At 48.5% G+C, this 72,089-nt stretch overlaps 2 long non-coding RNA genes across 3 annotated transcripts; one reads left to right on the top strand and one right to left on the bottom strand.

Annotated features, from left to right (window-relative positions):
• The first annotated feature begins 30,865 nt into the window (after window positions 1–30,865).
• LOC119858863 lies at window positions 30,866–35,910 on the top strand. The gene is made up of 3 exons (XR_005294029.2): window positions 30,866–30,995; window positions 34,472–34,926; window positions 35,085–35,910. It is a non-coding gene; the product is annotated as an uncharacterized LOC119858863 (long non-coding RNA).
• On the bottom strand, window positions 30,945–56,412 carry LOC122461107. Of its 2 annotated transcripts, none has more exons than XR_006282844.1 (3): window positions 56,244–56,412; window positions 51,880–52,041; window positions 30,945–31,073 (listed from the first exon to the last, which is right to left on the bottom strand). It is a non-coding gene; the product is annotated as an uncharacterized LOC122461107 (long non-coding RNA). The 2 variants fall into 2 exon arrangements; XR_006282845.1 differs by lacking the exon at window positions 30,945–31,073 and adding an exon at window positions 38,992–40,230.
• Window positions 56,413–72,089: the final 15,677 nt, after the last annotated feature.

The raw sequence follows: 72,089 nt of genomic DNA, 5'->3' as shown, positions 1-72,089 counted from the left end.
GGAGGGGGAAATAGACTCACAGCTCAGTCCCTCCTCATAGCCAGAGTCCTGGAGTGTGGGAAGGTGAGGACAGGCTGCTAGCTTAGGCCACGTTCTAGGCCCATCTATCAGAAGGATCTGCAGCACCACCTCCCCTCCCAGTCAGTTCAACCTCCAGGCAAGGGTGTGAAATACAGCAGCCTGCCCTGAGTTGGACCTCCTGCCATGCTGCCATCTGCAACACAGAGAGAGAGAGTGTATGTGGTTGTGGTGGTGGTGGTGAAATGTATTTCGGGCCCCTAGGAGAGGCCAGCTAACATGGAGCTTGGTGTCAAAAAGAAAGGTGCCCATGAGAAGCCCCTGCCCTTACCCACACAGTTTGCTAGGCTCTGTCTGAGAAATAGGAGAGCCCTTATGTTCCAGCCAGGACCTGAGAATGCAGAATTCCCCAGGGGAAGGAAAACAATATTTCAGACTCAAACAAGCGCCTGTTTCCATCACAATACAAGCTGGATACCTCATAAATAGAGTGTGATGGCCCCTTACTGATTTGTCTGTGCAAAAAATGACACAATAATACCTTGATCTTTACAAAAATTCTTCACAATCCCTGGATGGCAGGTAGTTCTCCTCCTCTTGCAGAGAGGGGACAGACACAGGGTGGGGGAGCTGGGTTTGTAACCCAGGAGGTACCTGGCTCCCAGGCCAGTACAAAAACCTTGAGTTCACATTATCTCATCTCACAAGGACTGACTTCTTTCCTATACCTGCCCTCCCCCTCTAATCCCTGCTCCCATACAAGCTCCTGGCCTCAATGAGTCAAGTTTAGGTGCTATTATTAGGAGCCTCTGTTGAAAAATTCCATACTGGATTGTTACAGACAGTAAAAGGCAGTTGAAAAAAATTACTAGTACAGAATTCTATATCCAACACTCCCAGACAACCAGGGTTTGAAGGAAAGCAGGGTGATAGGGCATATTCTTTGCCAGGGTTCAGGACACATTGGTTACCAGATTTTGAGTGGCACTAGGTAGCAGAGTGAAAGGGACTGGATTGGAGGGGCATCCAATGCCACTATGTGGGATCTGAACTCTCCTCTGTAATACAATGCAGGCAGGTCCTGAGATGGAGAAAGCTGCCCCCCTCAGGCACAGGGTTTGTAATGCTGCCCCCTGGACATGTTGCCCTGTCGCTTGGGCTTCTGGCAGATCCGCTTCGTGCTGCCTCTGCATTGACTAGCTTGTCTGGCTACCCCTAAAGGGACTCCATGGCCCCCTGACTTTGTGCTGGGCTTTTCCCCCCAGCTGTCTTAGATCCTTCTCAGGAGGGAACTGTTTCTGTAGATTGGACATTGAGAGCTCCACAAGATCAAAGCCACGCAGAAGGGACAGTGCATGCTGTGTCTTTCCCTCTCCAACCCAAGGGGTTACTGTTCAGTACTTGAGACCGCTGAGCAGCGCTCAGATTCTGCTCGTTAATGGAGGGCTTGGCTGCAAACAGGCAGCTGTAAATAGGAGCAGAACGGCAGGAAGCCATGCAAGGCGGAGGCTGCAGAGTATCAAGCTGATTGCAGGGTGGTGGCAGTAACTAACAGTCCCCTGGGGGGAGCCGACCCATTTCCACAGGCTGGTGATTAAAGCGACTACAGCAGGACCCTTTTTTCCTTCCTACCACCCAAATCACTCCCCAGTCAGGATGTAAGCAAATGCCAGTGCACTTTACAAACTAAGTCACATCACCAACCCAAAATGCAGCCACCTGCAGAGTGGAGCACAGCACATTAGTGGGGAGAGGGGAAATCTTTGGCTAGGCAGGTCACAGAAATCCCAGCTCCTAAGAAAAGTGCTCTTGCGTCATCTGAGGCCCATATAGAGCAGAAAAGAACCTTTATAGCTCCATCTGGTGCTCCTGGCCCCAGCTCTGGGGAGGAATCAGACTGACTCACTGCTAATGCAAGTACTGCTATTGACATAAGATAGTTCAGGTATAAGTTCAGGTATAAAATAGACCATAGACAAATATTGATCCATATCCTCACAGAGTGGGTCTCATCCAGAGGAGTGACCCTTTGGCTTTATATCCAGGCTCAAGATAGACAGAGCTGGATACACTAGACCTGTGACTCTCAAAGTTCAGGGAGGCTATCACAAGCAAGAGGCAGGGTCTTGAATGATCCTCAAAGCTCAATCCCGTCTGCTAAGCCCCAAAGAAAAGCAGTGGCTGGGCGCCTTAGACCTTTGACAGTAGTCCATGGCTATAAAGACTTCACAATACATCAGAGACTCTTTACAAAACAGAGCCCAGTACAGCTCTTGGCTTCCACCAAATCTATTTGTAAGAATTGGCCAAAAATGAGGAGAGGAAAACAAACCTACCCAGAGTTCAGGATCCTCACCAGCTGGAAGACAGAGATGCAGCAAACAGCCTCCAGCTGCAAAATGGCTCCTTTAGGGTTGCAGCTGTCTGTCACTGCCAAATTTAAAGGTCCAGCCACAGAAAGGAATGCCGAGGTGAGGAGGGAATTGTATAAGAAGAGAGCCCTGGCCTGGGAGAAGGGTAGTAAAGACTGGGTAGGCGCCAAAGGAAACTGAGCTTGCAGAAGGACTATATACATCACTATCTCTCAGAGTTGGAAAAGCCCTGGCCTCAGTGTGGGAAAGTTCCCAAAACTGTATTCTCCAAGGCTTCTCCCCCTTGAAATAATTTAAGCAACTGAGTTTCCACCATTTCCCTTAGCCATGGAGTCCAGCAGGTCTCAGCAGTAGGAACTTTTCCCTGATAGCTCTGACATTTCCCTTTGATCAGTTTGATCCCATTCTCCTAATTTCCCAGCTCAGCAATTCCTTTCCCCCTAGGAGTTCACATGCCCCCGCTGTAGGTGCCATTTAAAGCTGACTAGCCTCGTTTTCATCTTTGCCTTCTTGAACAAGTACTTCTGATTGTCCCTCTTATTGGTCAGAATATACTATGTGCCCCAGGTGATGCCGCTGGTCACCCCACTGTACCGTCCCCGGTGGTACTTCCCATTGAGGTTGGCTGCTAGACAGGAGTCAAACCACCAGCTGGCCCCATAATATGCACTGCAGTTGCCTATGCGGGTAGTTGTTGTTGCTGTCCCAGGTGATGAAACACTTGTGGTCGTGGTTGTAGCTGCGACTGTAGCTCAGGGTGTTGCTGGCCTTGCTTTGGCATTCCCAGGCCATCAGCTGGTACTTGTTGGCCTCGCTGGGCGCCCTGAACTTGTGGTAGGTGGCATGGCACTGGATGCCGCACCAGTCCTCCAGCTCCACACACAGGGCATGCATCTAGCCAGGACTCACCCTGCAGGCTACCAAATCCCAGCCTGTACTCTTGCCAGGTGCGGGTAAAGTCCAGGGAGCCATCCTGCCGGCACTGGAACACAGTCCAGCCATCTCCATCGGTCACCATGTCGCAGGACGCCTGCAATGGGAGGGGATGGCAGGTTATGCAGCAGCAGCAGGAGTCTAACACCTTCCTATCGCAGGCAGAGAGGGAAGCACTTCCTCTGGGATCGTTATCCCTCCACAGAAGCCCCAGGACACAGTGAGATCCCCTTCAAACTAAGGCTGGCAGGAGGCAGCTCACTTCCGTGAGTGCTGCTCCTAACCTAGGTTCATTCTCTCCACAGAGCAGGCTGCATCCCCAAACTCCCTCCCTCAGGAACAGACCTCGCGGCTGCCTCAGTGCTGCTCCCAGTCTGGGAAGCTCAGCACTCTGGAGGGCAAAGCTGCCAGGTGTCCCAGCGCAGGCCTCGTGTAATGAAATGCGATTGAACACGAAGTGTGAGATACCACAAAGATAGAGCAGAGACTGCAGGATTCCAGCTCAGGACAAACGACCAAATGCTCCCACAAGAAGAGATGGGGCGGTATGGAGAATCTCTGTGCACAGGATCCATGCTGTGCCCTGTGAGCCTGGTGCTTTTGGGCACCTGGCACAGCCTGGGTGCGTGGCACTATCGCAATAATCCAGTAAGACCCAGTCCAGCCCAGCAGCTGGTGCTCTTACCTCGAAAGGATGCTGGAGTGGGATGGGTTGGATGGTGTAGATCCCACTGCCCCGGGTCCTTTGCTTGTGGATCTCAGCACAGTCCCGAGGGAATGTCTGCTCTGACTTCTTAGAGGATTCCAGTAGGAGCAGCCAACATAGAGACCAATAACTCACAAGGCCTGGCAGTGAAAAGGCTAAAGCATCTGATGCATTACATTTTTGGCAAAGCCCTTCTATGTTTTTACGGGGATCCTGTGAGGAACTGGGGGTGGGGGAGGTCTGGAAACATGGCTCATTCATGTCTCTCTTCAGCCATGGTGCCAGGGAGCAGAAGGGGACACAGAGCCCCCAGAGCCAGCATGGAGGCACAGTTGGAGCCACTCTGCAGGCGCTGGGGGCAGACACACATGACTGAATGATGTGGGAGTAACACCACAAGGGGAACCTTAGGGAGATTTCCTCCCGGCAGCCCCTCCCCCTTAGTGAGTTCTGCAGCAAATGGTGATGAGGCCCACAGGGCTCTGCAAATATTAACTAATTTACCCTCACACACCCTGAGATGCACAAAAATATTATCACCCCCACTTTATAAATGGGAAACTGGCACGGAGAGGGGAAGTGACTTGTCTAAGGTTGCAAAGGGAGGCAGTGTCAAAACTGAGAGTGGAACCCACAAGTTCCTGGTTTCAGTTCTGTGCTCAGATCACCAGACCTGGCCTCTGCTCTGCTCAGTTCAGACTGAAGCCATAGGGGGCAGTTTCTGGGTTTAAGTGCTCCCAGATCTCACATGTGCTATGAGAAGGTCACTCACTCCACTCAACACAAGGTGGAGGGACAAAGTGGCTGGCCCTATATTTACCCAGAGGTGTTGGTGACTCCTCAGCCTTGCATTCTCTTCCTAATCTGCAAAAGCAGCAGCAATTGGACTCATCAACTTTACTGTAAAACCCCACTGTTCATACCCCTCGGTTCTTTCTCCCCTCCCCTCTCTCCTGGCTTGTGAAAGCTCCTAAGTTCCTTCCTGGCCACTTTAGTGACTGAGCTATTCCAGTCCTAGGAGCAAGCACAGCGCTGTTGATGCACCTCACTTCTGAACTGCAGCCTTCACTATTCTGGTCCTGGGACCTCCCACTGCTCTGCCAATACACCTTGATTCCAGTCCACAGTATCCCCAGCTCTTCCAGCTCATGGCCAGCTCCTTCAGAGACACTAAGAGTTGGGCCACACAGGTTTTGTACTGTGGACAAATGGGGACTAGGACAAGCCTCTCCAAACTCAGTTTAATTTATAGCCTGAATTAGTATTTGCCCTGGTGTCACTACACCCATTGATTCTCCTCTCACCCTGACTGGACTGGGTGCATGGAGTATCCAGGAAAGGAGATTGTCTTCTATGTCCAGACTAAAGTCTCCATGAACTGCTAGGCCTATTGGTTTAGCAATGGGGGTTGAAATATCTTCTGGGGGATAAAAGGGAAGGTTTACATAGCAACATCTCTGGCTGTATCTCTCCACCTTGCCCTGGAAAAAAAGGTTACAGTAATGCTAATTAATATGATACACTTTATCCCAAAGGACCGTATACACACAGGAATAATTTAATCCATCACTGAAATGCAGCCACCTCTGGAGTGTAATGAGACAGCTGATTAACAGCACACAGGAACACTGCACAGTGGTTTAGGACAGGAAGCAGAGGATGTTATAGCTAACTGGTATTATGGGGGGTAGTTTAGGTAGGCAGTGTAGTTCCCAGAGTCTCTGTGGGGCTTACTTTGCACATCATCTCCTTACCTTGGGCTCCCACCTGCCCCATCCCTTTCAGTGCCAACTGTGGCTGTTCCTTTGTCTCCAGCATCTTGCGGTGTCTGCTTGCTGAAATCAAGAGCCACTGAGTGAGGGCCGAGAAGGGAGAAATCCCTCAACATCAGCAAAAGGGGACCGAAGCTCCAGCTGAGCTGCACGGGCTGAGGGAATGTGTCCAAGTGCAGCTCAGCGGCTGGCTGGGCTTTGACCAACCATCGGCAAAGTTGGTTTGTGACAGTTTTTCCCCATTAAAGCAAATGGTGTGCTAGCGCAGGGGTCTGCATGGGCAGTTGCTGGGGAAGCAGCAGCAGCTGTACTCTTTCCAGCTGGGTACCCTGATGTGGATGGACCTCTGCAATGTGGAACTAGAGTTCACTCTCTGACCATGATCCATGCCCCCGTTGGCCTCCCCTGGGGCTGCCAATGAATGCCAATTGGGATGGTGGTTTGGGGGGTATGGACTCCTGCCCATTACTGGACTGCGACACACACCCCCAATTCGCTTCACATGAAGCATTAAGGGCCAGATTTTCAAGAACTCCACTCCCATTTAGGCACCAAATGAAGTGACCAGATTTTCAGAAGTGCTCAGCATCAATCTAGTCCCATTATTTGCAAAGGGGCAGATGAAGTGGGAGGTGGTGGTTGGGGGAAACCTCCATTGTGCTCAATGGAGATGGGGTGATGAGCACTTCTAAAAATCTGGCTACATGTGTGTTGTGAGCTCCTTCAAGCAGGACAGAGAGGCCTAGGTTGTCATAAGCCCAGCCTTGCTGTACTACTTAGTTCTCCCTAGGAGCTGAGGATTTGTGCTTAACTTCAAGGGTTAAACACTACTCCAGTGAGTTGCCTCGTGTCATTATCACTCTGGACCTGAACTGGAACCTATCCATGCCTGTGACCTAGAGCTGAAAAGCTCCATATTTTATCCCCTGATCTCCATACCATCCAGCTCCCCCTGATCTCTGATAGTTTCCCACTGCTTCCCAGCTCACAGCCTTATCCTGCTTTTGTGAAAAACTTGCTGTCCAAGGACAATGCTTGCCATTTAAAGCCAGCCGTTAGTTGAAATCTTCTGAGAATTTGGCATAGTATAAGTACCTAGTAAGAGGTTCATTTTCCATACCTAAGAGCAGATGTAACCAAACTATACACAAGGGCTGGTCACACTTAACTAACTTAATATGGGCAAATGGCAACTACTCATCTTTAGTGAAAAGGTGCAGGCTGCAGAGATGACATACATCCCAGCTTGCTGTGTTCCAGTTGGAGCTGAAGGAAATGGACAGCGTTCGTTGTATGAAGAACCTGACATCTTTTAGTGGTTCATATTTTTGATTTGTGCATTTTAAGCATGTGTCACAGGAAAAGCTATCCCCGGCACCAAACCAGTCTGATGACTTAGAGTCATCATTTACATGAGGAATGAAGAGGTGTCTGTGTAACATACATAGAGAGCGATTGCAAATCTGTGTCTAGAGAGAGACAGACACATCTGCCTCCACAAAGAATCTGAGAAATGACTCATGGTGGAAAAGCCCTAGTAGGTCCCAGGGGCTAATGCAGAATCCTCTGTGGTACATTTTTCAGGCTCCCACAAGCAGTCTAGTTTGAAATGTCCCCAGGGATGGAGCTTCCACCACTTCCCTTGCAAGACCATTCTACAACCTAGTAGATTTTGTCAGTAGGTCATTTCCCCCATATTTAACTGACATTTTCCTTTGCTGAGTTGCAGCCCATTTCCTGCTAGGTATAACTTTGTGGCCCATCCTAAACAATTCCTCTTCATCCTCAAGTTTCACGCCTTCAAATACCAGCTGTTAGTTATGTTCCACCTCCGGCCCTGGTTGTCACTTAGCCAAACCAGTCATATTCAGCTCATTTAATCTTTCTTCACAAGTGACCCTGTCCAGCCCCAGAATCCTTCCTGGAACCCTTTAAAACTCCTCTCTGACACATTTAAGCTTCTTGAAAATGTATTTGTGACCAGCACTGGCAGTAGGTGCCATGCATTTCCAGAAACCTGGCTGACAAGAGACTACTTCTATTCTAAATGCTTTCTTCTGGGTTTACCAGCATTTGCTCAGAACAATTCCTGAAGTAAAAGTCTAGTTCCTCCTGGGCAGCTAGTTCATTGCTCATAGCACCATCTTGCCTTTATCCTCTCCCCCTCTATCCCTCTCTCTGTCTCTTCTTTGCTCTGGGTTAATAAAAAGTGAGGATGTCTGCTGAGAAGGGCTGTGTGGAGGACTGAGCTGAGGAAATGCAGAACAGCGGGGAGATCGTGCTAGGGGCTTAGAGAGAGAGAGAATTGTTCCCTTTACATAATCAGAAAACCTGGTAGCTATAAATGTCAGTAGTGAAACTCTCAGACATTTGTCTTCATGAAGGCATCTGACCACGTGGAATTCTTCCAGGGACATGAAGTGATGGGATGTCAGGACATCAAAGGCAAGAGGAGTGCAAAATGTCATGCAAAAAAAAAAAAATTAAAAAAAAGAGTGGGAAGGGGGAGTGAAGGGAAAAATTAAGATGGAGAAAGAAAGACAGGCCAAAAGTGAACATAGATAATAGGAGAGGGTCAGTAGGTCTGCCTGGCCCAGTGCCTCCTGATCAGACTGCCTGTGGATGCTAAAGGAGCCTGAAGTCCCAATAGCATCTGCTCTGATTGTACTCCTGTTGTTCAGAGACTAATACTGGCTTTACCTTGGGAGGAGGAATAGATACCAGATGTGCACAAACCAGATTCAATTAATGTCAGGTTTCTCAGAGGGACCAGCTGTAAAATGCCTTGGGATGTTTTTCTGGAAGGATTAACATCAGAAGCATAGACTGACAGCATGTGACCAGACGCCAGCCATTCTGGGGCTCTCATTCGTGATTTCTGGAGTGTTGACCCAGGACCCTCACCATTAGGGAGATTTCTTTGTGGGATGCTGTGTTTGGGTAAAATGTTCTCTGTGGCAGATTGTGCTTTGCACAGCATTGATTTAAGGTGCAGTGCTGGGTTAGTGCCTGTATGTGTGAAAGCGACCAGTGGCCAGAGGTAGGAGATTTTCAGAATGAGACCAGACCATGGGGCCCTGTCATAAGATAGTAGATAGAGCTCTGTGTTACTCTTGAGTGACCCTCTCTGTCCAACACTCAGGATGCCATTCATGGTCTCTAGAAGAAGCTGTGTCCAAACATGGAGGGAGGATCTCTGTGGTTGGATTATTTCTGCATATTTGCTGCAAAACTCTTTGTTGTATTAAAAACCCTCAATACTGCTCTTGCTACAATGCAACTGTCTGAAATCCAGCCACCCTCCTATAGTTGGGCTTCATGCATGTAGGGCCAAAATGTTACGTGCTGCTGACACGTTTGGGTTTGATGTCAATATTCCTGCCTCCTTGGGCCATAGCCACACTTTCTTCCCTTTTCTGGCCCCTACATATCCCTTTTGTGAAGGCACCCTTGGCAGCTGAGCAACATGTTGGGATACCACAAGGACCACTCATCACCAACCAAACTATTTCTGAGTGGAGGGCTGGAAAGGGGGCCTCATGCCCTGTTCAGCTGCAGTGACAAGTCCTTGGAGATGCTTTGGGGAGAGATGGACCAAAGCAGCAGGAATCAATTATCCAGCCCTTTTGTTTCCCTGATCTTCGGTGGGTTTGGAGAAATGGGACTCGGATTTGAATCACCCGATTGGGGTTTTGCAAAACCCAAACCAAACCAAACCAATGAGGTTTTGTAGAATCAGACCCAAAAGTGCCCGTATCTTTGCTCTCCCAGCACTGGCTGAATGGAACAGAAGCTCAGTCATACCACTAGTTGTTATTTGCACAATAGCAGCTAGCTAATGGGGAAGTGGAGAGCCAGAATGCACTCACCTTGGATAGACATCTTTGGGACAGAATCGCTGTAGGACAGCTTGCAGCTAGACAGAATCCCCAGTAGCAGGACCACCAAGGAATCGAGTCTCTCCTCCAGGCAGCTCAGGTTGAGCCTGCTCTCCTTCTGCAGCCTTGAGACCATGGACGCCATGCTGGCTTCCACCAAGTTAAGCCAGTCCATCAGGTTCCTAGCCCTGGATGAGCTTGGTTTGCTTCTGGACCTGTCTGAACTCTGTCTGCTGCTCCCCTGGGACATCCTGTACTTCTTCTGGGGCTGGCTGCTCATCAAGCACAAGGTAGAGGAGCCTACAGCTCCCCAGTCCATCACTTCTGGGGAAGAAGGAGGATGGCCACCAGAGATTGCAAGAATGAGGGGTCTTCTTTCCTTTGGCTGCACTCGGGGCTGCCTAAGCTCAGTCTGCCTGGCTCTAGAAACAGCAGCAGGAGGAAGCCCAGCTGTTTGCACTTGCTAGAGGGGAAAGAGATTTCCATCCTGCTGCTGCCTCCAGAAACACACAACCTGCAGACGGGGGTGGGAGCTGCAACAGGACTCCCTCTGTCTCTGCTTCTCTGCACACAAACTGTTGTGGGGTGGGAATTCCACTTACAGGCTGGTCAAAGAAATTGCATGAAGAGTCTGAGAGGAGTTGGGAGGCATCCATCAGGGGAATTGCAGAGTGGCAGAAGGAAAGGGTGTGGGATAGGAAAGGCTTAGATAAAGGAGCACTTGAGACCCTCCAGCAGATTAGCATCTCACAGGAAATTAGAGCCAAGCCCCAGTGGGCTGCCATGATTAGAGTTTCTCTCGTGCAGACTTTGCTACCAGAAGGGCTTGACTCAAAAGGACTGTAATTTGCCTCAGTGGTAAAGAAAAACACAGAAAGCATCCAAATGCAAGAGCTACTGCCGAAGTGCGAGGAGAGGTGATCTCTCAGTGAACTCTGGCCCCAGCCTCAGCACAGACACCCACGCCATCAGGAGCAAGGCCTCCATCCCACCGGCCGTGCAGCCACCACTCCCACTCCATCCCATGTGGAGCAAAGCCGCCTTTCCCATGTCAGCGGCTGCTTCAGTCCTTTGCAGTGAATGGGCTGCTGCTTCTGTGCCAGCCGCTGCTTCTGCCTAGTGCAGATCAGGGATACCCCCATGCCAGCCGCTGCTCCCATACCTTGCAGAGAGCAGCTGCCATTCCCATGCCTACCACGGCAATGACTGTGGCTTCTGCGCACATGCCCAAACTTGCCCTTTATCCTACATGCCCAAAGCAACCTCCTTCCCCCCCTTCTTCCCCCACTGCTAGCCCCAAGCTGAATGTGGTCACCTCCATGCCTAGGTCATGCCACAGTGTGGGGGGATGGACTAGGTGACCTCTTGAGGTCCCTTCCCACCCAACATTGCTATGATTTTATGTCCCCATCATCCTTGGGCCAAGAGCATCTCCAGCAATGGCTGGTGTCTGGCAGGCTCAGGGCTGGGAGGCTGACATCAGGAGCCATCTTCATCCAGCTCTGAAACCAGTCTCAGATCAAAAGACTGCAAACTCTTTGGGGACAGGAACTCTCTTTTCACTACATATCTGAACAGCACCCAACCCAGTGGGCCCTGGAGATCTCACTCAGTCAAAGAAATAACAACTCAAACATGGTCACCAGAATTGGGAGTGGGGGAGCCCCCCACCACACTGCTGTGCATACTGGCCACATCATGGGGGGTGGGGACAGCCCCAGCTGTGCTACCAAGTGCACTGGGCAGAACAAGAGATGAAGAAGTCAGAGCCTTTGCCTCCCAGCAAGATGACAAAGCCCTAGTCTTGCTGAACCTGTCTTGGGGCAGCTTTTGTGTTTGCTCAGGGTCCCCACACCCCCACAAGAAATGGGCCCAAGCACGAGTTCATTCATTGGAGAGATGCCCCTGAGTGGTTCTCTCATGTTTTGTTTTAACAGTGACTTACTGTAAGAGCTGCTACAGCCTTTAATCTGGAAGCAGCCTCTTATCAGTGAGTGAGGGAAGGTGAGGCCCATCCTAAGTCAGAGCAGCCAGGCACGCTGCTGCCACCCCCAGCAGCTCTTCATGCCCTTCTCCTTCTCACTAAGCCTGAGCCAGGAGGAGCATAAACCTTCTCTCAAGGCCCACGTGCACCTCACCAGAGAGCAGGCAAATTTGTCACGTTAACGCTTCCGGGCATAGTCTGTGAGGTTCTAACACTAGCCTTCCATCTGAGACTGACTGGGAGCATGGGCTGGGGGTCTGGAGGCTCAGGTTCTGTTTCTAGCTCTGGGAGGAAGTGCAGGTTAGTGGCTAGAGCATTTGATTCCCAGTTCAGTCACTGGGTGACTTGGGCAAGTTGCTTCCTCTCTCTGTGGCTGTATCCCCACCTGTGATGTGGTGATTATGACACTTTCCTCACACCTGGGGGAGGATACATTCTGAGACCATCTTGAATTGCATGATCACCTACTATCTTTCCCACAGGACCGCTGCCTCATTCAGTCCACAGGGTGGACCATGCTCTGGGGTTGAGTGAAGGAGGCTGTTGTCTGTAGGACCCCTGCCTTATTTATTGCAAAAGTTGGAAGGTGTGGAGTGAACAAGACAGGGTATAGCAGGAAGAGATGGAAGAGTCTTGTGGATAAGGCAGTTGAATGCCATCCTGGAAAACTGAATTCTATCCTTGCCTCTGCCACAGCATTCCTATGTGATACTGAGCAAGTCACTTAAACCAAACTTTTCACAGGTGGCCACTAATTTTGGTGTGCCTCGTTTTTAGAGTGCCTGACTATATCCTGTGTTTAGATCTGCAGAAGTGCTGAGCAGCCAATGGGAGCTGTGCTTTGAACATATAAAGGGCTATCTAATACTAAGTTCTCTGAAAAATCAAGTCACAAATTAGACACCCAAATTCTGCAACTTTAATGCCTTTTTTGGGAAATCCTTCTAATGCCTTTTTTGGGAAATATCTATATAGATATACGGATCACATCCCTTATCCCTATAATGCAGCCACCTCTGGTACAGAATATTTAGGAGCAAGTGTTAGAAAGATTGGCTGTCCCGAGATCATTGGCAACATTCCAGATCTGGTCAGCCCTGATACCAGCATAACCTTCTCTCTCCCTCTCCTGTAAGATGCTCATGATGGCTGTGCAGAGCCCTAGTGCCTTTGTGGTTTGAGACTAGCCAGTTCCTCCCACTGAGTTCCCTTTCCAGTCATGAATTGTAAAGAACAGTTGTATGGCACCATCTAGTGGCCGGAAAATGACTGATTTGTAAATGCATTGGGTGGTGGATAATTCTTAGGTTCCTGCTCCAGGACTAAGGGGATCCTTGTATGTAATGTGAATACAGTGAGAGAAATTTTAGTAACATTAATTAGTGCTGCTCTTAACCCAAAGCAAGCAAATGTATCCATAGCGGCAACATGGAGAGCAGCTCCATTTTCCAACTTCACAGAGCCGATGGCTTTTAGAAGCGAAGCTGGTACATGGCATAACAGTGCTAGCTGTTAGAAGATAGGGGAGCAATATTCCCCATGACACCTTTTACAGAACTGGTGAGACATTCTAACTTTTGTCACATAATATTTCATACTTGTAGAGCCATTTCATCCCAAACTTCACTTGATGCACACACTATGCACAGGGATCACTAACCCAATCCATGCAGCCACCTCTAGGGTCAAACACAGCAGCTGTTTACCACCACACAGGAACATTAGGACAACAGTTCTGAAGAGGAAATAAAAACCACTCTTTCTCTCTAGAAATTGCCAGGGAAGTCAGGTTGGTCAGCTCAGGCAGGAATTACTGAAACTGGAGTTTGGCCAGGGTAGCAGGATTACTAAAATACATTCTTAGGAAATGTGCCACAGGATCTTTAATGACCACAAATGGTTAGGGCCTCAGTAATAACAACTCTGAGAGATGGCAACCCCTCCTCCCCCCCAGTGCACTGCTAGTGACTCAGACCCCCACCTCCTGAAACCTCAGGATCACTTACTGCAGCACCTGCAGTAAGGGTTCCCTGGTGGTCTCTCCAGACCTATCAGCTCAGCTCGTCAGACCTGACAGGTTCCCAATACAAGGCAGAATGGCTGGGAAGGGAGAGGGTGGGGGAAGTTTCAGTGAGTATTTTAGAAAGTCCTGCCAGTGCCACCTCATCCTGTCACTCACTCTGACCTTCCTCCAACCGACTGGATTTAAGAGATGCATCTGCTGAAGGAGATGCCCTTGTCCAGGGACACAGGACAGGGTGCACGCACCAGATCCCTGGGGCAGGCTGCAGGCTGGGTTTGCTCATCCCTCATGTGCATGCAGATGATCCAGCGGTAACCCAGAGACCTTCCCCAGTTCAGCCAGGTGATTCCGATGAAGGCACAGGGCATTGTTCAGTTACTTTTGCCCCATTGCATTTACAGCAGATTTAGGTCTCTTCCTCACCAAGTCAGTTCCTCTCCTCTTTCAAAGGTAACCAGGAACTCCCCTGAGAGAGCCCCCACCCAGACTAAAAAGGAGTTCAATAGCAAATACAAACTAGCTCCCAGTCTGCAGAAAGCCCCAACACGGAGCAAACTCTCTGTCCCTAAACTCAGCCTCTAGGCAGAGGCCCTCAGCTCTGACAGGTTCTCCTGCCATTCAGACTTAGTGCTGGTTGTATTTTAGACTCCGTTTGATGGGCGTTGGGGTCTGGGGTAGGCCCCTAGCTTTCTCTGCTTCCCATCCCCCTCCCTTCCTCGCTGATCCCGAGATAGAAGGAGCTTTTCTACCCATACTGCCATTCTGCAGCTTCCATGTCCTAAGGGCCAGCCTTGTGATGTGTAGGGCCCCAGCTGCTGAAGTTGTGAGGGAAAGGAAGAATTGGCCATGGATTGCCTCCCAATCTGATTCCACCCAGAGAAGAAACAAGCCAGCCAGTGGGCTGTGAGCTTGCGGAGAACCCCAATAAATTATTTGTGTTCCTCGGGCTTCAGGCTAAACCAGCATGCACTGACACAGTGTGAAGGCCTCTACTTGTTAGCAGATCCCTCTGGCTGCTCAGTGGATTGAGGACTAGGCACTTGCAGGGCTCTAGCCCCAGCCACAGGAGTAGGCACAGAGCACCCACTGATGTGAATGGGACTCAGCATATGGGCAGGACAATAGACCCTTCCAGGTCCGGCCCAGGTGCAAGGAATGGGAATGAACCCTAACGGCTTTGCAGCCCCAGGATGTTCAGTCTAATTCGTTGGCTGAGGTGGGATGGTGGTTCTGAGACTGCACCATTCCAGAGCAATCAGACATTCCTAGCAGGGCAGTCCTGTTCCACTGCCCTAACTTGCCCCTTCAGTTTCAAATGGATACTGGATTCTTCCTTGCTTTTCCCACAATGCTCGTTCCACCCCAGAAGGGTTGCATTGTGGGGTGGGGTCACATGACCCACATATTTTAGGCTACGTCTAGGCGTGGAGGTGGGGGGGTAATTCTCAGCTCTCATAGACACACCCAGTGAGAGCTAGCGCATTAAAAACAATAGTGTAGCTGGAGGTAGCAGAAGCAGTGGTGGTACAGGCTAGGTACCCCAATTACATACCCATGGGGTGTGTGTGGGTTTGTACTCAGAGTGGCTAGCCCAAGCCTCCGCTCATTGTTGCCAGTGCTAGCGCGAGTATGTCTATGCGAACTGGGAATCACATCCTGAGCTCATCGTGTGGCCATAGCCTGTGTTTGTAAGATGCTTCCCAATGGAAGATGCTACAGAAACATGCAGTATTACTGGCTAACATTGCCTTCCCAATAACACTAGTACTCTTTGCAGCAAGTGCCCATTAACACAGAATGAACATTGAATTCCTGCCTGGACCCTACTTGTCTACACTCTGTTATGGTGGATCCTTGCATGCTCCAAGGACTGGATCAGGGGCACTTTCTCACCTGGGGCCAGAGGGATGTGGTGTGTACCTCCTGGTAAACTCTGGAGTCACTCTGTGATGCATACCATGGCCTACTGTGCTAAAGGGTGGGCTCACACCTCCTCTTTCTCCCAAACGCTTGAAATGCATCCAAGCTGGGAGTCAGATGGCGCAATACAGCCAGTTTTACCACTAGGGGGCAACACAATTGATCTGACTCAAGAAGCTAATGACTACAACAGGTTGGGAACATCTTACCCCATTCCGGACAGGGCATCCTTTGGCCAAGCTCCTCCCGACATTCAACCCCCACTGTCCACCCACTTTCGGCCGCTTGGGGGACCCATTGCTTTTTCTCTGCACACACAGGAGGAAAACAAGAGTGACTAATGGGCATTGACAGGGGCATCATTTTTTTCCCATCCAATTTGTCTTCAAGGCTGACACCAGAGAAAACCCCAAATTGCAGCTTGTGCCCTGCACAGTTTTACCACAGTATCCTGAAAAAGCATCTGGTGAGCTGATAGCAGAGGGGGGCTCCAGGCTGGAGCCCCTGCCGGAAGCCTAGGACTGGCAGCGGTTGGGGACCCAATGCTTCTGCTAGGACGTCAGACAGGAAACTTCCTGGAGGCTCTGAGAGTTCCCTGGGCTCCAGCCACTGTCTCTGTAGAGAGAGGCAGGCACACAACCCCCCTGCCTGGGGCATCAATAGCCCATATGGCTCTGGGCCTTTCAGGCAGTGACATTCTTCACAGCATGGGTGCCATTTTGTATTAGGCCCTCAGCAGCAGGAGACATTGTGGTCACTCAAAGGCACTTGCGATGCTTTGAAACCTAAATGTCCCTTCCCCTGAGTGTATAGGAATCGGCCTGTACAAAGAGGCCTTTGAGTTTGGGTGAACTGTCATCCATGCGTTGTGATATTCCAGGCCTTGCCTAGAATCACAGGCCAGGCCAGCTGCGGAGCTGTTAGAGCCCATGGAGAATGGACACCTTAAAGGGACCTTTGAGGAAACAGATCTCATTAGAAAATGCCATTTCCCTAAGAGACCATCTGGCCCCACTGCTCCCCTAGCTCATTGACCAATACAGCAAAGCACTAGTCAATGGGAGGTAACTGCACGTAATGTGCTCTGCAAGAGGTCTGTACCGCCCTGGCTTCAGAGCACTGAATGAGGGCACTGAATCATCCATGCAGCAGAGCTCTGTCAGATGGTGCTGCATTACTCCCATTGCATCCCATCGCAGCCCCTAGCGGGGCTGCGGCTACATCATCCATGCAGCAGAGGCAGGATGAAGAAACAACAGACAAAAGAACAACCCATGAATAGCATTTGCTTTCCTGTAACACGTTTCAACTGCAGCGAACCCCAGGGCTTTCCAAAGCAATGAAGAAGGTGGCAGAAGAGCAGTGCCCATGGTGGCCATTCCAGGAGTCATTCTGCACTCTGTATTAGCTCTCACCCAGCCAGGGACATCACAGCCACTCCACTGAGAGAGGGGTTGCTGGCCAGAACATCTGGGCTATTCCCTGCCTGTTCTCTATTCCTTGGGGTGGCTGACTGAAGACATCCCTCTTTAATGTCTTACCTAGAGGGCATCACTTTTAACCATGCAGCACCCTACAGTGGTGCCCTGTAGTGTTAATGTTGGGCAGGAGCTGGGACCTGAATCTGTATAATGACCTGTCTTCCTGATCCACCTCCACTCCTCCTGGATTGGAGAATGTCATTTCATGGGGAAAGTCTTGAGCTCAGTCCCCCTGCAACACTGATCCAATTGAGACATGGGGACAGAGCTGTCACCACCTCAAACACAGCACAGCACCGAGGGGAACATTTCCCTCGGAGTGGAAGAATTTACCAGTTGGGGAGTGTGGGGTGGTAATCCACTGGGATCAGGAGGAAACTCAGTGGCAGGTTGTTGGGCTCAGGATCAGCCTGTGGCTGTGTTTCCATACGGAGAATGGAGCCATGGCATCACCGTACTGGAAGAGGTGAGTGATCATATTGTATCTCTGAGAAGGGCTGATGCCAGGTGCTTAGGGGAAAGATATGACCCCCCCACTCCCCCGTCCTCTCACACACATCAAGTCCCTAAATGTACATTCCTATTCCACAAGGGGAAAATGACACTCTTTCCATTCACCTCCCAAGCCAGCAATCAGCTGCCCTGCAGCATGAGGGGCCGGGAGGACTCCAGTCTGGTTCATTGTCTAGGGAGTGACTGAGATTCCTGTAATAATGGACCGGTTTAGCCCATGGAATGACGGGAATCAGTGAGTGTTCAGGAGGGTAAATTTCATTGCAGAAGGCAGAGCCAGCCCTTCTTGGAGATTCATACCCTCTAGGGGCAGAGCGGTAGCCCAGAGCAAGAAAGCTCTCTTCTTTCTCTTCAAGGTCAGTGGGAAATTAGGATCATTACACCTTCCTCACCTTTAACCACGTCCCTAGAGTGCTTTTTTTTCAGGACTACATTTCCCAGCATGCACCTGCCCAACCAGGGTTCTAACCCTGCAGGGCAGTTGAGAATGACAGTGCTTTGCTAAACAGAACTTGGTACACTGCAGAGTCTAAGGCTGGGGAGTTCATGTGTGACCCCATATTCTATTTGGTGAACACCAACATCCTCTTTTCCAAATTCCACTGTGTCCAATTTGATCGATCCCCTGTCCCTCAACTGTTGGCCTCTGTACCCTAAGTGAGATCAACAAAGGGCTCTCAGCTGAGTGAAGCGCATGGCTTGAGCAGTGGAGAGACTCCCATGCTCCTTATCTGATAGAGCTGCCATCTCTAGAGCATGGAATGGAGATCCTCGCTCTGGCATACTGTGTTCAGTGCAGCATCAGACTGGAGAGAGACTAACAAATTGGAGGGTTGGAGGACATGATTTATGAGAAAAGATGGAAAGTGCTAACTCTATATAGCTTGAGGTAGGGGCATGATAACAGCCCAAGCATAACTGGAGAGTGCAGACCAAGGAAGGAGGGGAATTATTTAGAAGGGTGTAAGAGGATGAAGCTAAGGAAGGGGAAATTGAGGCTGAGCATCAGGGAAAGCACGCTGACAAAGCCTATCATCCTGTGGAAGATGCTCTGCAATGGAGGAAACTCCATTGCTGGGGACATTTAGAACTAGACTGGAAAATCTCGGTTCATTTTAAAAGGAGCTGAAAGGGCACAGATGAGCAGAACCAAAGGACTAATCACTGACCAGATGGATGCTTAAACAGGTAAATTGCAGCATAGAGCAGAGAAATTTCACTGCATCTCCTCCTCATAACCCATATCATCACTATCACCACTTCTCCTCCACCACAGAGAGAAGCCCAATGGAAAGTGCTACACGCGTTAGCACTAACAAAATGCGTGCACTCTGTGAACAGAGTAGATCCCCTCAGATATGTACACAGTGGCTTACAAAAACCTTCACCGTGCAGTGTAATAAAAAAACACCTTAGTGTATCTCAGGACATACCCGCCTCCTCCCTAACAGACTAAGTGCATCACCATAGAAAGAAAGTCCTCATCTCAAACTGCGGCTAGTTTAGAGAAGGCAAGGTCAAAGGAATAAGCCTTGAATTTGAGCAGAAGGTGGAGCTAGTGCTGATCCTTAGTTCCTGGGGGACTTCATTACACAGTCTTGGACTAGTCCCCAAGAAAGCTCTGTCTCCTGTACAGATGAACTTTATTTATTCTAATTGTGGAAAGTTCCATTGTGCCAGAGGAGAGAAGTTATGGACCATGGTCTTCAATGTGGAGCTTCAGTCCATCTTTTAGATACCTTGAAGGTAAGGCTTCATGGGTATGGAACAAATTTCAGGTCAAATCAGGTGCGAATCAAGGGAGAATGGGCTGTAGCAGACCTACTGCTCATACCTAGGGATGGGAAACTATTAGTAACAAACAATTTAGCCAATGAATATAGCTTTGCTTTCTGTTTGCAAATTATTTGCAAATGGACTTTGATTTTTTTAATTCCTAATTGCTCAACAAATAGACAAACAGATGCACCATGTAAGAATTCAGATAGTCAGAAAGGGATTTCAATCTATGTGTTGTTCAGCACATTGCCTTTTGACAGTCTTTGGATTATTCACTATGAGCTGTGACCAGTCCTGTTTCTGCTCCCTGATTGGACGACTCTACTTTACAAACAGGTGGCAAGCAGTTCCTTCACAAGTAAGGAATACCCTTGTTTGCATGTGAATCCAGGTATTCACGGAAAGAACAGCCATTCCCCAGCATTTGTTTGAAGAAACACAGATTGGGATGGATCTGTGTGACTAGCAAACAAAGAGGGGAATGAAGGCAGCTGAACTGAAAAGTAATTCAGAATTCCTGAAAATATTTGCCCATCCCCCAGTGTTCGCCCACCTTTCCTCTTAGCTCTTGAGAAGAAAACAAGCAAATGTCTAAGAGCCTGAACTACAACACTCAGCCCCGCCAGGGCCTGGTTTGTCTGTAGAAACCACACTCCTTACATTTGTGTATCTCCTCGGGCTTAAATGCACAACACTGATTATCTCCCCATAAAAGAGCTGGCCAAAATTTTTTTTACACAAGATTAATTGACCAGCTGTAAAGACTGAGTGGAAAGCAGGAAAATATTTTTTGACCATTTTCACAGATGTGTTTCATAAAAAAAGTCAAAATTTTTCCAAACTGCTCTAATTATATATGTAGAATTATAATAATAGATCATTGTACTTTTCATCAATAGATCTCACAGTGCTTTACAAAAGAGGCATCATTATCCTCATTTTACAGATGGGGAAACTGAGGCACAGAGTGGTGAAGTGACTTGACCATGGTTACCCAGCAGGTCAGTGGCAAAACTAGAACTAGACCCAAGTCATCTGAGTCCCAGTCCTGAGTGTTATCCACTAGGACACACTGTCTCTCCATAACACATGCCAGGCCCCCATGGGTTTCTGTAGATACTGATACACAACTTCTCTGCATCAAAACACCTACTTGTGTGACTCTTAACAATTCCGCCCTTAGAATATGTTTAACTCCCTGTGCATACATACTTGCATGTAAACCTAACTGCAGATTCAGTATTTAATGCTTTGAAACCAAGTAATTAGGTCTCTGAAACCTAGGCTGGACAGGTCACTTGTTAGCTATGCGTGGTGCACCATTGTTATATTGCACTCAGACATTAAGATGACGGACACCAGTATAACCCCCCTAAGGCATGTTTACAGCATCCTGTATGCACATGGGCTAAGCCAGTGCTCATGGGAGCAGCTGTTTTTCTTGTTTAATATAAGTGTTCTGTTATGGAATCTAAGCAGGTGCTTGGCGATTCCTAAATACAACACCCTTTAAAGCATTTGGTAGGGAACATTCCTGCACTGGCCATGGGAGAAGAACTCAAGGGGCCTCAAGTCTTTTCTATCTCCAGTGTCTGTAGTTCGAAGACCTCACGAGGGCCCTGGTTTGAGTCTCGCATGCCATACTACAAGCAGACGGACTACACCAAGCTGCTGTAGTGTCCAGGTGTCAGTTGGTATGTGTAATCATCTCCTTCACCCCTTTTCCCTGCCACATCTATGGATGCTGCCTGTACAAAATCTCACAGGTCCCCTGTGCAGTACATTGGCATAGCTAGAATCAAGTCCATGAAACTTTTCAACAGACACTGAAAATCAGCAATACAGTGTACTGTACAGGAATAAACGTGATCAGCCATAGCGTCTTGGGTGATCTATCAGTAGATAGGGAGGGTTGCTTGTAAACAGGCTGGTCAGACAGCAATCACTAGCTTTATTATCTGAATGTCACCCGAAGCCTTTTCTTCTAGAGAGACAGCTGTGATCCCAAAGATCTTAGTGGGGCACCCAACTGGAGCCAATGCCAGGAACTTGCCAGGAGCTCAAGGATAGCACCAAAATTAAAAGGAGACTATGGCAGTCCCCTCACCTTTACCAGGAGAGAGGATTGTGATTTTGGGAACAAAGCACAGAGCTGGGACTTAGGAGCTGTCTGGTCAGCATCCTGCTCTGCCACTGACTTCCTCCCTGACATTGGGCAGGTCATTTAATCTCTCTGTGCCTCGGTTTCCCAAGTGTAAAGAGCAGGTTAAAATATTTCCTCTCTCTCGCCATTTGTCTTGTCTATTTAGGTTGTTAGCACTTTGGGGAAGGGGCTGTCTGTGTGTGTTTACAGTAGCCTGCACTATGGAGCCCAGATCTCAGCTCTGGGGGTTATTGGAGTACAAATCAATAATAATAGCAAGCAGGTGCAGGAGACTATAGGAAAGGCTAGCCTTTGGGTTTTAGGGAGGGCAGCAAGTTGATTCTTTGAACTCCCCCAAACTGAAAGACTCATTCCAAATGAGGGGCACACTTTCCCCTGCCCTCTGAACAATGGATGGACTTATTCCCCCTTCCCGGTCACCACAGTGATGACATCTTGCTCCAGCTATGCAATTTCACCTTCATTTGCACCTAATAAATGCAGTGAGACACAGCAACCACTAGATGCCCCCCTAAGGCAGTCTTTGGAGTAAAGAACAAACTGGAGCTGAGGGCCAAGTTCCCACCACCCCAGGGAGTTTACCTGGTAAAGGAAGGCGCCTGACTAAGTTGTTCCTGATTCACAGAAGCACTAGATACACTAGGGGTGACTGAGCCAGCCCAGGGAGGTGCCTGTCAGAGAACTGACCTTGGCTGGAGCCAAACAAACCTGGTTACCTTGTCTCCCCAATATTATTATTTGTTATTTTCATTTCATGGTATCATTGCTGCCTTTGCTCAACCTTAGTCTGGTTGGTACGACTGCCACAATCTGCCTCGCGTGCATGAAGCCAGACAGAAGACGAGACATGAGGCAGAAGCACAGAGAGCGAGGGTGTAAAAAAGTGTAAAAAGGGTTGAGTGTAGCCAGAGGGAAGTAATAATAATTCCTAGCTGCTATATAGCACACTTTTTATCCATAGATCTTACTGCCCTTTACAAAGGCGGTCAACTACATTATCCCCATTTTACAGATGGGGAAACTGAGGTACAGAGCAGAGACATGACTTGCCCACGGTCACCCAGCAGGGCCAGTTAAACCTAGGTTTCCTGAGTCCCAATCCAGTGCTCACTCTGCTAGGTCACAGGTGCATTAGGTGCAAGGGCAAAGGGAGTCCTGCAAGGAGGAACCTACCAACAGCAGAGCAAAGGAGGAAACAGACTGAGGTTTAGGTTCTGTTTTAGTTAATAAGGCAGGGCTTTAACTGGGAGCAGACCCAGTGTGTGATGTGTGAGGAACAGGGGGTGGGATGCCACCATTTTACAGAGAGATGAGCCTGAAAAGTGAACAGGATTGTGAGATGACTAAACCCTGTGCAGAAGCTGGGAAGGCACTTCAGCAACCTGATGGGATAAACTAAACCCTGGGGTTGTGAGCAAGATGCAGGCTGACTTCATCTCCCAGTATGTGGGGGAGGGAGGGAAGGAGGGAGATCCTTGAATCCCGTCCCTTCAGGAGGGCATAGACAGGGAGCAGTTCTTGATGAGGTTGGGAGCAACTCAGAGAGGGTGTGGATGGTTGGAAGGGGAAGAGGTGTGAAGGAGTCATAATCTAGGCCTAAAGTGAGGCCAGTAAGGGGCGGGGGGAATTGAAAATGCCCCAAATGCATAATAAAGGGGAGGAAGCCTAGGGTGAAATGAATAGATGTCACACAGTGGAAGCAGACAGTTCAGTAAGCAGGTGCTCAAGGCCTAGCATTCTTAAACTGAGATGCCATGAATAAGACCAGGCCAACATGTGACAGATAAGGGGGTACAAAGGAGTCCTATATATTGAAGGGAGAAACAGAAAGAGTGTAAAAGATCCCTGACTAAGGTGGAGAATGGGGAAGGAGATTGACATAGAGAAGATATGGCAGGTTACCATACATACCATGTTATTCCCCCCCCGCCCCTCCCACTGTTCCTCAGACGTTCTTGTCAACAGCTGGAAATAGCCCACCTTGATTATCACTACAAAAGGTTTTCTTCCCCCCCCCCCTTGCTGGTAATAGCTCATCTTAAGTGATCACTCTCCTTACAGTGTGTATGATAACACCCATCGTTTCATGTTCTCTGTGTATATAAATCATCTCCCCACTGTATTTTCCACTGAATGCATCCAATGAAGTGAGCTGTAGCTCACGAAAGCTTATGCTCAAATAAATTTTAGTCGCTACGGTGCCACAAGTACTCCTTTTCTTCATACATACACTGGAGTCACACAGATGGCAAGGGAGAATTTATGAACTGCAAGGACTGCACACTGGCCCCAGAGTAACCCAACTAAACTGCTTGCCTCATTGTTTATAAAGGCCTTGTCTCAGCTTGGGAATAGCCCCCCTGATACAGCAATCGATGTAGCTGCTGGCTGGTTAGCTTCAGTGCTAACCCTTAAAAGTATGTCTACACTGCAAAGAAAACCCCTGGCAATGAGTCTCAGTGCCTGGGTCGATTGACTCAGACTCGCAGGTTCAGGCACTGGGGCTAAAAATAGCAGCATAGATGTTCGGGCTTGGGCTGCAGCCTGGGGTCTGAGACCCTCTGCGGGTTTGAGAACCCAGGTTCCAGTGCAAACCTAAATGTCTACACTGTTATCTTTAGCTTTGCAGCCCAAGTCAATTGACCTGGGCTCTGAGACTCAGTACACAGGGGCAAGCTGGGGCTTGCAGTGATTGAGTTAATCAAGGTTCAACCCTAAATCCCAATTAGCTCTGGTGGTGCAAACCCCTGCTTGCTTTTGTCTACACATAGAGGTCAGCATCAGGAAAATGGTCAGCTGCTCCACTTGCTGGCCACTAACTACTGAATCAGGCCTACTCCCAAAAGGAGACAAGGATAAGGAGGGAAGGGGAGAGAGAGAGAGAGAGCTGCTCCTGCAACTGGACTGAAGTTCACTGAAAAGGAAGGAAGGAGAAAACTCTGGAGGAAAACTATGCAGTCAAGAAATGAGAACTGAAGAATGAGCAGTTGCTATGGGGTCTGTTCCAGAACCCTATAGGCAACGGACAAAGAAACAGGGAAAATTTTAATGGATGCTTTTAAAATAGCATTTCTGGAAGCCGACTGGACAACGAGATAAAGGGAGAACAGGAAGATGACACATTGATCCAGGTGTCTGCTGGTAGGGAAGATGCAGGAGGGACTGATAGTAATAACTTCCCATTTCTATAGCACCTTTCATCCTGAAAGTGTGAAGTGCTTTATTACACACCAGGACCCTCGGGTACATGGCTGAAACTTCCACTGCTTTCAAGAGGAAAACATTACACCAACCACTGAAATGCAGCCATCTCTGGAGTGGGATGCAGCTGGGTGACTGACCGGGGAACACCTGGCTACTTTGTATTTGCAAAGTGTCAGCAGGGATTCCCGCACAGGGTGATCACACCAACATGCCAGGTAATCAATGTTTCTAACATTAGCACTTGGACAGAGTTATGGACAAGCCAGGCCACCCCCCTACCTGGGGATCCTGGAGGTGCCTTTACGATCTGCCAGCTAAACATCAGGAGGCAGGTTGAAATGTGCACAACAAGGCTGCCCCAGGGCAGAGTGCGGGCTCCCCTCCCACTCCTCTGATGGCTGTGCAATGCTGCAGGGGCAAAGGAGCAGCAGGACCGTACAACTCAGCACACAGTGGGGGAAGCAGCAACTCAGCCCTAAGATCTGTTTGATTCTCGTCAGCCCTTCGTTTCCTCCTGTGACATTTGTTCATTCGCTTGTTGACAATTCAGACATTAATTTCCCCCAGTTGGTGTCCTGGACAAGTTCATTTTTATCACAGTTCCGTTAGTGCCAGGTTGAGCCGGCTGGAGCCTCGGAGGGCCCCTGCACAGGCTCTCGGCAGTGGCCTTACAGCCTCTGCTGGCACCAGCAGCCTCCGTTATCCCCCCCGCCCTCCCTCAGGCAGGCCTGAGCTCCTTACCACATCAGGATACAGAACGGTGCATGAATTCCGGCCTCACTTATTTCAGAGCTCTGGTCAACCGCAAGCACCGTGTGTTTCACAAACGCATCACTACAGTGTGGGGAGGGCTGGGGTCTGGGCACTGGCACTTAACGGATGCTAAGAGGCAGTAACTACCAGAGAGGATTCAAACAAACGTCCCCCCGCCTTGTCAGACTGGGCCAGCACAGGGACTCTGACACAATCCTAGCCAGGCCTTTCCAGGCCAGCAGCCCCTGGGGCTGAACTGCCAGAAAGTGTGTGGTGTATTGAATTTTCCCAGTTCTCAGGATGGGTTGCAGCACTTTGGATCTCAGTTTGATGATGGGCTATATGTAACCTGGTAAAATCAGTCCAAATCTGTGCTCATGTAACTACAGGTGTTATTTTGCATCAGTTTAATGAAACTGGTGCACCTTTGTGTATGGACATTTTCTAGTGATTTAAACCTGACTTATAGCAGTTTGGTGGTTCAGTAAATGTGCAGGTGCAAACTAAACCAATATAATTAGTTTTAAACTGATATGAGAGAGTCCATGAACAAAAGCTGCACAAGTTTCACTACACTGATTGAAGTTAAACCAGTGCAACTTGTGCATGTAGATAAACCCTCGGCTGCAGCCTGCCAGTTAGGGGGCATGTGCTATTAGCTGTGTACTGCTTTCTAACAGGTGGCTTTGTAAACAGGGAAGTGAATTTATCCAGCTTGTGAAATGGTTCCCCCTCTGGTGCCCTGACTGACTGTGTGTTCATATCCTCACCATACCTGGTACAGTAGCCATAGAATTGTTGGCTCTTTCACTGTGTTTGGTATAGTTTTTCCACACTGGGTACTGTAGCCCTGTTACAACTGGCTGTATCACCATGCTGGAACAACCTACCCTTTGTATTTAGAGGCAATGCTTCATCTACAGGCCAGATAAATGGCATTTGGGTGGCATTTTGTGTGTGATGAGAGCGCCATCCAGTGGCTGGTTACCCATATGTATCCCACTGAATCCTTTTGAAAATCTGGTGATCACTTGCCATCCAGAATATGATAAGCCAGATGATTCCTGCAGAGTGACTGCAATGCTGTAGGGCCAGCAGCAGATTCATAAGATGTGACGTGCGAGAGGAAATGTCTGCAGAGCAAACACCACGGCACAGTAAGGTGGAACATGCTGCCACATGGCCTGGGCATGGTCCCAGAGGCGGTCTGCTGCCCTATGCATCCTCGCCATGAGAGGACGCTGAAGTAACGCATGCTGTACCACTGTCCCATGGATGGCCAAAGCTGCTGGAAATTGTTTCAGAGCACCAGGCACAGCCAGGGCAATACTGAAGAGCCAAGTGTTTCATGAGCATAGCAGCACTGGCTCCTTGGTCTGTCCTAGTACAGCAGAAGGGGGACAGGAGGAACCAAGCTGCTGAATTTGAATCATGGAAGGACACTACTGTGAAATCATGGCAGAGGGGCTTGGGTGCCTCTCATCTAGCTGCTCACAACCTAGGGTTGTTCCTGCATATCCCCCATGCGCCCGCCAGGCAGGGATTTCCATTCTGTTACAGCACAGTTACGCTCTGTAAGGCACTTCTGTGAAAAGGGGAGTGTGAACTCCCTGTCACGCTCTTCCACTGGGCCAGCCCCCTCATCCCAGCAAAGGCAATGAGGTGGTGGTGGTGGGGTGGATAAATAAGTGCAGTATCTGCTCAAATGATCTGACCAGACCTAATGGACTCAGTTTACTGGCCAAAAGACAGTTTTTCTGTTGATGCTGCAAACAACCCTCCAACCTCCCTCAGGATCTACAACTCCTGCTGAGACCTTTCTGCCTCCAACACCATGGCTGCTAAGAAAGATTCTGCAACTGGAACCAAGCAGGCCATTTGCTCAGGGAAGCTGAATGGGCCCCAGCTCACTTTCCTGCAGCTGCAGCCGGTCCAGCAGCGCTAATGGGCATAGGAGCTTGTTTGCAGCAAGCAGTAAAGTCAGCCGATTATTACGTGTCTTATGGCAGTGCCCAGAGACCCCAGTGAGGGTCAGGGCTCCATTGCCCTGGACACGGCTCACACACATAGTAAGACAAGCTTCAGAGTAGCAGCCGTGTTAGTCTGTATTCGCAAAAAGAAAAGGAGTACTTGTGGCACCTTAGAGACTAACAAATTTATTTGAGCATAAGCTTTCGTGAGCTACAGCTCACTTCATCAGATGCATTTGGTGGAAAATACAGTGGGAAGATTTATATACACACACAGAGAACGTGAAACAATGGGTTTTATCATACACACTGTAAGGTGAGCCATCACCAGCAGCGGGGGGGAGGGGGGGGGAGGAGGAAAACCTTTCATGGTGACAAGCAAGGTAGGCTATTTCCAGCAGTTAACAAGAACATCTGAGGAACAGTAGGGGGTGGGGTGGGGGGAAGAAATAACACGGGGAAATAGTTTTACTTTGTGTAATGACTCATCCATTCCCAGTCTCTATTCAAGCCTAAGTTAATTGTAGCCAGTTTGCAAATTAATTCCAATTCAGCAGTCTCTCGTTGGAGTCTGTTTTTGAAGTTTTTTGGTTGAACGATAGCCACCCTCAGGTCTGTAATCGAGTGACCGGAGAGATTGAAGTGTTCTCCAACTGGTTTTTGAATGTTATAATTCTTGACGTCTGATTTGTGTCCATTTATTCTTTTAAAAAGAGACTGTCCAGTTTGACCAATGTACATTGCAGAGGGGCATTGCTGGCACATGATGGCATATATCACATTGGTAGATGCGCATGTGAAAGATCCTCTGATAGTGTGGCTGATGTGATTAGGCCCTATGATGGTGTCCCCTGAATAGATATGTGGACACAGTTGGCAATGGGCTTTGTTGCAAGGATAGGTTCCTGGGTTAGTGGATCTGTTGTGTGGTGTGTGGTTGCTGGTGAGTATTTGCTTCAGGTTGGGGGGCTGTCTGTAAGCAAGGACTGGCCTGTCTCCCAAGATCTGTGAGAGTGAAGGGTCGTCCTTCAGGATAGGTTGTAGATCCTTGATTATGCATTGGAGAGGTTTTAGTTGGGGGCTGAGGTGATGGCTAGTGGCGTTCTGTTATTTTCTTTGTTGGGCCTGTCCTGTAGTAGGTAATTTCTGGGTTCTCTTCTGGCTCTGTCAATCTGTTTCTTCACTTCAGCAGGTGAGTATTGTAGTTATAAGAATGCATGATAGAGATCTTGTAGGTATTTGTCTCTGTCTGAGGGGTTGGAGCAAATGCAGTTATATTGTAGAGCTTGGCTGTAGACAATGGATCATGTGGTATGATCTGGATGAAAGCTAGAGGCATGTAGGTAGGAATAGCGGTCAGTAGGTTTCCGATATAGGGTGGTGTTTATGTGACCATTGCGTATTAGCACCGTAGTGTCCAGGAAGTGGATCTCTTGAGTGGACTGGTCCAGGCTGAGGTTGATGGCGGGATGGAAATTGTTGAAATCATGGTGGAATTCCTCAAGGGCTTCTTTTCCATGGGTCCAGATGATGACGATGTCATCAATGTAGCACAAGTAGAGTAGGGGCATTAGGGGACGAGAGCTGAGGAAGCGTTGTTCTAAGTCAGCCATAAAAATGTTGGCATACTGTGGGGCCATGCGGGTACCCATCACAGTGCCACTGATTTTAAGGTATACATTGTCCCCAAATGTGAAATAGTTATGGGTGAGGACAAAGTCACAAAGTTCAGCCACCAGGTTAGCCGTGACATTATCGGGGATACTGTTCCTGACGGCTTGTAGTCCATCTTTGTGTGGACTGTTGGTATAGAGGCTTCTACATCCATAGTGGCTAGGATGGTGTTTTTAGGAAGATCACCAATGGATTGTAGTTTCCTCAGGAAGTCAGTGGTGTCTCGAAGATAGCTGGGAGTGCTGGTAGTGTAGGGCCTGAGGAGGGAGTCTACATAGCCAGACAATCCTGCTGTCAGGGTGCCAAGGCCTGAGATGATGGGGCGTCCAGGATTTCCAGGTTTATGGATCTTGGGTAGCAGATAGAATACCCCAGGTCGGGGTTCTAGGGGTGTGTCTGTGCGGATTTGTTCTTGTGCTTTTTCAGGGAGTTTCTTGAGCAAATGCTGTAGTTTCTTTTGGTAACTCTCAGTGGGATCAGAGGGTAATGGCTTGTAGAAAGTGGTGTTGGAGAGCTGCCTAGTAGCCTCTTGTTCATATTCCGACCTATTCATGATGACGACAGCACCTCCTTTGTCAGCCTTTTTGATTATGGTGTCAGAGTAGTTTCTAAGGCTGTAGATGGCATTGTGTTCTGCACGGCTGAGGTTATGGGACAAGTGATGCTGCTTTTCCACAATTTCAGCCCGTGCACATTGGCAGAAGCACTCTATGTAGAAGTCCAGTCTGCTGTTTCGACCTTCAGAAGGAGTCCACCCAGAATCCTTCTTTTTGTAGTGTTGGTAGGAAGGTCTCTGTGGGTTAATATGTTGGTCAGAGGTGCGTTGGAAATATTCCTTGAGTCGGGGATGTCGAAAATAGGATTCTAGGTCACCACAGAACTGTATCATGTTTGTGGGGGTGGAAGGGCAAAAGGAGAAGCCCCGAGATAGGACAGGGGCCTACATTACATTACACAAAGTAAAACTATTTCCCCATGTTATTTCTCCCCCCCACCCCACCCCACCCCCCACTGTTCCTCAGATGTTCTTGTTAACTGCTGGAAATGGCCTACCTTGCTTGTCACCATGAAAGGTTTTCCTCCTTTCCGCCCCCTGCTGCTGGTGATGGCTCATCTTAAGTGATCACTCTCCTTACAGTGTGTATGATAAAACCCATTGTTTCACGTTCTCGGTGTGTGTATATAAATCTCCCCACTGTATTTTCCACCAAATGCATCCGATGAAGTGAGCTGTAGCTCACGAAAGCTTATGCTCAAATAAATTTGTTAGTCTCTAAGGTGCCACAAGTACTCCTTTTCGTTTTACACATAGTAAGAGGTTCTCCTAGTTACAGTCCAAATAGACAAGGGGTGGGATGAAGGGAATATTACATCCACTTTAACCAGGGGGATCAGAGGCACCTATGGAATATGTGACTGGCCCAAGGACATGCAGGAAACCTATAGCAGAGCCAGCTCTCCGCCTTAACCACAAGCCCATCCTTCCTCCCTTCCTCAGTGCAACGCACAAGGCCAATGCCACGTGTTGAGTCAGAAAAGGCCATGTTTACATAATTGCTCTTCCTTTAACAGCAGACACGGCTACTGGCTGCACCCAGGCCCTGACACGGAGTCGCCCGGGCAGACCAGCTTATAAAACGAAGCACAGACTTGGACTTCCCTTGTGGCCGTGGCTGTGATTGATGGGCTGCAGGCTGCATTGCCAAGCAATAATACCTGCTGAGAGGGATCCAGGGGTCCCAGTGTGCACAGCAATATCAGGAGGTGGAGGGGACAGCAGAGGTCGCTGAGAGATGGTTCTGCTCCTGGGACACGTTCTGTCTGTCGTCTGGGCAGCTTCTTCTCTTTGAGGTACTGTTATCTCTCTGTGATTGGGGGTGTGGGGTCTTCATCAGCCTAATCCTGCCAAGTATCATCCTTCCCTGGAACCTGGAAAAAACAATAAAAGCCCTTAATCACCTAATCTCCCTGGTTTGGGAGGAGTGGCCCCTGCTTTGATATCGTCCCTGTCTCAGCTCATCCATGGGGGAAGGGAGGGAGCTGTCATACTCATTGTCAGGTCCTGACAACCTCAGCGAGCATCTGGAGTAGTCTGTCACCACCCTCCCTGTGCATACAAAGGACTCCTCCAGGTCCACGGTGATGCATAGCCTTCTGGGCCCTGCTACTGCACACCAGCGGACTCCCTTTCCACCCTGTTCCCTAGATGAGTCCACCAGTGCCTGGGCTAGTGTCTGGCCTCCACCTCTGCAGCAGCAACAAACTGAGTGTGAGAGGAAAGGCCCACAGGAAGGCTGAGCCCAGCAGAAAGAGATACCTGAATGTCAGAGTCCAGATCCTGCTGTGCCACCCAGTTACTGGGAACTCCTTAGATCCAGACTCTGATGGGTTTATAGCTGAGCTCCACTGATTATGTCTGGATGGCACAGGAATCTATGGGCACTGAATAAACCTCCAAAATCCCAGCTCAGCCCACCAGGGCTGGGTGTAAAACCTGGGCTAATTTTCTGGGTTGTAGTTCCAGCATTCAGGTCCGGAACATGGAGGGGACATCCCCAGGACATTACAGAGCTTTACTTCCAGGGCTAGATTAACCTTTTGTGGGCCCGGCACCAAACATATTTGTGGGCCCCTATGGGGGCAATAGAGTGGGGAGGTCAGTCCCCAGAGCAAGGGGCCGACCAGGGGCATAGTATGGCAGGGGTGACCCCACTTCGCCCAGCCCAGTGCGAGGGCACTGTTTACAAACTGGCAGTTGTCAGATGCACAGTGGCATGTCCAGCCCTGTGCTGCCAACATGCCCCTTCCTGTCGGGGGCTAGCCCATGCCACGCCACGCATCCCCCCCACCCAACACCCCCCCGACTCCCTATGCCAGATTCCCCTCCCCACAGACCTCCCACAAATGCATAGCGCCCTGCATACCACCACCCCTGCCCACAGCCCCACCACAACTGCCCAGCACCCTCCACAAAACCCCCACTCCCTAGTGCCCCAACACACACATCTTCTCCATCCCCTCACAGCCCAGCACACACCAAGCCTCCCAGAGACCCACTCCCTGCCTCCTGGCTGCACTGCTGGGAGATGACTGTCTGCCGGGCTGAGCTGGCAGAACAGCCAGGGCTGGTCCCGGAGCCGAGAATCGCTCTGGCCCCTCAGGAGGCACGATCACCAGGCGGGCTCCCTCAGGACCCACTTTACTAGAAGGGCCCAGCCAAGCCCCCCACACTGTCTCCCTACGCTCAACTGGCTGAGACTGGCCAGGCTTCTACACCCTAGTCCCAGGTGACTCAGCTCCAGGGAGACAGGTGAAGCCCCACAAGTGGTGGGAAGCAGAGACTGCCCGGAGCCAGAGGTGCACTGGGGTCCAGCCAGGGGGAGAGAGGAGCAGGGGGGTGGGGCAAGGGGGAGGGGAGGAGAGGAGCCCTTGGCTGGCTGGCGGGCAGGCCGAGAGGAGCAAGTGGTGGCCAGGGGGAGCCAGCGGGGTCTCAGGGCACAGTGCAAGAAGAGCAGGCCTGGGCCCCTTCTGAGCATGGGCCCAGCTCCATGGAGCCATGGCACCATTGTAAACCCGGCACGTTGTACTTCTCTGCAGTTTGGAGATGGAGCATGTCACTCCCTAGGCAGCGCTGCCAGGTTCTGGGTGCATTTCTGCGGTGGGGGATTCACTGAGTCCCATACAGGTGAAGAGATTTCTTCCCAGCTATCTGCTGTGGTCAATGCCTGAGGTCTGATTGCCATTATTTTAGCACTAAGCACCATAGAAAAGCACCTGGCCACAGAGTTTGGCATGTCTTCTCTCTCTCAGAGGAATTCACCCTGCAGTGCAGTCCCTTTGCACAGGTTGTGCCAATATAGAGGGGCCAGAAGCAACCCCAACCCAGGCAATACGCTGTATCCAGCATTTGCCTTCCCTGTACAGAAGCCAGGGATGGGAGAAGCATGACCCTGCACCTGGCTATTCCATGGATACAAGAGGAACCAAGAGCCCAACTGACCCAGCAATCCCGGAATCAGGGAGGCACAAGCATCTCTCTTCCATCCCTGTGCCAGCCGTACTGCCCACACAGGGGTGAATGAACCCGTCTCCCCCACCCGTCGCTGGTTTGCTCTCACTGTCTGCATCTCTCTCCAGTGCAATCCAACGTCCGCCTGCATACAGTCTCTAATCTGGGTCTCCCTTCCGCTCTCGAATAGGAGATTTATATCTCGAGTGGAAAGACCTCAGTGCTTCCTCTATTGTCCTCACGAGTGAAGGCAGCACCCAGCCCAGCAGCCTAATTTACAGCCCCGCCTGCAGGCAGAAATCACGCCAGCTGGACTCGAGCCCAGCCACGAGGCAGCAGAGCAGCGGCAGCTTAAGCGCCATGTGAACCTGGTGCCTTGCTACCCTCTTTCAGAGTTGTAAGAGAGCCTCCCTCCTCCAGCACCTCTTCAGAGTTGGGAGGCCAGGGGATGACACTCCCAACACAAAAGCAGCACTTGTGCCATCTGGGACCCTTGTGGGGCTGCACCATGCACACCCACAGCAGGTACAGCATGCACAGGGCGGGGCAGACTTACTCCATGGCAGCATGTCTCAGCCCTTCCCTGGGGCGAGAGGGGAGTTCAGTCTCCATGGCTCATGCAGCCTTTGGTGCCTCTGCTCAGGCTCCCACTGAGCGGCCATTAATGCTGGCTGGGGTGATACCTGATTTGCCACAAAAAGCTGGTGAATGGCTGAAGCCTGTCAGCTTGTGTCATCAGTGCTGGGCTTGATATGAAAGTCTTGGCAGCCACAGGGATGGGCACTCTCACAAGGGGAGGAGAGTTAGGGCACCTGCACAAGTAGCCTTGGGGCTGGGGATCTGCAGGGCATCCTCAGTGGACAGAGGCCCTTGGCTCTGGATTCACTTCCCCCACTGGTCTGACACAACCCAAGTTCCGTGAATTTCAGGCCATGGTGTAAGGCTCACATACTTCTGTTTGAGGGTGGGCAAACTGCTGCTGTGACCATTTACCCCCCTTATACTTATCCAGTCCCTACAACCATATTCTCTGACTGCCTCACACCTTGAATGTATTTATCCTCACATCACGCATCATTCCAATGTATCGGTGGAGACCTGAACCACAGAGCCACTAAATGATGCCCAAGATCACCCAGGAAGTCCACAGTGGACCTGGAAATCCAACCCAAGTCTCCCAAGTCCTGGGGGCATGCCTTAGCTACTGGACCAGGCTTCCTCTCCCACAGGGGGACATGGGGAGATCTTTTGCTGACCTGTGCCAGGCTGTTATTTAACGATGGGATGTTTGTTTGAATTGTTGCTTTTATGCCCACAGATGATGATGCCACCAAATGGCCATCAGTTGGGAATGACTTTTGGTCACTATCAGCTGGGCCTGCTTTTGCCTGCAGCATCAGATCCCTGGGTTGGAAGAGACAAGTACCTTATTCCATTACCAATCCAATGGGCAAAACAGCCAGTCCACCACATAAGAAGCAGTCACAGCTCATTGTTGAAGAGGTGCTAGTGGCTCCCAAGAGCAACACGGACCCATAGGAATCTGAAGCTTGGCAGCTTGGATCCAAATGTTCAGACTCTTCTCCCGATCTATTTGGGCTGAAAATCTGCCAAGATTGGGCTTTGTAGTGAGATTTTCAGCTCTTCCCGATGCTGTCCGGGCCCATATAACTAGAGTGTCTCTTCTTCAGCACCAAGAGTGGAAATACTTTCCACACTGCTGGCAGCCACTTGACTCCATGTGAAACTCTGCATGAAGGGATGTCCTTGCATGTAAGTGGAAGGGAAACGTTGTCCTGGCGTGACATCTGCTTGTGCACCTCAGTGCCATCGCAGCAGGAGGATGCTGCCCCCCTATAGGGCACCATACAGGATGACACCTATTCCCCATTAATTTTTCTTCCCTTCTCTTCTCTATTGCTTCATCCAAGCCAAAGCCTCAGTGGATCCAAGAGCAGGCCGCCCTGGAGCAGAGAGGAGAGAAGCAGGTGGATCAGAGAGACCGGAGTTTGACTCCGCCTGGTGCCTCCAGTGCAGAGAGCATCACAGCAGCAAATGCCCAGAGGTTTTAACATGCAGGTGTGACAGATGCAGAGAGGGAGTGAGGATTGGGGGCTTCAATAATGCTACCCTGAGCCAGGGGAAGGAGTTACTGACCCTTCAGCTCCAGGTAGACTGCTGCTCTCCCCCTTCCCCCACCCCAAAAGAAAAAGCCTGCTGGATAGTCTGTAGGCTGTAACAAACAGGAAACTCAGCCAGGACCCAGCCCTTCCCAGCGGGGAAAGGAAAGAGACAAGCTTTGTTTCAGAAAGGTCCTCAGTGAGGACACGCTGGCACCCTGCGCAGGGACATAGGGGGTCTGGTTATGAGCACAGAGCATCACTGAGCTCCCAGGTCTTAATCTACCCTATTGCAGACACCTGGATGGCTGTACAAAGGTGATAAAATCCCCTTGTTTTCCTGTCCCCTCTGCGCAGTCCCATATTACACCCCATCCCACCTCGCAGGGTCCTGGAGCCCAGGCTTGAGCCTGAACCCGAGCATCTGCACCACAATTAAACAGCCCCTTAGCCTGAGCCCTGCAAGCCCAAGTTAGCTGGCATGGGCCAGCGACGGGCTTTTAATGCTGTATAGACATACCTTCTGTGTAGGGTGACCCGGTGTCCAGTTTTCAACAGGAACATCTGGTTGACAAGGGACCCTGGTGGCTCCGGTTAGCACCACCAATCGGGCCGTTAAAGGTCTGGTTGGCAGTGCTGTGGAGCTAAGGCAGGCTAGTCCCTACCTGTCCTGGCTGGCACTGCACTGCGCCCCGGAAATGGCCAGCATGTCCGGCTCCTAGGTGGAGGGGCCACTGGGCTCCGCATACTGCCCCCGCCCTGAGCACCGGCTCCGCTTTCCCACTGGCCGGTTCCTGGCCAGTGGGAGCTGGGGGGGGGGGGCAATGCCTGCAGGCGAGAGTGGCACATGGAGCCTCCTTCTCTCTCCCCTCCCCCCACCTAGGGCCTGGACCTGCTGGCTGCTTCCAGGGCATGTGCAGTGCATTGCCAGTACAGGCAGGCAGCCTGCCTTAGCCCCCACCCCGACCCTGCTGCACCCCTGACTGGGAGCTGCCTGAGGTAAGCCCACACCCCAACCCCGAGCTCCAACCCCTGCCCCAGCCCTGAGCGCTCCCCTAAACCCGGAGCCCACTCCTGCACCCCAAGCCCCTCATCCCTGGCCCTACCCCAGAGCCCACAGCCCCCCTGCACCCCACCCCCTTCCCCAGCCCAGAGCCCCCTCCGGCACCCTGAACCCCTCATCCCTGGCCCCACCCCAGAGCCCTCACCCCCTCCTGCATCCCAACCCCTTGCCTCAACCCACAGCCCCCTCCCTCACTCTGAATCCCTCAGCCCCACCCCCAGCCTGGAGCCCCCTCCTGCACCCCAAACCCTTCATCTCTGGCCCCACTCCAGAGCCAGCACCCCCAGCCCAGAGTCCTCACTCCCTTCCACACCCCAAACCCCTGCCTCAACCCACAGGCCCCTCCTACATTCCTCATCCCCAGCCCCACTCCAGAGCCCACACCCTCAGGTGGAGCCCTCCCTACTCCCCCCAACTCCCTGCCCCAGCCCGGAGCTGCCTCCCTCACTCTGAACCCCTCATTTCTGGCCCCACTTTGGAGCCTGCACCCCCAGTTAGAGCACTCACCCCATTCTGCACCCCAACCCCAGCCCAGTGAAAGTGAGTGAGGGTAGGGGAGAACAAGCCACCGAGGGAGGGGGAATGCAGTGAGTGGGGGCGGGGCCTTGGGGAAGGGGCAGGGCCTCGGGGAAGGGGCGGGGCAAGGGTGTTTGGTTTTGTGAGACTAGAAAGTTGGTAACCCTACCTCTGTGGCCTAGTGGCCAGCACTCCCCCTGGGTTTCTGGACCTGGGAGGGCTATGCAGAGAGAAAGCCAGCTCCCAGGGGAAGGAGCTTGATAGGCTAGCAGGGATGAAAGTGCTGTGGGGGCAGCGGAGTGGGGAAAGAAAGTCAGATTAAGGCAATCTGAAGCCATGTGCACACTACAACACAGAGCCCTTGTGGGTCCACTGCCACTTCGTGATCCTGCCTGTCCTGTGGCTCCATTCCCCTCTCGAAATAGAGACTGCCTGCCCCCCCCCACACACAGAGGCCCTTGTCTCTCCCCCCAGTAGCATCAGGGGGAACAGTACTTACCCCAGCAGAGGGAGTATATCCATGTGCATGGGCCAGGCTCACTGCCCTTCTCTCCTCCTGCCACAACCAGTGTCCCCCCATTATACTGGGAGTTGCAAGGCCCCCAGAGCAGTAGGTCTCAGAGTAACACCCTGTCGATATGAACAGGGTAGTTCACCCCTCTCAGCTATTGTTTAAGGCTCTCTGCAGACACAGGCAGAGGTATGCCCCAGCACTGGTTACACTTCATTCACATTTCCATACATTTCTTTGCAACTATGAGGGCTACAAACTTTAACAAAAACAAACAAACAGCTCCCTGAAATTCTGCTGTAATCCCCAGACTCCAGGAGCTGGGGCCCTAGACAAAGGCCTATAGGGCCTATGCTTAATCATCTTCTTCCTTCTCAGGCTAATGAAGGCTGGCAATGTTGCAGAAACAGCATGCACAGCCCCAGGGAAGTACTTCTTTGTTGCTCAACAAACAACCCTCTGGTCAATTAAGGAGCAACATAATGGCCTGAAAAAAAGACTGCCATCCAATCAGGTGGTTGTGACGTGGGACTTTTCGGGGTAGGAAGATAGGGAAAAGGAGGGATCCTTAGGACTGAATGAGGTGAGAGAGATACCCTCCCCTCAAAAAAATATAGCAGATTGCTGTCTCTCTTTCACTGGGCCTGAGTAACCAAGCACCAGTGGTCATGGTATAGCCACTGCTATAGATTCAGGAACATGTGGGGAGCAGTGAGAGACATGTTGCCAACTCTCACAATTGTATTGCTAGTCTCATGATATTTGGTGTGTCTCTTAAAGTTCCAGCTCCTGGAGTCATGTGAATACATGAAAATCTCAGCTTTCATGTAAAAAAAAAAAATCACAAGTTTCTAGCCCTCATGGCTGCTGAGAAAAATCTGAAAATGTGACCTCCTAAATGTTAAAAAAACAGAAGACAAATGTAAAGACGTCAATATTATTTTGAAAAAAAATCTCATGATTTTTAAGGCAATCTCATGCTACTTTGGGACCTGACTTGTGATTTTTGAACACTTGCATTGGCGATAGGTATGCTTAACCCTCCCCATGTGGCAGCAAAGAGCAGGATCTCACCAGGTCTTTCTGTTTGGTGGGGCATACATTAAAGCCAACATCCAAATGCCTGTCTGCAGACACACAGCAGAGTTGCTGTAGCATTGGATCCAAGGACGAGGATTCTTTGGGAGAGATGCTAGAGCATTAGTAGTTATTTATTAATTATTAATTTATTATTTATTATTATTATTATTATTTTATTATTAAACATTTATAGCAGCATCCAATATTAATGTAGTAGAGGCTTTGCACACACTGAAGAACTTCACAGTCTAAAGACAGACAAATAGACAGAGATTAGGGGAAAGGGAACAACAATCAAGTGTTTATATACAAATGAATAAATGATGCACTGTCGGAAGTGGGTCTTTGAAGGACAGAGTTGTTCAGCTCACTAGCACATGCACCACTCTGTACCTCAAGGAGGCACAATTGGTTAATTTATTACAGCTTTCAGAGTAGCAGCCATGTTAGTCTGTATTCGCAAAAAGAAAAGGAGTACTTGTGGCATCTTAGAGACTAACAAATTTATTTGAGCATAAGCTTTCGTGAGCTGCAGCTCACTTCATCAGATGCATAAATTTGTTAATCTCTAAGGTGCCACAGGTATTCATTTTCTTTTTATTACAGCTGTTATTCTTTCACCTTGTTCACCAGGCTCATACGCAGACAGCTTTTGCTCTGTCTGCACAGAGGGAAGGCAGCAAATAGCTGGCAGGCCATTAGCCCCACGCAGAAGGTGCACTATTATTATTTATATTATTCTAGCACCTCAGTCATGGATCCCAGTCAATGGACCCCAATTGTGCTAGGTGCTCTACAAACACAGAATGACCAATCACTCAATAGCCATATAAAGTAACCAGTGTTAGAACCAAGAACAAGCTGGGTGTTTGCCTGGTCAGAAAAGGTTACCGATATATTTATATTGGTAGCAGGGCATTTTTACTTGTGTGTGTCTGTGCAGGGGTTGCCCCATTTTAAGAGGGCAATTTAAATAGTAAACTTGGTTTTGCCATGTATGTTTTATATATTTCCTGTAAGGTTTATCACTTTCCCCCATGTTAAGGCAGGCTCTATCCCACGTGACACCACCTCCTAGCTGAGAGGCTGCTTGTTCTCTGGGGAAAAAAAAAAAAAAAAAGATAGCATGGCCAAGATGTTCCAAAATATGCATTTAAAGTTAGGTTCCCAAGTCCATCTTAAGGTGCCTACATAAGTGGCCTGATTTTTCAAAAGCACTGAAGACTGAGCAGCTCTTGTTGGCTTCCCAGACTAAATTCTCCTTGCAACTAACCACCAAAAGTCAGCATTCAGGAGAAATGGTGTCACGCTGGATGAGAGGCCAAGCCATAAAATTCAGATGGGCAGCCAGCTCTGCAGATGTGAGGTTCAAGTGGGAGCCTGTTGCTAATGAGACAGTGAGGCTCACATGCTGCCTGCTCTCCCCTATGACCTTACCAGTGAAATAACACAACACTCAATGCAAGACAAGCTGAACATTGAGAACAGGAGTGATGCTCACCTGAAGGATAACCTGGCCCATAGCACAATGTTGCCTGCAAATGAGGTCCCAAAAGCAACATCCACCATGAACAAGGTGGAGGAAGACTGTGGGATCACCCAGGAGATGCTGGAAAGGCTCCCTAGGGATCTCATGTTGGGCAGATGTTTCCTAATTCTCCATGTAGACGCTGCTGGTTTCCCACATCCAATGCAACCTGGAGCAGTCTTCATTCCCTTGACACATGGTTCTTCTGGCTTCAGGTATGGATGCTCTTTAAAACATTTTGAGGGAGTCAAGCTGAGGGCTAAAAGAAAGCTACAAAATTCAATACGAAGACCCTTCTCCTTTTCTTGCACATCAAGCATGAGAAACCCCACAAGACCCCCAGATCAGGCACAAATCCTGCCCGATACCCAAGACACACCACTAATCCCCTCAGCATGGTTGTAGAGCTGGCTGGAGGAGAAAAGATAATGGCGCCCATGTATATTCCACCTGAGAACTCCAACTCCCTAACTTCAAAGCCCCACCAGAGCAGGACAGATGGACATGGACCATCTGTGATGCTGGGTTTAAAACAGGAACATTGGCAGGCCAGGAAGAAGGGACGGAGAGAGAGCACCTGAGGGTTTTAGGACAGCATAGGAGCCTTGCTCAAACACAACCGTCTTGGATAAGTAGCAAAAATAGCCAGGGGTATCATAGTGAGACATGGTGGTCCTCAGACTCACGATTCCTCTATATCGTTGAGAGCCCTGGCACATGGCAGAGATTACTAGTTCTTGGGTAGGAGGGAAGAGGCTGTTCTTTCCTGAGCCTTACATCAAGCCCCTCCTAGATCTTTGTATCAAACTGACAGCTGACTGTGCTAGTGAAGATTCTGGGGTATGTGAGGGCATCTCCGCTGACCTCATCTGAGTGACTCCCAGCTACATCAGAGGTGAGCTGGGCCTGTTGTGTGTGAAATGGCAGCTCACCCTTAGGGAATGGTGGTGATGCTGCAGGTTAAGAGCAATGGCTTGGCCAATACATGTGTGTGGACAAATGCCGAACAGATGGCTAGGCCTGTGTGTCACGGGCTGAGGAGGGGCTGAGCAGAGAACCCCCCCCGCAACCCATGTCACCTGCAGCTTGGTTCCCTCAGAGATGAGAAGCTGTGCCGTGCCTTGCCGATGGTGGGGAGATACCAAAGCGACGGGGACGATCAGAGAACAAAGCAGCCTATGCAAAACCTGCTTTCAGGCTGGCTACAATTGCAGGCTTCAGTTGTGCTTCGGTGGTGGTTGTCTTTGATGCGACTCAAGTAGCCTTTCTTCCTGCCCGATGCCTCTGGCACTCATGGCCTACAGTGTGTTTGAGGCAAAGAATGTATCCTGTCACCACGGCTGCTTCCCTTTATTTGAAGTGTCTCACTGAGCTATCTTCCCCTGACATGCTTCTTTCAGTGAGAATTATTTCCCCCTGCTTCTATCTGTCAGTGGCCCCCCCTTGTCCTCCTCCCCCGGGCCTCCATGCTCCCCGTATGTCCGAGCAGGTGTGAAGACAGGCTGGCCCTTTGTGTAGAAGCTCTTTCCTCCCCCCTCTGGACTTCCTCCAGTGCTGTCACTTTTTTTCTCTCTCTGCTCCGTCTTGTTTTTCAACAGAGTGCAGGGCTCGCTTCTCCTGTCACCTGGGCTGAGGCTGTGCAGCCGCACGCCTGCTCTAATCTCGCCTTCCACAAAGGGCATCCCTGTCACTCATGGGAATTAGAGACATACCTGGATCTAGGGCTCGGCCGATAACACAGCCAAGCTGGCCGCAGCCAGGGGGATCCTGCTGATAGCACCAGCAGGAGCCTGGCGCGCTCTGCTTTAACTTCGCACCAACTCTCCAGCCTCAGAGAAAACTCTTGCTTTGCACAAACCTGCTTGTGGGATATTAACGCCAGGAGGCAGCTGCAGGAGAACAGCCGGGCTTGGCTGAAGGTTACTCTCCCATTCTCCCAGGCCCTGCAGCAGCATGAGGGGCCAGGAGCACAAATGAGAAGGGCTGTGGGATTTTCAGCACAAAGAACCAGGAGGACGGGCGACCATGCCCTTCACTCCTAGAGCAAAAAGAAAAGCAGTACTTGTGGCACCTTAGAGACTAACAAATTTATTAGAGCATAAGCTTTCGTGAGCTACAGCTCACTTCATCGGATGCATGAAGTGAGCTGTAGCTCACGAAAGCTTATGCTCTAATAAATTTGTTAGTCTCTAAGGTGCCACAAGTACTGCTTTTCTTTTTGCGAATACAGACTAACACGGCTGCTACTCTGACTCCTAGAGCAGCAATTCAAATCTGGCCTGGATGGTAGTGACTCATCACCGCCCTTCTGCTGGCTGTTCAGTGACCCTGGCAGGTGAATCTCATCACAGCAGCTCCCCTTGCAATTGGCACTAATCCTCCCTCCCACCTCCCCCCGCCGCCTCATTGGCGGCCTCAGCTGTGAAACTTAGGACTGGTTGGGCCAGCAAAGTTCAATTCTCCCTTAGCCCTGCAGGGGGTGCCCCCAAGCCAGCACTGGGTCAGCTGGGAAGTCTGCAGAATGAGGGCCACGTGGTAACCGTCCCTCAGGAACAGCCAGGATGCCAGTCTCCAGGGCTGTCAAACAAAATCAAAAACAGTCCCAGTGCTGCTGTTTTCCCTTTTCCCTCCCCTGATGTTTTCCCTTTTTCCTCCCCTGCTGTCACACTCCCCTCCCTCCAGCAGCAACTGCATCACGTGAAGGCCAGTGAGAATGTGTGGGAGGTGAGGGTCTCCCTTGCACACCTGGTGAGAACGGCCTCAGGCCCTGGCTCTCCACTCCACAACCCAGGCAGCATGCGCTCAGGTCCATGGAACTGAGGCAGGGTAAAGCCAATGTAACAGAGTGGAGAAAAAAAGAAAAGGAGGACTTGTGGCACCTTAGAGACTAACAAATTTATTTGAGCATAAGCTTTCGTGAGCTACAGCTCACTTCGTCGGATGCATTCGGTGGAAATGAGCTCACGAAAGCTTATGCTCAAATAAATTTGTTAGTCTCTAAGGTGCCACAAGTCCTCCTTTTCTTTTTGCGAATACAGACTAACACAGCTGCTACTCTGAAACCTGTTAGAGCGGAGAAACAGGCTCATATGCCCTAAGATGCCCCTATATCTGTGCCTCCTCCTGAGAGCACAGGAATCATTCTGCCAGGCAGGGGACTGATACCAGACTGGTCTACCCACTGCTCTGCCTGATCCCTGCCCGCATTAGGGTGCTCAGGGAAAAGGCTGGGATGCTTTCAGTGGACCCTCTTCCCTGTCAGAACCCTGGCTATTCCTCTAGCCATCTGCTTCGATCGGCCTGCATCCCTCAGCAGCTGGCCCATGGACCATAAGAGCACTGAAGATGCCAGCGAAGTGCCCAGGGGCATTTTGAGAACAGCCTTGTTCTCGGTGCTCCTTGGCATTTGTCTTCACCTCTGCTCCCAGGGAATTATTTGAAGGTGTTGATCTTACCTGACAAACTCTCCCAATGCCTCCTCTGTCAGCATTTTCTGTCTCACACTGGTCTGGGCTTGCCAGCAGCACCCAAGCAGTGTAGGAGGGAGAGGGCTCAGGGGATAGCGAAGCTTCCTTAGACAGGCACCTCCTTTGAGATTTGATTGACATGACACTTACATACTGCAGTGATAGGCACCTTATAAATGCCACATGGTTAGGCCAGACAGACACCAGTGGCCAGGCAATAGAGAGGACTTCACTAGAATGGGAGCGAATCAGACATTTTGGGCTGCATGCCACCACAGCACATGGCACAGATAGACTGTGTGTGAATATTACCATGGCTCAGACTCAAACGAGGGGTCTCACAGGAGCCTTCTGAGAGCAGATCCACTTGGGGAGCCTAAAGAAAGTTCTCAGCTAGGTCAAGAGCTAAGCTGGGATCATCTCTGCTGGAAAGGTTCAAGTAAAGCTTGTTGGCCATGAGTCCCAAAGTATTTAGCCATTCCTGGCAATTACAGAAACAGGTGTGGGATGGAGGACAGGAAATCCCACTGGAGAATATACCAGAAGGAATGTTCCTATGTTGGCTCAAGGGACAGTCTAGATAGGAACCTGACGAGGCCTAATGTCTATAGTTGCAAGAAAGCCAGATGAAGAGAAATCATACTTTAACATGCTCCCAGTCCTTCCAAAGGCTGATTTAACAAGGATTGTTTAGTAACCTCAAGAGCAGATTGATTAATGTCATTTTTTAAAAATGAATTCAAGGATAATAGCAATTATCTTTACTAGTGTGTGGGGTTGTTGGTTTTGTTTTGTTTTGTTCTTGGAAAATGCACATGGGATGCCACAAAATAAAACCACAAACCAGCTTGATAGTCCAAACAGTGCCCAAGAGTCAGTGTAACCAGCAAAAATATAAGCCAGGCTAAATTATACAACGAAGGGAAAAGAGGAAGAGGAAGAGCAAGAAGAAGAGAAAGTAGGAAAGAAAGAAGAGAGAAAGTAGAGGAAAGGGAGCACAAATACAGTGTTAACACATGATGGAACGGTCTCCTCCCTGTACAATTAAAGTGCCCATCACAACCGTCTCATCTGTAGGTGATTCTCTCCTATGAAGTTGTTCCGGTTGATATTATCATTGCTCATTACATATATCATAGAAACACCAGTGCTAGCGCTGTACAGACACATAGTAGGAGACAGTCCCTGCCATAAAGAGTTTCAAAGACAGACACAGCATGGGAAGGGAAACAAAAAAGCAACTGGCTGTACTGATGACTTGCACTTCAGTAGCAGAGCCGGGAATGGAACCTACATATCCTGAACCAGTGCCTTAGCCACTGACCCCTCTGCTGTCTAAAAGTTAAGAGGTATGCTCCCATGCAGCACAAAGAGAAAGCCAGTGTCACACTCCCTCAGGAGCAGGCATGCTATGGTGGTCTGAGCACAGGTCTAAGTTCAGGGTACTCATTGGGTTCAATCCTAGCTCTGACATTCACTTGCTATGGGACCCAGGGAAAATCACTTCTCACTGAAGCTCGGATTCTCCATTACCTTACTCCTTATGAGGTCATTTACAGCTTTGCAACGCGGGTGTCATGCTCTCATCAGTGCAAATGGAGAATTCTGGGTTCTCCTTGACATGCCTTTTTTAGTCTCTCCTAAGTGAAATGAGAACCCCCTAATCACCAAGTGGATTCACCAGGAGGAAAAGTGAACGAGCCCATTACTATTCCGACTGGGGGGGGGTACTGGTGTCTGATTTCAGTCGAGGGAGGGAAGGGGCACAATGATGCATGTGTATATAGGAGATAAAATGGGCTACGTACAATATATTTGTGAAGAGTTTTGTTGTATTTTTCTTCCAGCCAATTTACAACTAGGATAAAAAAATCCCTTCCCAGCCTGTGTCCGGGAACATGGACAATGGCTGGAGGATTTGTACATCAGCCTCGGGAACTGCAGCTAGTACACAAGTTCCAGGAGTCAAGACGGAGACCTATAAATCCTGTGGCAGGAGTCTCTTCAGAGCACTGTAGGGGCAGCCAGCAGCTGAGACACCTCTAGTCCCTCAACCCTGATCCAAGAAGGGGAATTCTCACGGCTTTGAGACTCCAGTTCATTGTGTGCGAGGACAGCAGGTGCCGGCTAACGGTGGTGATTCGCTCTCTCCTGGCATTAAGTAATACTCCAGAGCTATTGGATTCAGTGCCCAGAAAGTGCTTCCTGCCACCAGCCAAGACAATAGACAATAAAAGGGGTCAGCCCTCCACTCTGTGGTCTTGTGACCTTGGATGCTTTATAAAGAACATTTTTTTCCCTAGCATAGTTGTATCTGTGCCACTCAGAGAGGGAGATTTGCTGAGCTCTCTGGGCTTTTAAATCATTATTATAATAAAGTTTTATTTTAAAACAAACAACACTCATAGAAGGGGCTGGACTGACAGCTCTGAAGGCCCCTATTTATCTAGAAGCAGGCCCAACAGCCAGGCAAGCTTCCCCACACAGACTGTCCCCCTGCCAAAGTGCCACTAGACTGACCTAGAGAGACCACCATGCACCGCTTATGCCTGGAACGCCAAAAGTGCATTATGGGAAGTTTCTCTTCTGAACCTGCAGGGGCTGGGCTGGATGAGCGGTACCAAAATAGAGGGACCAGTGTTCTGCTCTGATGTGGCAGCATCTATGGCCAATGCCTCCACCAAGCTGGATGTGGTGCATGTGGTGCAACAAAATGTAAGCAAAGGAAAATGTTGAGAAGTAACAGGCCCATATTTGGAGACCTGAAGCAATTGGGTCAGATTCATCCTCCGGGTAACTCAACTGACTTGGGGGAACTACCCAGGAATGACTGTGGCCCATTCACCTTGATGGTTCCATATAGGACTGTCCCAACCATATGGCAGTCTTTGTGCCACAGACAATGATTAAAGTAGGGATCCTGGGGACACTTCACTTATTGACATCCCTGCTCACTATGTAGTTGTCAACAATGTAGGTCTCCGTAAAAGGCACTGGGACTTCTTTATGGTAAAGCAGGAGCTTTCAGGCAGGGCTCATGCCTTTTCTATGCTCTGTAAAGTGACCAGCAGTGTTAGCCCCTCTATAAATAATCCTGATGCAATATTAAGCCCAATTCTGCTAATATGGAAATCAATGGCAAAGCTCCCAGACTTAAATGGAAGCAGGATTTGGCTAATTGTGTAACATAGTATGGAACTACTGCATTTTACAGTATCAAATCATGGTACTGGATTGTATTGTACTCAATTCCCAGCATTGCGCAGTATTATCTGATATTGCATTGTACTGCATTGAATTACATCGCATTGCAGGATTGTATTGCACTTTATTGTATAGCAGCACATTGTACTCTATTGTATTGCTTTGTGCTGGACTGTAAGGCACTGTACCACACTCCACTGCTGGCCAGCCTGTCACTAATAGCTGCCTTAACATTGGACTATTGTAACTGCCTCACAGGGGAACTGTGCAGATGAATTAGTTAATCTGGGTAACAGATTTCTGTCAGCAAACAATTGACATCCCAGTTGCTAACTAAACTTCATTTTCTGCTGCCCCATTGCAACTCCACAGAAGTCAATTGGTTAAATTCAGCCCTGATGTAGGCAGGCTCAGTTCCAATTGACTTCAATGGAGGTTGAATCTTTTTCCAACAGGGTTGAATTTGGTCCAGTGTTGGTGGAATGTGGCCTGTCCCTGGAATGTTTCCCTCCCAGGTAGCACCACTTAACCCTATAAAAACAAGATACAACATGTTGCAATTTGTTTTTGTTGATTCCCATTTGTTCTCTTTGCTTTTCAAGGCTCCAGCCTGCAGATCCCTTTCTGCCTTTTTCTCTTTGCAGAGTCTGTTTTGCAGGCATCGGCCTTTCCTCTCCTGTGTCCCTCAGATCATTAACTAGCTGCACTCTTTCACTCTCTTTTTTTTTTTTTCTTTTGAATGTATCAGGCTACTGGAATCAAAGAGGCATTTCAGTGACTCAGGCGTTTCCCATTGCCCTATTCCAGCATCCTCTACTCTTAACGCTGAGAGCTTTTCATGTCCTATTTGGAACTGATAGGAAGCCCTTTCATTGTTTCACTACATGGATATTAACACTGATGAAGGAAATGCTCCATCTGATAACAGAACCGTTGAAAAGAGCACCGTTTCCAAACGACCAAACTCTGAGACAGTGGATTACTGCTGCCCGCACCAACTCAAACCTTCTTGCCTGGTCAGGCAAGGGCATAAGCAGGACCTATCTCTCTTGCAGCCAACACTGCTCTGGGATTTGTTTACCCCTGTCTTTGAGGTCCTTCCCTTTCCTTGAGAAATGTTCATTGATAATTTTTACTCTTCAGATGAGAACAGAACCCATCATGTTAAGTCTTGATGATCAAACAGAAAGGCCACAATGACTCAAAGGATCCATTGGCTTATGGAGGTCAATAACATCAGTGAATTTAAATCTAGGATGGATATGGATCTAGTTAACTGCAATAGTTGAGGAGTAATATCCCTGATGGGACATGAGGTTTTGTGGTTCAGATGACTGATTCATGGTTCTTCTCTGCCCAGATGTTTCCAAACTGCTAGTTATTTCTATTTAATACAATTTAGCATTTATATGGCTATTTTAGCACCTTCCATCCCAGAATCTCAAAGCATCTTGCAAGCTTTAATCAATCAATTCTCACAGCCCCTTCTATACAGTGGGTAAGTACCGTTACCCTCTTTTCACAGAAGGACAAACTGGAGCACAGAGACAGAAAGATATGTGTGCTGAAGATCACACAGCAAGTCATTAACAGAGCCAGGAAAAGAACCCAGGGGTCCTTGCTCTCAGTCTTGTACTCCCAGAGGAGATCACTGCCTCCAAAACTTCCAGCCAAACATTCAGCTTCCCTGGTCAACAGGAGATCTGTTCTGGTCCCAATCACGGCAGGAGAGTTTGCGAGCTATTCAGATACAACGTGCACAAGAGAAGCATGGAGCCTCCTTCCAGTCAAGTTTCCCTTTTCCATAATATTTAATCTAGCCCCTGTCAAAGGAAAGTTCAGTGTCTATATACTGGTCCTCTGGTTTTCATCTTCTCTCTCTGAGCTCCTTGAAGACAGAAGCCGTGCCCATTTTAAGAGGAGGATGTGATAATCTGGGTTCTGACACCCGAAGGGGAGAACAGAAGGTTTAAAACCCCCCAAACAGCAGTTGAACCAACTGATTACATTTTTGTAGTACAATAATACAGTTTGTATTGAGTAAGGGCTTTTATATGAAAGCTTGTAATGTTCTGAACTTGATGGTCATGATGCGATATGTATACAGACTGTGGTGATGAACCATCCATTGTCCAACCCAGGAAAAGACAATGCTAGATCATTAGAGTTCACGGGAAGACACTACAACATCCCAGCTATCAAGTCAAGAGGGAATTTTCCCATTCTGAATAAACCATGAGTAACTGCGGACAAAGTGGAGGGCAGAAAAAAAAAAAAAGGAAAAAGCCTTTTAGAAACAGGCTTGGGACTAAGACATTTTTATTCAGAACTTGAGGGATGGACTCAAGACAAGAGGCTGTATGTGAAAGCTGGTTCCCCCTATTCTAGGGTGTATTCTGGGAAACTGTTTGAAGGCAATAGGTAATTTGTATTAGAAAAGGGATTTTATCTAATATGGACGTGTGAAACCTGGCGTTTCTGTGTAGCTGGCATATGTTTGCTCTCACTATTTCATCTTTGAATCTGTGTTTTTTTCTAGTTAATAAACTTTTTGTTTGTTTTTCTCCCCAGCAGGCCTCTGATGTGCAAACTGTGTGGAGTGTGCGCACCAAAGTCAGCTGTTATCTGGGGCGCTGGTTCCAGGCCTTCAGGTGTGGCAAACCAGACAGGCATGGTCAAGTGGCTGGCACTTTGGAACTCAGAAAGGATGGAGTTGGGGAGGCTCGAGACTGGAGGGGCTTCTGCAAAGAGTAACTAGGCTGTTGGAAGCCAGGGGGAGCCCTTGTGCTCATGGGTATGCTACTGGTGTCAGGGAATTGAACCATAGCTGCACAGCAAAAAGATCCCCCAGAGTTACAGGGCAGGCGGTGACAGGACCCTTTACTGGTCTGGGTGGGGTCAACAATGTCATAGAGGGTAAATGCAGAGCTGCTAAAGGAAGGGACACCAGAGCCTGAACTCCCCTCTCATCTTTCAAGGCAGGAAAGTTTGCATGGCTCATGCTGTTTCTGTTCTGTGGGTAGCACTGTCAGCTAGTACCTTCCCCCAGTGGTAAAGTCACACAAAAAGTAAAAAAAAAATATCTTGTGAGTCTTAAGCAAAGCAAGTGTCCTCTCCCTTGTCAGTATCTGAGTCGTTCCCCTTGATAAGGCACAGCAAAGGGCTTGATCATCACAGGGGCGGGCAAGCATCAGCCTGCCTAATGTGTACGTCCTTTTACTGTCGTTGAGCACACAACTTGGGCATTTGATCACTCAAGAGGCCAGTGATGCCCTTAACCTGTAGATAGGAACACAGGACTTGCCCCACTGAATCAGATCCAATTGCCCTTCTAGTCCAATGTCCTGACTCCTACAGTGGCCAGTACCAAGTGCTTCAAAGGAATGTGTAAGAACCCTACTGTGGCTAGATGTGGGTTAATTTGCCCCCCATGTTAGCTCTCATCCCAGTCCCTATAGCTAGGGATTGGCTTAAACCCGGAAACAGGAGGTTTAATGTCCCCTCGAAGATGTTGCTATCATAAATACCTCACTAGTGCCCCCTGCTGCAGGCCCTACTCACCCACACGTACATACTTTCGAACATCCTCTTGTGTTCTGAAGTCAGGCCCCAACGTGCTCCCTACCATCGTTAATATTCATTGGCAGCCCTTTGCTCACACCATTTCTCTTTCCATAGCTCTCTGCTCTTCAAAGCAATGAGATGGGTTTTGATTGTTCAGGGTGTTTTGTTGTGTCCTAAAGGTCTCTCCAAAGCTGGCTGGCCTCTCAGTTTTCTGTCCATCCTGAAAGTCATTTCCTTTCGCTGTGGCCGCTCTAATCAATTAACTGCCTATAAATAGCCTTGCTGATTTCACTATGACATCCTCAGTGCATTGTCACTGCCAACTTCCTTCTCTACCTGGGGAGCTGTTTTTTTCCACAGATCAGAAAAAGCTCCGAGGGAGGTTAGGGGAGGGACAGCGAGAGGGTGGAATGGGCAGTTAGAGACCTGGTGTTCTGCTCAGTTTAATGGCTCCAATCTCCGGTGTTACTTTCCACTATGTGCCAGGCCCCTCCCTTTCTCATGAGGAAGCTGTGTGGAGTGCAAAACTACTGCTGCCCTAAATCATTCATCAGTCCTCTAAATATCTGGACCAAATACCCTAGCAGAGCAGAATGGTCCAGTCCTATGAAGTGCTGAGCACCTGGAATTGCCCAGGCAGGCCCCCTTATGAACAATGTTTTCCTGGCCTCAGAGCTGCACACAGGCAAAGCCTCACACAACACAGAATCCAACCTCTCCTCTCAGTAAGATGTTTTAGTTAGCATCCAGCAACCCTTGGGTGACCAGAGTTGGTGCACTCGGTAATTGGTGATAGGCCACTCTCACAAGATATGGAGGGACACTTTGTAATGGGACTGCCAAACCAGACCAGACCCATGGTGCATATAGTCCAGAATCCTCTCTGCAACAGTGGCCAGAACCAAATGCTTCCAAGGAAGATGCAAGAAACACCAGAGGAAGCAGGTATGAGATACCTTCCCTAGGGGGAAGATTCACATCCTTATCTCTAATGGCTCGAGATTGGCTTAAACCCTGAAACTTTAGGTTTTATATCCCTTCCAAATATTTTTTTTAGTGTTGACTATTAATTCCTAATATTCTTGTTATTCACATAGTTTTCCAATTCCTTGATAATGTTGGTAAATTCTTAGCCTCAAAGACATGCAGTGGCAATGTGTTCCACAGTTGCATTATGTGCTGTGTGAAAACCTATTTCCTTTGATCAGTTTTGAATGTGCCAGTTTTCCATTTCACTGAATAGCCCCTTGTTCTCGTTTTAGGAGACATGGAGACCACAAGCTCATGATCTACCTTCTCTATACTTTAAAATTGTAGTGTCTATGGCCATTGCCCTCTCCTTAAAATCCCGCCACAAAGACTATTCTTGGCCAATTCATAATGGCTAGCCGGCTAAGCAGAGAGGCAGATGGGGATACCTGAGACTTTCTTCATCTATTTACAATATCAGAAAAATGCATATATATGCCTATGAGCATTGCACACATTCTATTGTATCCCTCTCCCCTCATACTTCTTATGTCCTTGTTGTCTTAGACTGTAGTGTAAACTATTTGGGGCAGGGACTATATTTGATTGTGTCTCTAGAGCACCCAGCACAATGAGCTTCCCAAAGCTGATCTGGTCCTCTGGGCACTACTGCAGTATAAATATTAAATAATAATAATGCTTACCTGAACTTGAGCCAAATGTCTTGCTTCTCCAAAAGTGGAGTGGAAATCTCTCCCTGGCAGTCTTCTCAGGAGATTTATGATGCATGCTTCTTGCTCTTTGTCAGGCTAGAACTATCACAAGAACTGAGTGTCTTTACAATGCTTCAGCCCTTCCACTTCAAACTGGAAAAGAATTAAAAGAAAACATTAACAGACAGTTGCCAAACTTCAAAAGAGGCCTAGTTCGAGTTCTGAATGGAGATTTGTGAGGGTTTCTTAATAACATTTTACACTTCTATAGCTTCCATCAGTGTACGTCACAAGCAGTTAATTAAGCTTCACAGCAGCCTTTTCCCGCATGGGTGAAGGGAGGCACAGAGCTCTGAAGAGACTCACTCTGGTCACACAGATAGTCAGAGACAGGACGAGAACCTATATGACCTGGTTCCATGCTCTAACTGCCATACCACGCTCCCTTCTTTCTTAACTTAACACGAAGGGACAGGTTCAACCATCTCTAATGATTCTCCACCCTCAGAAAGTGCCCAAGGGACTGTGTGTTCGGTACATGAAGAAACAAACTTACTTTAAGCACCAAGTAACATTCCTGAGTACCTGAGCCACCAGCACCCTAGCACAAAGGAGAGAAAACTAGGAACCTTTTTGAGATTCATCCATTGCTAGTTCATAACCGAGCATGGGCATGGGAGAACCTGAGGGTGTTTGAGGATGAGGGTGAGCCCTGCAACACTTTGCTGGTGAGAACTTCCTTCCGGCTGTGATATATATCTACAGTGGGTCGGCCTTGTCTATAGAATAACCCCGTGCTCCTGCAGGGAGTCAGCATTTTTGGCAATTTTCATGGTTTGCCCCATGGATACGTGTAGCCAGGGCTAACCAGCTTTTGGTGCTTACTTGGGCACCATTATCCATTGGCTTTGAAGGACTATTTTTTCCTCCACCCAAAACCCAACCCAAACCAAACCCGTTTATTAATCATCGGAATTTACAGCCAAGGGAAACTACATGCAGGGGAGATGCTGCATTCAGCCAGCTGGGGCTCTCTTTTTTGCCATCATTTCTGTCTATCAACACACAAGAAATTAACATGGTAAAACATTGTCACTTTATACTGAATTTGTTATAAAGATCAACTGCTGCAGTCATTGCATTCCGAATCAAAATTAACAGGGGAGCTTGTTGTTTATTATCCTGGAAATGCAGGAAATAAAGTAGATACAAACCAGGGAAAAAACATAAAAATTCATAATTATCCATCAACATTCATTTAAAAATAAATAGGGTCTTTTCAAGGCTATTTCTCTATTACCAGATCTCCCAACTGTGTCATAAATTCATCTGTTTTGCCAGTTTATCCCCAAGAAGCAGTCACTTAACGTGTCAAGACATTGCTTCTCTAACCCTCGCCTGACTGTCATATTTGGCTGGTTTATATGTGGGTTGATGAAATCACCCAGTGTTACCATTTCATCAGACTGAGATGCCCCTTTGATCAGCTGCCGGGTGGATTTTCAGGACTACACTCTGGCCAGCCCTTGCAATTGATCAAATAGCACCACCAGCAACTACACAACACACAACAAAAACACTAACCCAGGAACCAATCACTGCAATAAACCCCATTGCCAACTCTGTCCACATATCTATTCAAGGGACAGCATCATAGGACCTAACCACATCAGCCACACCATTGGGGATCATTCACCTGCACATCTACCAATGTGATATATGCCATCATGTGCCAGCAATGCCCCTCTGCCATGTACATTGGCCAAACCGGACAGCCTCTTCACAAGAGAATAAATGGACACAAATCAGACATCAAGAATTGTCACATTCAAAAACCAGTAGGAGAATGCTTCAATCTCCCTGGACACTCAATGACAGACTTGAAAGTGGCAGTTCTTCAAACAAAAAAACTTCAAAAACAGACTCCAACAAGAAACTGCAGAACTGGAATTAATTTGCAAACTGGACACCATCAAATTAGGCCTAAATAAAGACTGGGAGTGGATGGGTCACTAAGAAAAGTAATTTTCCCTCTGCTGATACTCACACCTTGTCAACTGTTGGAAATGGGCCACCTAGATTGCATTGGCCTCATTAGCACTACAAAAGTAATTTTTCCTTCCTTGGTATTCACCCCTTCTTGTCAACTGTTGAGAACAGGCCACTTCCACCTTAACTGAATTGGCTCGTTAGCACTGACCCCCCACTTGGTAAGGCAACTCCCATCTTTTCATGTGCTATAATATATATTCTGCTTATTATATTTTTCACTCCATGTATCTGATGAAGTGGGTTTTAGCCCACAAAAGCTTATGCCCAAATAAATTTGTTAGTCTCTAAGGTTTCAGAGTAGCAGCCGTGTTAGTCTGTATTCGCAAAAAGAAAAGCAGTACTTGTGGCACGTTAGAGACTAACAAATTTATTAGAGCATAAGCTGAGCTGTAGCTCACGAAAGCTTATGCTCTAATAAATTTGTTAGTCTCTAAGGTGCCACAAGTACTGCTTTTCTTTTAGTCTCTAAGGTAACACAAGGACTCCTCGTTCTTTTTGCTGATACAGACTAACACGGCTACCACTCTGAAACAAATAGCTTCAGGAATTCAAGTGCAAGTCCTGGGAACTCTTCTGCTGGCAGCAGAATCTGTGGTTCTGACAGCTGGATTCCAACATGAGTGATAAAACATTGGGAATCACTGCAGGCGAATGGCCAGGGGTTCCATCCTGAATGCTCCCAAACCATTTCAGCACAGCATCTCTTCCACAATGAGACCGTGGCAGGATTCAGCCAGAGATTTCACCAGCTAAATGCTCTGACTGATCATTTTGCCAGAGCTAATCCCCAGAGGGATAAAATGAAGGTGAGGGATTCCTTCCCACTCCCAAGTTGTGTTATTGGTGAAGATCTGTCATGATTCTACTTCTGACCTCTGGGCATGTAGGGGTTTCCTGCCTCCTCCCTCTGGCCAGGCGATTACCGTCTGGTACTTAGAGAGTTTCCTTTTGCCCAGCTCCTTCCCATTGTTCGGGAGCCAGGCAACAACTAAGTGCCTCAAGGTCACTTCACACCAACTGTCTGGTGGGTAATAATCTCTCCTCAGAGTGGCTGGGCAGAGGCCGAGAAACATCTTGCTCTGATGTTTACAACTCCATGTTGGATCAGGGATCCTGGGAAACAGCTCATTGACTTTCCCAGGAGAGAGGCAGCCTGACCTCATGCTCAAAGCACTGGGAGTAAGGAAATCCTGAGCATTAACCCCCAACTCCGGTGCTGACTCCCTGTTTGGGCTCCAGAGAATCACTTAAACTTCCTGCAGGCCACAATCACCCCTGGGCAGTGGAAGCTGAGGTTTCTGACACCACAGCTTTATCTGGGCCTTGGTTCAGTTTCCCCCACTGTCACATGAAGAGGGGGAAACTCACCCACCTCAGCAAAGGGATGAGTGAGTTGAAAAGGTAAAGTGCTAAGTATGAACATATCCGAGTGGAAGGTGCCCCTCACTGTCCTGGGTTAGCTCCCCCAGGTCCCCATACGAACAAGCGAAGTGAGCCAAGCATTCATTGCTCCTTCTCCGCTGCTCATTCTGGTAATTATTTCCCTCTCAGCATCTGCTACAGCTGGGCTTCTCAATCTTCCTTCTGAGCCCCCCCCCCGCCCCCACCGCTATTAAAAACTCCATGGCACAACTACTCTTTTTCGGCATCTCCAGTAGATTAAAAGGTGGTATTAAAGCAATAGTTATACCATTAAACACACACACACACACATATATATAATATAAAAGGCAAATATAGGTAAAAAATTTAAAAAATGCATATTATTTTTGTTTTACTTACTCATGTGTGAATATTGCTGCTGGTGCTGACCCACAGGCTGGGTGGCTGGCTGAGGTGAGTCAGGGAGTGGAGGTGGCACTCCCTTCACAAGCCCCACTGCCCAGGGCTGAAGCCCAAGCCCGACCCCAAGCCCCACCCTGTCACCTGGGGCTGAAGTCTGGTTTATTTTGGCAGACCCCCTGGTTGAGAACTGCTGTGCTACAGGATCATGCTGCTACTCTAGTAGAACAACAACATGCCAATGCATGAGGGATCTGGCCCCAGAGAACAAGAGAAACTCAGGAGGGCTGGGCAGAGAGCGAGAAGGGAGGGAGCACCTCACCACACAGCTTGGTACTTGGAGTGGCCTGAAAGGTGCTGTCTTTAATCCAAGGGAGGATTAGCATGGGGCATTAGTGGGAGGAGAATGAAGTGGTGGAACAACTGTGGGGGGGTCCTGAAACCCCCCAACTCAGTAACCTGAACCCTAACATGCAGTGGGAATGCCCTCCTGTGGTGATTGCATGGGCTTCTCCACTCACCTTGTTTCCTGGTGGCATATTTAGCTGGATATTCCATTGCTAGCCTCATGAGCAGACAGCTGCACACACCCAAATGCTGCTCATGGAAAGTCTGAATTTCAGCAATGTTCCTCTCCTGAGGGCCTGAGAGGGAATCCAGAAAGTAAAGTCTCTTTTTCCAAAGCCTGCCTTTGAAAAACAACAAACGGCAGGCCCGGCACGGGAAGAGAGCTTTCCACTGCCCATGAAACACACTTAACATCTTGTCACAGGCAGCAGCTATGCGTCAACAAAAAGGATATTTAGAGTGCATGTGAAAGTGAGGGGCTGACAGTCCTGGCTAGAGATGAGCGAAGTACACACAGGTTCTATGTGAGGTTTCCACACATAGCTCTGCCAATGCACCTTATGCATGACCTGCATCACCCTCTGCTCTTCCAGTCCTGGCCTCTCCCCATACAGCTCTGCTAACGCACATTAAATTTGACCTGCAGCACCCCCTGCTATTTTAGTCCTGATCTCCCCACAACAGCTCTTGTCAATGTCCCTCAATCCTGACCCCAAATATCCCTCCCTGTTTCAGTGCTAGACTCCCATCATAGCTCTGCCAATGCACTCCGGCTCTGATTTACAGTCCTCCTGGCTATTAGAGTCCTGGTCATGCTGCAAATTCATAGACTCAGATTCCATGGCCAGAAGGGACCACTGTGATCATCTCATCGGACCTTCTGTATAGCACAGGCCGGGAAACTTCCCCAAAACAATTCGTAGAGCAGATTTTGTAGAAAAACAGCCAATCTTGATTTTAAAATTGCCAGTGCTGGAGAATCCACCACACCCCTTGGCAAATTCTTACAAAGGTTTGTAACACTGCTAAACATTTACATCTGATTTCCAGTCTGAATTTGTCTAGCTTCAGCTTCCAGCCATCAGACCACGTTATACCTTTCTCTGCTAGAATGAAGAGCCTTATAAAATATGTGTTCCCCATGGAGGTACTCTTAGATTGAGCTCCTTGAGAAGAAGATGCATACTCTAGTAGGGATAGGTAGGCAGTGTAGGCCAGGTTCAAGCATGCAGTACAGGAAAAAAGCTACTTAGCGTGGAAACAAGCACAGAGCAGTCCACTCCAGAATAAGATATTGTATTGTCTTGGAGGTTGCATTGAGTTGCATTACTTTGCTACTAGAGACATGGTCCTTTCATTGGGGCTGCACTATACTTAAGACCCACCCCCTAGCACAGACAGCATCAGGGGGAGGATACATTGTACAGTGGATATTTTGGTATGGACATAGACTGGTTAATCACCAGTTCAAATCCAGCCCGAGTGGTAGTGATTGACAGCCATGGCACTGGCATCTGTGAAATGAGTTGGGTGGGTCTCAAGTCCAATTCCAAGTGGGCAGGTGTCCAAGTCTCCGCACAATTGGCCCCCCTGCTGATCAGCTCAGCAGAGAGGCCCAGGATTTAATGGGTCATACAGACTGAAGTCCCCTCCGATGCCAGAGCTGGGGAGCCTGTAGGGCTGGGTGAGACAGACTGGTGGGAAGGGAGCAGGAAGGGAGGGAGATGTTTGCACTGCTACTGCCCATGCTGTGTGTGTCTTGTTGGGAGAGCATTTCACTCTCCAAAGCTGTCAGTGCAGCACCTTTCTCCAGCACGGAATTATCCTTTCATGCTCCCCACTCCAGACATTCAGACAAAACAAGCACCTCAGTCAGTGTCGCCAACTCTCACAATTTAATCTCAAGTCTTGTGATATTCGGTGTTTTTCTTAAAGTCCCAGCGCCTGGAGTCCTGTGATTATGTGAGAAGCTCAGCTTTCTTTCTTTTTTTAAAGTAGGTTTCTAGCCCTCATGGTTGCAGAGTAAAGCTTGAAAAAACAAACTCTAAGGCTCAGAAATCAGAAGGCAACAAAAAAATAACCCCCAATTATTATTTTTTAGATCTCATTATTTTTAAGCCAATCTCATAATTCTGGGGGCCCGACTCTGATTTTTGAATGCTTGACATTAGCAATACTGTTCTGTACGGGGATCATTTTTCTCCTGCCCCTAGAGAAAATGGAAATTTACCCCTGAATACAATCCTAGATGCACAAAATGGAAATAATAGCAATGGCAGACATGGGCAGGGCTGGGTCCATGTATCTGACTTCTGGAGGGGCCAATATAGATGTGATTGTTGGCTGCTTTCAGGAGGAGGCTGGCTGGCTGGAGATGCTGCTGGAAGGGACCCTTTGGTGGATGGCCAATGACAATCCAGCCCCACCAGTGAAACCAGAGGGTTCTCTCCACGTTCCCCAAGAAGCCTACAAACCACAGGGCTGTTGATCAGCCCACACGGGCCCTCCCTCTCCAGCCATGGCTAGCCTTAAACATGTTTCCATGCAGCTGGAGGGAAACCCCAGCTGCAGTCCTGAAAAATAACAAATAATAAAAGTGGCTGTGAGCAGCAGCGGGGCTGGCAGGAAACATTCCCAGTAGCACCTGCTTCCTGAGTGCGACGTTTATTTGATCCCCTGGCACCATCTGGGCCATGCCCCACTCTTTGTTTTCATTAGGAGTTTAGAAAAACAATTCAGCTTTGACTAATTGCTCTTTAAGGTTTTAGATTCACCCTGTCTCCTCTCCCCAACTTCCTCTCCCATCCAGTTACCCTCATTTGATGCCCTCTCCACCCTCTCTCTGTCTCTCCATTCCCATTTCCCCCCTTCCCATCCCTCTCCTTGCTCCCCCACTTCCTGTTCTGCAGGACGCACAAACTCCTCTATGCTTTCATTTCCCAAGAAGCCCCTTTTGCTTCCAAACCAGCCAGCGGAGAGGGACAGGGATGTAGGATCTCTGTGAAGCATGAGAGATTATCTGCGTGCTGTTCCAGGATGGCTCCTTCCCTGCCCCTGAAGGCAGCCGCAGTACAAATGCACCAGCCTGTTATTGTGTGTCACAACATGTCAGATGAGTCACGATCTGTCCCAGCACAACTGGAGTTATGGCTGTGAGTGGGTGGGGAGCAGTTGGAGGTCAATGTTAATTTACAGCCGAGTCTCTACACAGTTGGGGAATGCCCCAGGGGCATCTAGCTTTAGGAACAAACTGATATTACGACACAGTTCTGGAAAGGAAGCCGTTCACTCGTGATTCACAGCTGATTCCTGGGCCCATATCTTCTTCCCTGGAAAATAAGTGAGGAACTAGATGCCTTACTCAGCTGCCTGCAATCTTTGCAGCATCAGAGGGTTGGTGGCAATTGTTATTCCTCATTAGTCCTGTGATCCCCATAGCCTCACCTGATGGGTTTAGCAGGGTCGACTACCAAGACAAAGAACCAGAGGAATTCCGGCTGCCTGTTGACATTTATTGTGAAGACTTTGCAATGGCAGTATCCCTCCCTAATTACCACAGCATGTGGATCTGCAGACAATCCATTCTCATGTAATTAGCAGACCACATATGGCATTTTCCCCCTTGACCCCTCGAACTTCAGTGCAATAGTTTTAGCTTCTCTCCCCTCGCCCTTTTGCACATCAATAGCACTTCCTGTCTGAGATCTCAAAGCACCATTTAGCATTTCTACTCCCATCTTCCAGTCCAAAAGAGCCAGTGGCCCCATTTCCTTGCTCATTCCTAACAATCACTTCCTGCTCCATGATCCCTGTGATTATTTGGAGCACACGGACTACTGGGGAGCTGGGATTTCCTTTCCTGGAAACAGCTCTTCTGTTCTCTCATAGACACCTGTGTAACTAATTCTCGTTCTGTTTACGCTTATGATATGTGCGCACAGATCAACCAACATGAAAGCTCCGAGTACCTTCCCCAGTCCTGGAATCAGAGCCCTTTGCATACGGTAACCACAACAACGAATAACGTTACACCTTCTTCTGAGCACAGTGTCCCATTCTGATTCCAGTCTTGCCCTTGTGCTGTGTAGCAGCAGTTGGGGGCCTCGGGTGCCAGCTTTCCAATGGAATAGAAATCAGTGATGCAGGCTCTGGGTATATTCTCAGTGTAACTTGCTTTACTGGAAAGCAGTGCTGAATTGAGATGGTCAAACAGCATGCAGGGCAATGCCTTTTTCTAAGGATCTCAACCAAAACCAATGCCCAGTTCCCAGGAGACAACACTCTCAAAGACTAGACTCTAATCAAACCCCCTGCTGCTCACACAGCTCCCTTGTCCACAAACTGCCTCTACACAAAACCTTGCGCAACCCCAAATTAACAAAACATAGCATGTCTTGTCGTCCCAAGAGTCAAAACTTGCTCACACAGTAAGGAAAAGAACTTATATGACTATGTGCAATAGCAGGTGATGCCTGCCACAAAAACATCACCGCACTCCCTAGATTATAGGTATTATCCTGTCTGAAACAAGTTACCTGCGGGTGCATGCAGGAGCAGGGGCGTGCACATTGAGAAGGCTCGCCTGAAAGGGTGGATAGTGAAAGTCTCTCTCAGAGAGGCAGCTTACATTAGTGATGAAGTGAGAGGGTGCTAACTCAGAAAGCCTGAAGATGGAGTTTGACAACCTGAGCATTCAAGGGAATTTGGATGGGAGATGTAGGTATGGGGCTATCCCTACTTACTGCACGACAGACAGTCAGACTCAACAGACACCCTCTAGCCATAGATTTCCTCCCCTTTTTCAGACTCCATTGTCTGGGGGGGAAATGTTATAGACTTTAATAAATACAAATCAGTGACTGGATTCCTAGGTGCATGGAGGAGGTGCAAGTATCCATCCAAACCATCCAAGCAAACCAGTCCCACAAGGACAGCCTTGCCTGGGAAAGCATTAGCACAGATCACAAACAATAACTATTTAATAGGGGGCTGACCCATCCTTTGTGTCTATTTACCAAAGGTTTATTCAGGAAAAAGCACAAATGTCAGGACTGGTTTCAGAGTAGCAGCCGTGTTAGTCTGTATCCGCAAAAAGAAAAAGGAGTACTTGTGGCACCTTAGAGACTAACAAATTTATTTGAGCGTAAGCTTTCGTGAGCTACAGCTCACTTCATCGGATGCATGTCAGGACTGTGACTCTCCAAGTCAGACCCACTTTCAGCTTTCCTTTCTCCCACAAGGCTGGCATTGCCAGATCTGGTGATTTAGGGCATTCAGCACGTAAAGCAGAGCAAAACAAGTGTGAGCCCCTGGAATATAGCGGTCACATGAGTAACCAACAGCACTGGGCCTATGAAGAGCAGATTGTGCCAGACAAACTGGAGAGCAATTTTCAGTCTAATTACAAAGTTAGTGAGTGGCTGGGTACAGCCATTGAATTGGTTTGGAATTAGAAAAATTAGATCAAATAGACTTGACAATGACACCTTACAACAGAGTGACCACAACTTAGGGACGATAAGGAGAGAGTGATTATTATGAATGAAGCTGGAATGGAGTGCCCAATGGGGTTCCTCACAGGGCAGTGCAGGGGTTGTTTTAAATATCTTCATTCATGACCTGGAAGAGGAAGTCAATGGCACATTGACTAAACTGATAAAGGACATGAAGCAAGGGCGAGTTCTAGAAACCCAGGAAAAGGGGAGAGAGAGATGGCAGAAAGTAGCCAAATGAGATTGAACCTGGAGAAATGCAAGAGACTTCAGGTGACAGGGAAATAACCCAAAGCATAGATATCTAGTGGAAGGAAGGCATTTGGGAAGCACCAATGCCATGATATATCAGACTGCTAGACACCAAAAAGCATGGACTGAACAGAGATACTGGCTTTATGGCTTATTACAACATTCTGTAACTCTCTAACTCTCTTTTTGTCCTAGGCCTGCAGTGATGTTAACAGGTCACTCTACCTTGAATGGTCCCTTGCAATATATGCAAACTACTTATGCTAAACAATCTGTTGCACCTTGCGTTTTGCTGTGAGGCTGGGAGTTCCATTCCCAGCCCTGCAGAACAGCTCTATGTGGCTGGAAAGCTTGTCTCTCTTACCAACAGAAGTTGGTCCAATAAAAGGTATTACCTCATCCACCATGTTTGTGTAATATATCAGGGTGCAATAGAGGGCAGTAAAGTAGACAGGGGCTTAAAATGTAGTTGGGGTGGAGGAAGAAGCAAAAAATAGCCAGAGTGGAACAGGACTGGGGGGCTGGAAACAGGCTGTATTTTCAGGAGTGGTCTATATTATGGATGTGGGCGGAAGTGAGGAGATAGAGTGTATAGGGAGCTATATATATCAGGGACCTGACATCCATCCTTATATGTTACTGGCTTGGCCACCTACAAAATACTGCATGTGGTTTTGGGCACAACAATAGAAGAAAGACATTGACAAATTGGAGGAGAGAAATAGATGGTGAAGGCTTTGGAGGTGCTGGGCTACCAGGGAAGGTGCAAAGCAGTAAATATAGTATGTACAGCTTGAAGGAAAATGACTGAGAGGTGATTTGAAGGAAAATGACTGAGAGGTGATTTGAAGGAAAATGACTGAGAGGTGATTTGGTGGGGGTCTTCAAACATTTCAAGTAATGGAGAGGGGAAGGACCATTTACCATGGGCTGAGGAGGGAAATTGTGGGATGAAACTCAAAGGGAGATTTCGGCAGGGCATCAGACGTTGCCAAACTTTACACTGGAGTAGACTCTGGAACCGTCTCCCAGGGGAAGTCTCTGAAGTAGAGCTTGTAGGAAATTCTCTGAAGAAACACAGTTTCTCTGCCATGTGGACTGCCTGGGACCCAGGATCCCAGGCTTCTAGGGTCCATAGTTCTGGGGCAGCTCTGCCATGTGGCCTGCCCTGGACCAGGGACCCCAAGCTTCTGGGGTCTCCAGTCCTGAGCCAGTCTATATGACAGGGCTTCCCTGGAGCTGCGGACCCCAGGAGCCCTGGCAGCTGCTGAGTAAAACTGACATTCTTGTTAGTTTCACCTCTGCAAGAGAATGTCAGTTTTACTCAGCAGCTGTTGTTCCTGAGGAGCAAGTTTATTTCAAAACTTCTGGTTTGTAAGAAATTTTGGTTTCACTCTGATCCCAAACAAAACCAGATTCCAAAACTGATCATAAATCAGAAACCACAAATTTCAGCCAGCACTAGTGTGAAGCCCCATATCAGGAGTTATTCAAAAGCTGGTTTGACAAAGCACTGAGGAATGTTCTGCTGGGGAGAATCCGGTGGGGTGAGAGGGGAGTGGACAAGATGAGCTCACTGGGCTCTTTTGTCTCTAACATGTATGAATCACGCTATAGCTGTACTACTTATTACTTCATGGAGGTCAGCATGTAGTCACCATCCTAAATACACACAAGCCATCTGCCATTTCATTTAGCAGTAGGGTTTTGGCTGCATGTCTGTTCACCTCTGCATAATGAGCTTCCTGTTCACACCTAGCAATCAAGCTATACATGGGAAGGGATGTGCTCTACAGGAGAGGAATTAGTCCAATCGTTAGAGCTCAAAAGGACCAGGGTTTAGGAATTCTGGATTCTATTCCTGGCTCTGACCTTCTGAGAGACCTTGGGAAAGTCACTTCACTGCTCCTTTGCGTATCTCAGTTTCCCTAGTGGAGCTTTACCATCCCACCTGTGCTGAGGAGGCGACGCCACTGAATAAAACTTAGTTCCCATAAACTCCCTGCGGCCCCCCCCCCACACTTCCTTACTGGAAACCAGGTGGCTTTTTAAAGCTCCAGGACTGTACATATAATAGAGGGCTTTCTTATCAGGTGACCACCAATTCACCTGATGCACTCACAGGCTGAATAGCTCAGTTTCTGTCTCCACTCTTCTCCCCTTCAGCTGAACAACAGCTCTACTGACCGTCTGCGGAGCAATGAGGGTTTCTGCTCACAGTTTGGATCTTCACGCTTGAAAGGGAGCTGTATTTCTCTTCCTGAATGTACAGCCCTTTCCCCTTTGTTCTGCACAGTGAGTGAGTCGCTGCTCAGAGCTGCCAGCTCAGCAGAAAGACTCTGCAAAGCCAGAGTATTCCAGGCATGCCACAGGAAGAGTGACTTGGGTTTCCATGGTTTAGGAATGCTGCTGCAGCCTCGCTGGCTTTGGCTTCTCTGCAGCTTGCTTCCTGAAGCACTGATGCACACTTCCTGCCTCAGTTCCTGTCTCCCCCACGCACACCCATACTCCTTTCTGGAGCCAGGGCCTGGAGTTTACTGGAAACTCCAATTGCTCCCCAAAGTATCCATCCTTTCAGCCAAGGTTTCCATTTGGCAGTTGGCTTCCATAGCTTGGGTGGGGGCGGGGCAGGCTCTTGTTTCACACTCCTATTGTAGGGAAAGATTTGTTTTCTGCTTTAGATATACAAGGAGTGAACAAACCCCCCCCCCCCCACACACACACACCAGAGCACAGATCATCACGTCTCAAAGACAACAAAGAGAAACTGATCATAGATCAATGGAGGTGATTCAGAGGCAATTCCTTACAGTTTATACATGGCATGTGGGAATACATGGGAGAGGAACAAAGAGGCCAAATACTGCTATTGAGCAGTCAGCAGTGGAAATCATTTGCAGATACACCCCAAAACTGGTGGTTAATCCCCCATAGGATATACCAAACCAGCAACAAAAGTAAATTTCTGTTCCACCACACTGGCTAACAAGAAGTCAGAAAAGCAGTTTCCTTAGGTATTTCAGTCTTTGTATCACCACCAAAACACTAGACTTACAGATGAATGGTTCCTTAAAACCAGTTTCATCAAACAAAGAGTTCTGATCCCAAAGGACCAGCCACACACCCAGGTCATACATCACTCAGATCTTAACCAATAATCACGCTGTTGCCAATCCTTTAATATCTAAAATCTAAAGGTTTATTTATAAAAAAGAAAAAAGTGAGAGTTAAAATTGGTTAAAGAACCAAATACATACAATAATTGCAAAGTTCTTGGTTCAGGCTTGTAGCATTGATGGAATAAAGTGTTGTCTTAAGTCAAGGCTCTGGTTGCTTCCAAATCATTGGAAGGTCCTCAATTCCTTGGTGAGAATGTTCCCATTAATATAAGTCCATAGTCCAGAGGTTTGAGCAGGAAAGAGGCAAAAAGGAGGTGTTTCCAGGGCCTTTTAAAAGCTTCTGCCATGTGGAGGAAAACCCATTGTTTCAAACGAAGCCCTCAGCACTGCTAGTGGAAAATCACAGGTGACAAGACAGTGTTTGGAGTCACATAGGCCAGTCACATATCCATGCATGACTCCGCTTAGTGACGGCGGAAGCCGTTACCTATACCTCAGACAGCATGTTCATGGGAAAGTCCATTCTGAGTTAAATGTTCTTTTGATGGGCCACTCAATTTGAATAGTCCTTCCAAGATGAGCTGGCTAACTACCTTGTGGGTGCTACCCAGGTGCAAACGTTTTGAAATATAGGGATAGAGCCAACAGTCATGCATACACATAGCATAATCATATTCAGCAAATCGTGATCTTTCCATAGACACCTTACTTGACAACCTTTGTACAAGATTTGTTGGCATTATATAATGGTGATTGCAACAATGATCTACGTGGTCAGATTTTAATCAGATAACGTCACACCTTTCTTTCTCTTGTTGAGGCTTCTATCCAAGCCTTGATCAATTCACAGCATGACTGCTGAAACCACCCTCCCCAGTACTCATCCTGGACCCTAGTAACCCAGCCAAGACACAGTCACAAAGTTAGCTCTCTCGCCTGTCAATCGGACCATACCACTCTTTCCACGTATCCTTCCACTGGCTCCCACTTGCACACTGCATCCAATGTAAACGTCATGCTTTTCAAGCCTTGCAAAACTCCTAAGAGCTCAGACCTGGTCACTGATGTCAATTCCCCATCTGCACACTCTCTGCTCTGTGGGCGATGCCAGCCATGACCCCCTTTCTACTTCCTTCCACTCTTCACTTCTCTAGGCTGGTTTTCATGCTGCTCTGTGTGTGGAATGACATTCCTAATCCATGCTTGAAATGCAGGCTTGAAATGCAGGAGCTGCAAGCCCCCCTCTCTCTCTCTCTCTCTCTCTCTCACACACACACACACACACACACACACACACACACAGTCCTTTCCTCTCCACCCTGCCAACATACTTCAGCTTGACCTGGAGAAACCTCACTATCCAGGGCCTACTCAATCACTCTGATGAGCCTACCACCAAAGGAAGTATTTAGAATGGTGGGTACTCAGGTGTGGACAGGTAGCCACATAAAACTTGAATCCACTCCACCAACCTCAAACACCGCTGACACGATGGCCATTGGACAGTCATGACCTCGGGTCACTGCCCATTATGGCTACATTGGAATCAGCAACTTAAGAAACACAAAGTATCCCAATTCCTAACTGGAACAAAGGGAGAAATCAAATCAATTTCACTTAAACAAGATATCCGCTGGACAGGCAGAAATATCTTGCACCATGTGAGGCAACCACCAATGTTTCTAATCTCCCCAGAGACAATCCGTCAAAGCTGTTCCTGGTCAGACCCTGATAAAATCTGACCCTGATAAAATCCGAGATGTTTTTAACAGTAAGCTGGGGTGATTACAAAGCAGCCATCCCTCATCCGCTGGCTGGAAAAGCTTGACTTGGAGTTCTGTTTATAGCCATGTACTTTTAGATATATCGTTCAGGTCCCAGTGCAACCCAACAAGCTGTTTGTGGGCGATTCCAAACAGGGATCAATGCAACTCACTCAAGGCGTAGCCAAATTCCAGCCTCATAAAATAGCCCCAGATGAAATGCAAGAATGAAACAGGGTCCATTCTCCTCCCTCATGGAATGCAGTATCACTGAATTGCCTAGGTAGCAGAGGGCAGCTGCCTATGGCTAAGCTCAGGTGTCCTCTTTGGCTCTTGCCAACGGCCAGGCAACCTCTTTGATTTCTGAGGTTGCACATGTCAGCAAGGGCAGAATCCAACCCTCACTAACTCACAGGGAGAGGAAAGAAAATGCAAAGACAAAAACAGTAACACTTGAGATGTGGATTTTTGAAACCTTGGTTTCCCTTTTTGCATATGCACCTGGCAGGCACAGTTAATATCACTTAGTGTCCTGACATGTGGCAACAAGCAGTTAGGAAAATGGGTAAATAAATGAGCAGCACCTGTAAAAAGTATCATACATGGCGAGGCCAGGCATGACTCCTTCCCTGCTCCACTGAGTATAGGAATTTGCTACCCCTCAATAGATTTACACCAGCGTAATCTCGTTCACATTGGTGGAGTTATACTGGTGTCAATCAGGAGCAAGTGAGAGGAGATTTGGGCCCCTGATGTCATAGGGGCGACTCCATTATGGTCAATGGGAGTTTTGCTTAAGTAAGGATATCTGTATTTGCTCCAATGCGAGTGATGAGTGCAGTCTGGGTGAGCAAAGGACTTAATTCACAGTTAAACTAACTGTGAAGACATCATACTGGCTGTTCTTTGGGAGCAGCCAGCACTAAAAAAAAAAAAAAGAACACTTTTCTCCATCCTTAGAGTTCCAATTACAAGAAATTACAAGCCCGTGGCTTCATGCTTAAAGGAAAATTAAAAAACAAGTACAGTGACCACCAAAATAACCCAAACCCAGGATGTGCAATAAATAACGCAGGGACCAAAATGCCCTTTCAACTGATTTTTTAATCTCCTCTCCCCTCCGCTCATATTGTCGCCTTTATTGTTTTCTGATTTGGTGTCTGATTCTTATGAGTGTAACGGATGCTGACAGCGAAGTAATGGAGCGGTGGCAATTTCATCTATGCAGCCCTCACAGGATTTAATATGTCTGCAGAGACTGAAATAAGGGAAAGGTGACTACAGAGGAGTGGGTGTGCTGGAGAAAGAGTTGCCATATAATAAACTGCAAGAAATCCAGGGCGATAAACAGCCTGACATGCGAAGTGGGGCTCTGGGATTTTCAGCAGCAGGTTAGTAGCTTCCTTTGATATAAAGTCCTTACCTAACACTGTAGGTGTCTTCAACATGGCTTTGCATATTTAAAGATCAGATTCCAATTGGTGGGGATTGCGCGAACTGGGTGAAAGTCAATGGGAATGATGGGGCTTCCCAGTCTCTCCCCTTTCCAGTGCCTGGGCATAGCTTCAGCCAAAGAAAGGCCACTTGTTGCTGCACCCCCTGGCATGGGATAACCAGCCAGTCTCCACAAATCCCTATGTTCTGGCTGGACAGTCCAGCATCCCATCTGGCTCCCTGGCTGCTATTTAGAAGTGTTGTTCCCAATCCAGGGGACATTTGGGTGTTCCACAAATACCCCCTCATAGCCAAGACCCAGCTTATTTGGAAGAGTGACTAGTAAGACCCAAACTGATTGGCGCTGCATGAGGTTAGTCTTAGGCCTGAGCAATGGCACAAATTTCACCTTAAGGAGATGGTGCATTCCGGACGCACTGGATTCTCACTGTCTAGCTACACATTTGCCATTGTGAGCAATAATCAAATAATCAAACCAGCCGTGTTCATCAGCCTTCCACTTGTTGATTCCTTGGTCCCATTAGACCCTGCTGCCCCAAAGGTTTCCATTTAGATGGATCAGACCTGCAAGGCACATAGGAACAGACTGGATCCCTCTTGACACTAATGCAGGCAGTCCAATCACTTTCTTTGGCCCAGTTCCATGTTTGAGCTCCACCGTGGGATCATTCCAAACTTTCACAGCATCCTTGGCAGGCAAGAATGAGACAATCTTGGCAAGCTTGGGGTTACTGACTGAAGAACTGAAAGTATGGTCACAGATGTGGGCAACCCCAGAGTCCAAGCTGATGCAGCTCCCTCCTTGACCATGCTTCCTCCTGTCAGACATCACAGAGTTGGTTATCCCAAGCTGGAACAGTCTGGCTGTACACACCAGACCTGATATACCTCCACCCATGACAGCAGCCATAGCGCTGGGTCAATTCATCGTAGACCCCTCCAGCAAGTCTGAAGACTTCTGCTGTATTCTGCAGTGAAAAAAAAATGTTTAGGTATGAAATGCTGGGGCTACAAGAAGGCAAGGTGTATTTGGATCCATTCCCTTGTAGCCCCAGGTCTGCCCCATCATGGTAACTTCAACTCATTAAAGTTGCTTTGTCTTCCCAAACAAATTTTATATGGTCTTTTAAAAATGCCCCAAACCAATTTTGAACAGCGGTATGACAATAGTAGAGGTGAAAGATTCTTAAGAGAAACTCTTGATGGCAAAACATAAATGAAGAAGAACATGGAGTTATGTGCTGCAAATGGTGTCACGTAAGAGCTACATCATTCATTCTGAGCCTCCCACACTCATGCAAGAGAACATACTTCAAGGGAAAAGATTTCCAGAGGCCACAAACCATGTACTGTCTGTGTGTTCATGCCCTTTCGGCTGACAGCTGGACACATGACTGCGGCTGGTGTGATAGATGAGGACTGGAGTCTCTTTAATAGTATCTCACAGTGGTTTCCGTAAGTTAATGTAGATTGCACAACACTGCTACCAACTGCCATGCCGGATATATTTTGCAACCAAGGCTGCTGTGCCACATCTGTAGATGATATGCCAGAGCCTTCTAAGGAGGCCTTGAGGAAGTCTGAATTAAAAAAAAACAAAAAAAACCCAAACCTCTTTGAATAGCAGCTTGTTGGACAAGTGGCTTTGGATGATGTGAGCAAGCAGAAACAGATGTCTGATGTGAAGCAGCATAGCAGTTTTGATTACCACATCTCCACCAGAATGTCTGGAGGAAGGTCCACTTTGCCTACAAGCCCAAAGGTCCTGAGATACAACAGTATCTTATATGGTGACATGAGCTATCATGAGAGAACAAGCCCATGAGGATCATGTGATGGGGACAGCAGAGATGCAAGTAATGGCTTGCATTAAGCAAGCCTCAATGTTAACTATGCAACACATTGACAAAGTTTGTCTCTGAACCCCTTTGTGGATGATCTTCAGCTGGCTAATGCTAATGAACTGAATCCTTTAGCTCAAGTGGCTGGGGTCTGTGCTAGAGGGTACAGATTCTGTCTCTACTAATGTCCCAGCCAGGTGTTGTAACATCAATGAAAACTCAGGCCAGTGCATCAAGGGGCTGAGTTCCAATCTTCCTCCTTCTCCATCTGTCTTCTTAATGAAGTAGCAAAAACAGGAAAGGAAGGCTAAATGAAATGGGTTAAATTGGTTAGTGACATGTTGGCAAAAAAACAAAAACAAAAACCACATACAACCAAAAAACCAAGATGAAGTGGGATCTGCTTAACACCTTTGAAGGTCGCAAAATATTTTCTTAAACAAATGGTCCTAACAAAGTTGATTGATTTCATCCCCATGGCGACCAATGAGCAGAGACTCAGAGATGGTAAATTCATTTTAGAAACCCATAATGGTGACCCAATGGAACACAGAGACTTTCAATTTGTACCGAGCATCTCTTATTAAATCTCTAGACTCCTGAACAGTTTTAAAATACCTGCACAATCACAAATCTAAGTGGATATGATGCCAACAGGACCTCTAAATAAGACTCTGCAGGTCACAATAAACTCACTCCCTCTGAAGAAGTTTGGGCCTTGCAACATGCCCTGAAAGTCAACAGGCAGCTCTGTCCGATCAAGGCACCTAGGGAGAAAGATAACCCCAGAACATCTTACACCCAGCACCAAGTAAACAAATTGAGGGATCATTGGACTGAGTATTCCAGCTGTTCTCAACCGCCAAGTCAGGACACAAGGAGAAAAGCAGCCTCTAAGATACACAGAACCCAAACTACTAAGGGCCCTATAGGTCAAACCCACCCACTTGGAAATGAAGTGGAACACAATGCAGTCTCTGGAACAAAGGTGTGTGTGAGACACATCACTGAGTAAACAGGCAGCTGAATTCTGCACCAGCTGAAGTTTCTAAGTATCTTATCTCTCTCCCCGCACCAGTATGCAGAGACCGAAGTAGAACCATGTAGTTCCAAGATTTATAGCAATTAGTAAAAGGATCATAAGACCTTGGAAAACCATTGATAAAGACACTCCAATGGAATCTTAGCTTCCAGGGTGGATATACAAGGCTCAGAGCTGACCTCATTCTTCAAGAACAGGAGGAAGCTGGAGATACTGGGAACAGAAGGGCAACAGAGGGCCAAGTTCAAAAGAGCTCAGGGTCAGATTTTCTAGGGCTCAGCACTCAACATTGGGGCTAGATTTTCAAAAAGCCCTGAGCGCTTTTGAAAATCTGGACCTGCTTGTGGGTGCTAAGCCATGTTGAACATTCTGTCCACAGAAGGAAGGCATTTACTGTGCTAAGCTCCAGGGCAGCACCATCCAAAAGACAGAGGCAAGTTATAATGCAGAACAGTTGCACTGCCCTACAGGTACCCCAAATAGCATGACCTCAGGAACAATGTTCCCTCTAATTTTTTAAACCTATGTGCGGAATTAATTTTGTTATGTGCACCAACATGGAGGTAATGTGTAGCAGGGATGGGGCCAAGGGTTTTGGCGTATGGGAGGCAGCTCAGGGCTGGGGCAGAGGGTTAGGGTGCTGTGGGCGAGGACTCTGGGGGTTTGGGCTCTGGGGTGGGGCCAGGGATAAGGGGTTTGGGGTTCGGTGGGAGGGGGCTCAGGTTGAGGGCAGAGGGTTGGGGTGCAGGGGGTGAGGGCTCTGGCTGAGGGTACAGGCTCTAGGGTGGGACCAGGGATGAAAAGTTTGCGGTGCAGGCTGCCCTGGGGCTGAAATGGGGAGAGAGGACTCCCCCCGAGCCCTCTCCCTGACCACAGCAGCTTCGGGGCCTGGGCCGGAGGAGGGGCGTCTCTCCCCACTGCGCATCTGCACAGCCCTTCATAGCCTGCTGCATGGACGTGCAGCTTAGAGGAAACTTAGCTCAGGAATCAAACGCCAGGCCCTAATTATTCAGCACTGCTCTGGTGGTGAGTGGTTTGGTTTTTTAAAAATGAAT

The sequence above is a fragment of the Dermochelys coriacea genome, chromosome 7 (genome assembly GCF_009764565.3).
Source record: "Dermochelys coriacea isolate rDerCor1 chromosome 7, rDerCor1.pri.v4, whole genome shotgun sequence".
Lineage (NCBI taxonomy): Eukaryota > Metazoa > Chordata > Testudines > Dermochelyidae > Dermochelys > Dermochelys coriacea.
This window is presented reverse-complemented; position numbering and strand designations above follow the sequence as displayed.